This window comes from Medicago sativa, chromosome 3, assembly GCF_051527215.1.
Source record: "Medicago sativa cultivar Bolivia chromosome 3, Bolivia_mono, whole genome shotgun sequence".
Classification (NCBI taxonomy): domain Eukaryota; kingdom Viridiplantae; phylum Streptophyta; class Magnoliopsida; order Fabales; family Fabaceae; genus Medicago; species Medicago sativa.
Genome location: NC_140751.1, coordinates 32,816,617 through 32,888,705, shown reverse-complemented (window position 1 = coordinate 32,888,705; position 72,089 = coordinate 32,816,617). Strand labels below are relative to the sequence as shown.

The 72,089-nt window shown below is 37.7% G+C and overlaps 3 protein-coding genes, 3 long non-coding RNA genes and 2 pseudogenes across 6 annotated transcripts; 2 read left to right on the top strand and 6 right to left on the bottom strand.

Annotated features, from left to right (window-relative positions):
* Positions 1 to 19,520: 19,520 nt before the first annotated feature.
* Positions 19,521 to 21,897, bottom strand: LOC146937231 (uncharacterized). Its single transcript, XR_015030870.1, has 2 exons — positions 21,815 to 21,897; positions 19,521 to 19,712 (listed from the first exon to the last, which is right to left on the bottom strand). It is a non-coding gene; the product is annotated as an uncharacterized LOC146937231 (long non-coding RNA).
* Positions 21,898 to 25,982: 4,085 nt separating this feature from the next.
* On the bottom strand, positions 25,983 to 29,024 carry LOC146937230 (uncharacterized). The gene is made up of 2 exons (XR_015030869.1): positions 28,942 to 29,024; positions 25,983 to 26,174 (listed from the first exon to the last, which is right to left on the bottom strand). It is a non-coding gene; the product is annotated as an uncharacterized LOC146937230 (long non-coding RNA).
* An 8,902-nt stretch (positions 29,025 to 37,926) lies between these two features.
* Positions 37,927 to 38,364, bottom strand: LOC146937229 (uncharacterized). Its single transcript, XM_085749370.1, has one exon. The coding sequence runs from the start codon at positions 38,362 to 38,364 to the stop codon at positions 37,927 to 37,929; it is 438 nt and encodes a 145-aa protein (XP_085605496.1).
* Positions 38,365 to 39,031: 667 nt separating this feature from the next.
* On the bottom strand, positions 39,032 to 45,000 carry LOC146937228 (uncharacterized; annotated as a pseudogene).
* A 202-nt stretch (positions 45,001 to 45,202) lies between these two features.
* LOC146937227 (uncharacterized) lies at positions 45,203 to 46,947 on the bottom strand. The gene has a single exon (XM_085757774.1). The coding sequence runs from the start codon at positions 46,933 to 46,935 to the stop codon at positions 45,505 to 45,507; it is 1,431 nt and encodes a 476-aa protein (XP_085613900.1). The 5' UTR covers positions 46,936 to 46,947; the 3' UTR covers positions 45,203 to 45,504.
* A 4,493-nt stretch (positions 46,948 to 51,440) lies between these two features.
* On the top strand, positions 51,441 to 51,863 carry LOC146937226 (uncharacterized). The gene has a single exon (XM_085749368.1). It carries the CDS (start codon positions 51,441 to 51,443, stop codon positions 51,861 to 51,863), a length of 423 nt encoding a protein of 140 aa, XP_085605494.1.
* A 109-nt stretch (positions 51,864 to 51,972) lies between these two features.
* LOC146937225 (uncharacterized) lies at positions 51,973 to 52,776 on the top strand (annotated as a pseudogene).
* An 11,409-nt stretch (positions 52,777 to 64,185) lies between these two features.
* Positions 64,186 to 66,166, bottom strand: LOC146937224 (uncharacterized). The gene is made up of 2 exons (XR_015033254.1): positions 65,856 to 66,166; positions 64,186 to 64,459 (listed from the first exon to the last, which is right to left on the bottom strand). It is a non-coding gene; the product is annotated as an uncharacterized LOC146937224 (long non-coding RNA).
* Positions 66,167 to 72,089: the final 5,923 nt, after the last annotated feature.

Sequence of the window (72,089 nt, the reverse complement as noted above, 5' to 3'; positions counted from 1 at the left end):
AAGATGCTCAGCAAGGATACTTCCTTTAATTGCTTTCTGAGCTTTGTACACAATGTCATATTCAGACAACAACATTTGCCAACGCGCAATCCTTCCAATAACAGCAGGCTTTTCAAAGATGTACTTGATTGGATCCATTCGGGATATCAACCAAGTTGTATGATTCATCATATAATGACGCAGGCGTTTGGCTGCCCAAGCTAAAGAACAACAAGTCTTTTCAAGCATTGTATACCGAGTCTCACAATCGGTGAATTTCTTGCTCAGATAGTAGATAGCATGTTCTTTCTTTCCAGTCTCGTCTTGTTGGCCAAGAACACAACCCACGGAATCATCTAATACTGACAGATACATAATCAAAGGCCTTCCTTCCACTGGCGGGACAAGGATAGGTGGTTCCAACAGGTATTCTTTAATGCTATCAAAAGCTTCCTGGCATTTATCATTCCATACAACAGGCTGATTCTTTCTGAGCAATTTGAAAACTGGTCCGCAGGTAGTAGTCATGTGGGATATAAACCTTGAAATATAATTCAGACGTCCGAGGAAACCTCTGACTTGTTTTTCAGTTTGAGGGGCCAGTATCTCTCTGTTAGCTCGGACTTTGTCAGGATCAACTTCAATGCCTCTTTGGCTGACAAAGAAGCCTAGCAACTTTCCAGATCTTACACCAAATGTGCACTTGTTAGGATTCAACCGCAGCTTGTACTTTCTCAATCTTTCAAACATCTTTTTCAAATATACAACATGCTGCTCTTCATCACTTGATTTCACAATCATATCATCAACATACACTTCAATCTCTTTGTGGATCATATCATGAAACAGAGTTGTCATGCCCCTCTGATAGGTAGCACCAGCATTTATCAAGCCAAACGGCATCACTTTATAACAGAACGTTCCCCATGGAGTGATAAAGGACGTCTTTTCTCTATCTTCAGGAGACATCCGTATCTGGTTATAGCCAGAGAAACCATCCATAAAAGAGAATACTTTGGATTGAGCAGTACTGTCAACAAGCACATCAATATGAGGCAATGGGAAATTATCTTTCGGACTGGCTTTATTCAAATCTTTGTAATCAACACACATTCGCACTTTCCCATCTTTCTTCGGTACTGGTACAATATTGGCAATCCACTCAGGATATTCAGCGGTTATGAGGAAACCCGCATCAATTTACTTTTGCACCTCAGCCTTGATATTAAGAGCCATGTCTGGACGAGACCTTCTCAATTTCTGCTTGACAGGAGGACATTCAGGTCTTGTCGGTATCCGATGCTCCACAATCTTGGGATCTAGACCTGGCATATCTTTATAGGACCATGCAAAGACATCTGGATAATCGTGGAAAAGCTGAGTAATCCTCTTTGTCACTTCTGGCTCAAGTGCAGCACCAATCTTGATCTCTCGCTTGTTCTCTTCAGTACCCAGGTTGATAAGCTTAATCTCTTCCTGGTGAGGCTGAATGGCTCTTCTTTCTTGTTCAAGCAGTCGAGTGATCTCATACGGTATCTCTTCATTATCCTCCTCATCTTCAGCTTCATATACAGGGAATTCAAAATTTGGAAAAACCATAGGGTCATTGTGTTCAACGGGTTTATTGTGGTTCAATCTGCATAATATGATTGGGATGATTTTTTTTAGAAAAAGTTTTTCATGCAGATTTTTGAAATTCATAAGAAAATACAGATGTTTTGGTTTTTTCTGGCATTACCATTATTTCCAAGAAAAAGGCGCTAAAAAGTAAAAAAAAAAAAAACAAAGAGTCGTGAGAAAGACGACAACTTTTATTGATAACGGCAATGCCGAAACAAACATGCCCTTACAATGATATCATTTTCGCCTTGGGCAGAGCGAAAGGATTTTTATTTTGAAAACAAAGAAAAAACATGAGCAACAGGACACATTACATGGAAGCATGCATGACTAAAGGAACATCAATGGCCTCCCAATTTCTAACAGTGCCTCCTGGTACAACAAATGTAGGCACATAACTGCTCTCAGCAGCATCTTCAGCAATAGCATTGATAAACCCAGCACTGTAGAAAGTTCCAGTTGAAATGCTTGAGGTCGGGGAGAATCCAAGGCCCTCTTTATGCTTGTTTTCCAAAATCTGTATCACTTTGCCCCAGCCAGCAGCTTGCCCTTCTCGAACAGCTTTCAGGGCATCTTTCAGTGAAGCCATACTAGCACTAGCTCTCCGGGGTTCTGACCCTTCAACAGTCAAGCCTTGAAATGACGTCCCTTCAGCGGACCCTGCTTCAACACAAGAGAAAGATGACACTTGGCTAACCAAATATGCTTCTTCACCATGTACAGTGACAAGCTTACCATTCCTTACAAACTTGAGTTTCTGATGTAGAGTAGAAGTTACGGCCCCAGCATCGTGAATCCGCGGTCTTCCAAGGAGACAACTGTAAGAAGCATTGATGTCCATGACCTGGAAAGTAATCTGAAATGTCTCGGGACCGATGGTAATTGGCAAGTCCACCTCCCCAAGAACATCCTTGCGAGATCCGTCGAAAGCCTTAACCAGATAGCTACTTCCTCTTAGAGAGAGTCCATGATGACTCAACTATCTCAGTGTAGACTCAGGCATTACGTTTAAGGATGATCCAGTGTCCACCAACACATTGGATATTATGTCAGACTTACAGTGTCCTGAGATATGTAAAGCCAAGTTGTGGTGTTTCCCTACTTCGGGGAGCTCATCGTCACCAAACCCCAAGTTGTTGCAAGCAGTAATGTTACCCACTATTCCATCAAACTGATCCACAGAGACTTCATGATCAACATAGGCCTGTTCCAGTACCTTCATCAACACTTTCCTGTGAGCTTCTGAACTCAAGAGCATAGACAAGATGGATATCTTTGATGGAGTTTGTAGCAGCTGGTCAACAATCTTATAATCGCTCTTTTTGATAAGCCTCAGAATTTCGTCCAAATTAGACTCTTCAATAGATTGGCCTAATGGGCCGGAGTTCTTGTTAACAGGAGGAGCAACTGGTGGGGTTTTTGTAGCAACAGGTGTAACCACCTTCTTTTGGAACAAAGGTGGACGGACTTTTCCGCTTCTCAGAGTTGTGATTTCACCAGCAACGTTATCAACCGTAGCTGGAGATACCAGAGGCACTTCCACTCCATTCTCAACCATGGTTGCATCGTACTTGTAAGGGATTGCTTTTGTAGAGGCATAAGATACCGGACCAGGTAACCTGATCATCAAAGGTTCAACATTCTTTGTCTGAGATGCAGTTTCAACTGGAGAATCATGAAACACTGGCACAATCACACATACATCACTGGCAATCAAGTGCTTGCTATCCATTAGGCTTTGTATATCATCTTGCACTACGCAACAACCCATAGGATTTTGGAGACATTCTGAGCAAGAAGCATGATTGTTATTGAACAAAGAAGCCTGGCAAAGTTTGACATGTAACGGTACCAAGGGAGTAGCAACATTGCGGACATCCAACATGGGAGCCTCTCTAGGAACAGGAACTCTTTCAAAAGCCTCGATCATGTTAACTGCAGCATGATTTGGAAGTGGATTGTCAAGAACATGAGGAACACTATTTTCAAAAGTCAACCGTCCTCTGTCCATCAAGTCTTTTACAATGTACTTCAGAGCATAGCAGCCCTCAACATCGTGGCCTTGAGCGCCCTGATGGAATTCACATGTGAGATCCTGTCGGAACCTGGGAGGCAATGGTGTAGGCGGAAGCTTGCCTGGTCTGGTGACACAGTGGCCCTTAGCAAGTAGAGTTGGGAGCAGATCAGCATACCACATTGGTATTGGTGGAAAATAATTTTGGGTCGAGGACCCTGTTGTTGCTGCTGTTGCTGTTGAACAGGAGGCTGCTGTTGTACTTGTTGAGCAATGGCATTAACGGGCACTGGTGGTTGACCCGGTGGCAGAGGATATTGCTGGTAGAATGGTGGGAAGAAAGGATGTTGAGAGTACTGCATATACTGTTAGGGCAAGGGTAACTGAGTAGCAGCTGTAGACTGGTTACCAGATACCATCCCCACTTCGGATTCTTTCTTCCTATGGTGGCCATTACCATACTTCTTGGGTGTACTAGCTGAAGATTCACCCTTTTCAAGAACAATGATACCCTCTCTGACAGCCTCCTCTAAACGAGTTCCCATAGTAACCATGTCGGAGAAATTGTTTGGAGCAGAGACTATCATTCTTTCCTTATATTCCTTCTTCAGAGTTTTCAAGAATGTCTGTGTTAATTCTTCCTCATCAAGTCGAGGAGAAACACGGGCAGCTGCCCCTCTCCACCTCTGAGCATATTCACGGAAGGTTTCATCTGACTTCTGAGACAAAGACTTAAGAGAGTCCCTATTTGGCTTCAAGCGGGTATTGAACTCATAATGACTTTCAAAAGCAGTAGCGAGTTCCTCAAAAGTATGGATATTGTCTTTGCTCAAACTAGTGTACCAGTCTGCCGCATCTTCCATCAAGCTATCCTGGAAGCAGTGGATCATCAGTGCATCATTATCTGCGTAGTTGGCCATCTTTCGGACGTACCGAATGACATGGCTATGTGGACAAGAAGTTCCATTGTATTTGTCAAAATCTGGCACTTTGAATTTCTTAGGAACCTCAAATCGGGATACCAGACATAGATCACGAGCCTTAGCAGAAACTCCATTCCCACGGCTAGCTTTGACCTCACGGAGTTCTCCAGCTAACTCTCTTAACTGTTGTCTCATAGCCTCCATTATAGAGTCTTGTCCACGCGGAGTATCAACATCAATTACCTGTTGCACAGTGTGTACAACAGGATCGGTAACAACAGTAGTCACTTGAGGCATAGAGGCAGATGTAGTAGTAAAAGTTGACACCGGAATCTGTCCTTGACCAGCAAAACCAGAGATACCAGCCGTAGTATTAGGAGCATAGAAAGCTGAGAGTCCATAAGGGCGTCCATTGGGCATGACAAACCGAGCATCAGACATCACAGTAGATAGTGGGATAGATGGAATCACCTCAGTAGAAGCTGGGACAGATGTGGCTAGTTGTTCTTGTGCAACCATCATAGTGGACATAGCGTCATGAGCCTTAGCCAAGTCTTCTTTCATAGCAGCCAATTCGGCACGGAGCTGAGCATTTTCTTCTTCAAAGTTAGCCATGATTCTTCTCTTGTAAAATCTTGTTTGATGAATTCTATCTGGTTGGTAGACCTTACGAGTACGAGCCACTTTTCAGACTGCGGCGGAAAAAACAGGAGGCAATGAGCACGAGAGAAGTTTTTTGTGACCAATGAATGCATATGATGCATGAGATGTGTTAATGCATATGCAAAAAGACTCTTTTTGTGTTATCGAAGGGTTTTAGACAAATTAGAAACTTGTAAACATTACTAAACAACTGAAACATTAAAACCAGACAAAGAAGCAAACATCATAGAGTCTTACAAGATAATTCCCTTTGAAATACTAAGCCAGGGGATAGACTTTGAAATGTAAAACAACATAAACAACTGGAAATAACAACGGGGAACAGAAATCCTCAAGCATAGGAGGTGGAAGCATCATCCTCAGACTCAGACTCGTAGCTGCAGTATCGGGCATAGAAGTTATGGGCACCCCTAGCCCTCTTGGAGTCCCTCATAAGCAACCTATCCTTTTCTTCAATTTCTTTCCTAGCTTTAGCCAACTCTTTCTTCAGTGTCATCACCTCATGGGTCTTCTGTTCATCTTTTCCATCCAAAGTCATGATCAAGTTCTCAGCCTCATAGTATCTAGTCCTCCACTGATGCTTCTCCCGACTCTCCATAGCTAGATGCTCCTGATACTTCTCCTGAGTAGGTGGTAATAGAGGCAAAGGCATGGTAGGAATAGATGCAGACACATATCTCATAGAGGGGTAAGGCATACCAATCTTCTCTGCTTGGTTTATCACCCACTGTGTATAGGCCTCATGAGCAACACCGGACCTTACACCCATGTGCTTCACCTCTTTCTTCCGAAGCTTAGACCAAGCTTCCATGAAATCTTCTCTTATTCCTGTGGGTGCATTGGAGTAATGGAAGAAGTAAGGAGATGTAGCAAGATTGATGGGCTTTTCTTTCATCGGGAAACCAAATTGTCGCAATGCGAGCTCCGGGTTATAGTTGATTCCACCCCGGGTACCAAGAAGAGGTACATTAAGAAACTTTCCACCACCGAAGATGACTTCCTTGACTCTAGAAGCTGGAGTGAGCCAAACCACTTCATTAGGAGTGAGAGCCATGATCCTCTGTGAAATAGACCAATTCTCTGGATTGTCGTGGAAAGACTTCGGAAGGTGCGAAATGAACCATATATAGAGGAGAGGCACACAACAAAGAATGTATCCACGACCCTTGCCGGATCGATCGTGAATAGCATGGTATGTGTCAGCTAGCAAAGTAGGAACCTAATTCTTGGAGTGGAAGATCATAATAGCATTCATATCCACGAAGTCGTCAAGGTTTGGAAAGAGAATAAGCCCATAGATGAGGTGTGCAAGAATAGCTTCAAGAGTGTCTTGACAAGTGGTTTTGAGGTTGGCTTTCTCAAGTAGATACTTCGAAGTGAACCCTCGGATGTGAGCCTTAGTGACAAGATTTTTGGAGACATCGGTGGTCTTGAGATAGAGATCCTTAGCAATAACCAATGGAGTAGGAGGATTCTCAAGTCCCGCGAAGGGTACCTCCTTAGCAATAGATAGACCCATCAAGCAAGAATAAGCCTCTAAAGTAGGCACCAACTGAAAGTCGGGAAAAGTGAAGCACCGATAGTTCCGATCATAAAATTGCACTAGAGGGTGCACAAGCTTCTCATCCACATTAGTCTGGAGGATAGTAAGTAAAGCCCCGTAACGATGTCGGAAACCAGTCGAATCCTCGATCTTGAGTGCCAAATCTCTCAAACTAGCCAAATCCACTTCCTTGAACTTGTAGGACTTAGTTTTCCCCATTCATACAATGTTTACAAATTCAATTTTGTCTAAGCCCTTCGATAAAATGCATGGAAAAAAAGTTTATGCATGTATGCATGAATGCATGATTATGTTCAAGTACGGAGAAAACATGGTGGGTTGAGGTTCAAAGTCAAGGAGTCATGGGTGGACACGGTGTCTGGTGAATCTAGGGCTTTAGGAGATAGTAACCAGGTTCTAAAAAGGTTCCCAAGTCGCAACCTCTCCGACGTATATCACGGTGTCACGAGACAACACTCGCTCCATGATTATCCGTAAGAAGGTATAACTTGAGTGTAGTATCGCGTGACGACTAAAACTCGAGACAACACTCGGTTTAGCCTCCGCACTACATCCTAGAAAATGGCCATGGATGGGTTTGGTAATCTACGGTTCATAGCGTCATAGAACAATTAGAAGTAAAGTGCCTAAACGCGACAACACGCGCCGACAACATCACCCCCAAAATGCCTCAGCTCTATGGGATTGATCACATAATCCAAAACACGAGGCAACCCCCGGAATGAATTGTCGATTATATCCCTCCTAAATCCTAAGTTCACTCAGCCCGGGTGTAGGACTTTTGATATTCTCACCCCACGCGTTTGCAAGAATTTAAACATTTATTCACATAGGAAAGCAAAAAAGAAGCAAGTAAAAACGAAAGCGCAAGCGTGGAAATAAAGACTAGGCGTAACACTCGAATTTCCCCAGTGAAGTCGCCAGTTGTTTTAACCTTTGATATCTCATTTTTTCTTGGGAAGGGAAAAAATAAGCAAAACCCTTGAGAATCGAGGTCCGGGAGTTGTTTTCGCTACGGGAAGGTGTTAGGCACCCATAACGACTATAGTAACCTATAGGAACCGTCTTTACTTTCTACGCGCGCGCTTTATTTTTAAAAGCTATTTGAAAATGTTATTTACACCTAAGAATTTACTAAGTCAAGAATTGGAGGGAGAAGAAAATGTTTGAATTTTTATTTTATTTGAATTGAAGGAATTTTGATTCCTTGCCTACGTACCCTTTTAAGGGATCAAATCCACCGTAGTTCTCTTCCAAAAAATGTTTTTGTTTTTGTTGGTTGATTTTAAGTTTGAAAATGGAATTTTGAAGAATGGAGATTGAGAGGCCTTAAGGGCATAAGATTTGGAAAAATGTGAGGTGGAATTAGTCATTTTGGAGAGAAGTCAAGTATGATTAATTTCCATTGAAATTTGATTAAGAAAATAAAAGGGAAAATACAATGGGATTTTGATCCCAAGGTTTATTTAGAAAATGATTTGAGTGATATTATTCATGTTTGTTTGGAAAATGATTTCCTAAGTGTAAATCCTAAGCATTCATCTAAACATTCAATCCTAAACATACATCTAAACATGCATATCCTAACTATACATCTAAAAAAAATATCTATGTAATGTGTGTGCATGTGTCGGTGCTTGTGTCGGTGTACATCATTAGAGTCCATTGTCCTTTACATCATGCCCTAGTTTACATTCTATGGTCTTGCAAGAAATAAAAAACATAAAGAAAATTACATGATTCCTAGGTCTTTACATCCTAATTCTTTGCATGAAAATTAAAGTGTATGATAATAAGGACTAAGAATATGAGATGGAGGATGAAATGCTTGTGAAATGCATGAAACATGAAGCAAAGGGATTAGTAGTACATGATATAATATGGAGAGTGAAGCAAGTAGAAATTGCATAACAAAATGAACAAGACTTAGCCAAAAAGTAACAAACACTTTAGCCAAAAAAAGGTGGAAAATGGACTTGAAGAAATTGCCATAACACCAAAGCAATTTTAAGGTTTAAAATTCTTATATCAATGGTAATTTTAAAATGGTTTATTTCAGCCAAAATCATGATAATCATAAGGACAAATATGAGCCAAGACCTATAGTGCATTTTCAAATCCATTTTACACATTATTTCTCATGGTAACAATACACATTACTTATGAAACAAGAAATTCACAATTTGCACTTTCAAAACAGCCCAACAAACACAATTTTCAGAAGTAAACACATTACACATTTGCATATTAAGTATCAACACAATGTGGCAAAATATTAGAATCAAAAGCATACAAAAACTTCACAAAAATTGACAAGAAGTACCAAACATCACAAACAAGATCACTTATATTTCCTATCCATTTTTCATGTCAAAATATCATAAGAGACTAGTATTAAAATGTCAAGCATGATTGCAAGAATTTTAAACATGATTTTTAGAAATGTTAACATGGTTTTTTTTTTTTTTTTACAAGAAATGGAAAGGAATTGAATCAAGGAAGGACAAATTATTTCCTCATTCTTTGATCAATGCTTGACATATAAATACATCAAGATTCATCAAAAAATATCAAGAAAATGATTTGCACATCTTTTAGGAATTTTTTAAAGGTTTTTTTTTTATGAAACAAAGGCGCAAATAGTAAGAGGCAGTGTGGGAATAGCAAGAAAATAAGTGAAAACGAAGCCCAGCACAGAGAATTGAGCCAAGCCCACATACACATGGATCTTGGATCGTATGGGAGCATGTGGAACTCAGGATGGATCCAGGAAAGCCAACCCTAGATCTAATGGTGGAAATTCAAAGCCCAGGGTGAACCAGACTGGTTCAAACGAACCGGTCTGGTTCATACACCCATATAAACATATAGACCGGTTCAAACCACTCATTTTCACTCCTCTTTCTCTTTTCTTCTCTCAAGTTCTCTCGTTCTCTCTTCTCTTCAACTTAGAAACCCTAACGGCGTTGGAAAACATGAGGAAATAACGAAGAACACGCCATGGCCTTCAAGAATGACGGAATCATCGTCTTCTCAGACGGATTCCATTCGTTCTTGCTCCTATCTTTTCGAAACTGATGTTCAATGTGTGTTCTTCGTCATTTCTTGTTGCTTGTTCTAGATCTACTCACATCGCACCAAAACGAACGCAAACGTAGATGAAAACGCAGATGAAGGTAAGATTGGAAAAAAGAGTTTACCTGAAATTCAATCGGAGGCAAAAATGAATGAAAATCTACAGAAACCTTCGCGTAAGCCTTGGATCTTCCTGGTAAGGGTTCGGTGTTGCTGAAAACCGAAAATAAATCGGTTACAACCTTCTTCTTCTTCTTCTTCTCTCACGTGAAACAAGCTTCGTGATCGTGTTTGAGCTTGTTACAGTTTGTAACGAGCTCACACTTGAATTGCGAGGATCTTGCTGGCTTTTGGTGTTTTTTGCAGTTCAATGATGTGAATTTCGAAGCGAAATTCTGAGAACTGATTCTAATTCGTATTGAATCGGTGAAATTGATGAAGAATTTGTTGATTTTCGTTTGTTTTGGTAAATTCTAGAAATGGTTAGGGTTTTTTGTGATGATGATTCGGTTAGAATTCTGATATAGATGATGGAATTGTGGTGGTTATGGTGATCGGAAAAGTTTGTTGGGGATTCTGTTACGGTTGTTTTAGGTGGTGGAAGTGGCGGTTAGGGTTGTTTCGGAAGAAACTTGTTGAAGTTCTTGATGAACTTCAAGTAAGTTCTTCAGAATTCCTAGTTTTCGATCTGTTTTGGTGGAGAGAGAGAGAGAGTGAAAGTTGTTTGTGCTGAGTTGTAAAAAAGTGAATGGTCCCCTTGACTTTGACCAGTGACTGGGCTTTTATAGCTGAGGTGTATGATGACTGGACCTACGGCCTGATGACACGTGGCATAACTAACTTTTTGGACAAATGAGAAACTGACATGTGGACTGGACTTGTAACAAACTTTTGGACTAATCTGCAATTAACTAAAAATAAAGGACTAAAGTGCAAAAATAGCAAAAGGACTAAAATGTAATTAAAATAAAATTGGTAAAAAAATGTAATTTGAAAATAACGTAAAGTGAGACAATTAAAAATAACAAAACAGACTAAAATGAACCAATTACCTAAATGAGGTACTTTAAAGTAATCTCTCTCTGCCAAAATTTCGTGTGAAATGACCAAAATGCCCCTGGGGACAAAACGACTCAAAAATGACTCAGATGCAATTTTAAAATGGGTTTTGTCATGAAATTAAAGCAAGAGTTTATTTAAACCAATTGAAAAGACTCAGAGACAATTTTTAGAATTTAAACAGAGTTTTAACACATGAAAAGACTAAAATGCCCCTAGGGGCTAAAATGACTTCAAATGCAATTTTTGAAATGGATTTTCACATAGAATTAAAATGAAGACTTATTCAAACCAATTGAAAAGACTCAAACAATTTTTAAAGGACTAAAATGGGTTTGGATACAGGAAATGACTAAAATACCCTTTTTCATGAATTTTGCAAATAATATTGAAATAAGACGCGGAGAAAGATGCAATTGATTAGAGACATATCAAATGACTTAAAATGCAAGAAAGATGTTTTGGATGACTTGAAATGCAAGAAAACATGGGCAGATACACAGTTGAGAAGATTTTTTAAAGCTAAGTTGAGAGATAAAGCAGAGTAAAATGTCAGTGTGAATAATAGCAAATTGGCAATTCTTCAAGAGTAATAGACACATATCAAAGATGAAAGAGAATTTGAACAAGTATTTTTAGGTCCAAAATTAGGGTATAACACCTATGTCTGGGAGATGTATGCTGTTACAGAATCAGTAAAAAAATGGCGTCAGTATCTCATAGGGCAGCACTTTCAGATATATACAGATCAAAGGAGCCTAAAAGAACTGCTACTTCAAAAAATCCAGACACCCGAGCAACAAAAGTGGGCAAGTAAATTGCAAGGATTTGATTTTGAGATATTTTACAAACCTGGCAAACACAACCAAGCAGCAGATGCCTTAAGCAGGAAGGCGTGCGCAATCGAACCGATTTTTTTGCTATCTCCTCGGTCTTACCAGATCTGCTGAGCCAGTTTCGCCGCTATTTTGCTGATAAAGGGGAACCTACAGTTAACAGATTATTAACAGCAGCAGAAGCCGAACCACAAACATACAAATTTACCAACGGTTTACTCTACTACAAAAACCGACGTTTTGTACCTGAGAATTGGCGCAACAACCTACTCACTGAGTTCCATTGCACGCCCATGGCAGGACATTCAGGCGTTCAGCCGACTGTAGCACGAATAGCAGCATCCTTCTACTGGCCAGGGCTCTATACAGAAGCCAAAGAATTCATTAAGCGCTGCAAAATCTGTCAACAAAACAAGTATCAGACACAAATAAAAATGGGAATGCTGCAGGCACTACCCATACCGGCTCAGGTGTGGGAGGAACTTACCATGGATTTTGTAACACCCTATTTCTATTAAGCGGTAAAACGCGCGAATACATCAGAAATATTCTAGAAATAGATGCTACGTCTCCGACTAACCACAATTCATACATGCATAAGAATCATGTTATACCACATAGCAGCGGAACAATATATAAATCATAAACACTCTGGATCTCCAAACTAAATACAAATGTATCATCCAAATCTCAAATAACAGAATATCTCAACAACTCCAAAATACAAAGTCAAATAAACAACATGCAAAGACTATCCTAGATCAGAGCCCTAATCTAGACACTTGCATGTAAAGAGAGGAACTCCACTCCTCGGCATCAACAAGCAACAACTAAGCATCCTGCACGCCGTCTACCCATCCATACAGAGAGGTAGGCGGTCCACCACAGACCACTGAGGGTTAGCATTACATCATCATAATCCATAAAAGATTTAAACAAGAACATTGGAAATGAAAGATATATTCAAGAATACAAAATAACAAATCATACATGTATTCACAGTATTCATGATTCTCATACCATTCAAACCATTCCATATCATCATTCCAAGTTCATATCAATCAGTGTATCATACACGTATCACATATACATAACCCTCCCTCCTAGAACACTAGCATCACATGATCATTATTATCCCCCATCACTTACATTTCAAGCTATCACATTATTATCATAGCATAACATACATATTCAACCTCTAATCAAGTCATCAACAAAAGCTCATCATTTATCAACATCAATCAATGAAAACATTACTCACTTCATTACTCATCTAGCATGCTTATCTCAACAAGTACAATTCGTCATATCGAAGTTATAAGCAAGTCATCATCATTATCAAAGAACATCACCACATCATATATGTATATATACATATACAAATCTCACCTCATCATTATTATAAAAATAACCATCATCAATTGATTCACCAAGTGTATAAGCACAAACAATTAAAACATGCAATTAGAGCATAATACCATTATTCACAACCATCCACAAAATTCACCAATGTACATATACACCAATCCACATAATCACAACATTCACCAACACACAAATTCACCAAGTCACATATTCAATTATGACACGACTCATCAATTAATCAAATGCATATGATGCTCTAGACTCTTCTCTAGATGCATGTGGTACCAAACTCCTCCAAGGTCGTCACCTTATGATGCAACAAAAACATCATTATCAACGGCTATAATCAACGGCAATATGGATACAAGTATCCGATCAACGGCAATATGGATATAACATCCGACACGACATATGATGCATGAACATATGACTCAATCCACAATGCATATGTTCACCACGATTCAACGGCTATAATCAACGGCTATATGTATATACACGCATTCATCGCTAATCACATCAAAACTAGCATGTATAAACTCACCACCAACAATCAACGTCATTTAACATGTTCAACAAATAACATAACATAAACATGTTCATCACCATTCAATTAGTATATATGCATCGACAACAATTCACCACCACTTGACAAATATACAATCACCAACAACATACACAATTCAATCAACATATAGTTGTCACACATACACATCATCAATCATCTCCACATAAATCAACATATAGTTGCCACATTTCCACATAATTCCTTACAATCCAAATAGAGGAACAAATACAACATATGATCACAAACATCATATTCATCACCTAACACCCATTCATACATCATCTCATAATCATATCAATCTAATCATAGAGGGTTCATAAGCAATTGGCCCTCAATGATCATTTTCAATCAAGTTCGTCTCATAAATCACAATATTGAAAATAATTGAGCACCTAAGCCAAAACCAAGTAAACGAGTTCAATAGCCTATGCCATGTATCCTTTCAAGTCACATATACGTGCAGTAGTGGTTACATAAACATTTCATCGGCCACATATGGAGAATTAACAAAAATTCCGAAGTTCGTCTCAATTGATCACTTTTTACAAAATTCCCATTTTCAAAGCAAAACAAGTTCAAACTGGATGGAACCATTCACAACCATTTTTAGAAGTCATATAAACATCATACATACTTAACCCTACTTCATTCTTTTGAGAAAACAAGTTTTCAGAAAATCAGCGTTCTTGAACATTCCTTGAACAATCAACAAAAAGCTTGATTAAATCCAAGGAGTCAAGTTCAACTCAATTCTTTTGATGTTTCCATAGGTTTAGAAAGTCTAGAAAATAGTGAAAACATCGAAAGAATCAGTTTTGGAAGTCCGGAATTGGCCCCAAAGCACCCCAGCACAACACAACAAGGCAGGCACCCATGAGGGGCTGCCAAGCCACGCCCAGGGATGGCTTCCTGCGCCCAGGCGCAAATGGGCAGCAGCCAGTGTGCTGAGCTGCGGTTCTGTGCAGTCCCAGTTTTCCGGTTTCGCCATTTCGTTCTTAAAATCTCGACCGTTAACCCAAATTCAATTCCGTTTTCGCCTATGCGTTCTACTCAATTAATCCTATCATATTTTTCTGAAAAATTATATTTTCACAATCTCCAAAACAGCTTATCCCATAATCACTTATTTCCCAAAACACTTAAAATCTGTTTTTCTCAAAATCCCAATTCTCTCCCAAACCATTCCTCATTACCAAACAACAACCAAAAACAGGAAATCATTATACCATAACTCATCATAATCAACTGGTTTCATTCATTAAAATCATCGGCACTACAATTCAACTTAATCTCATCAAAATTCACCAATTCATCAATTTTCCACAACTTTCAACAACAGCAACATATTCATCCCCAATTCACCATTTCAATGATACCCATTGCATCAATTCAACAACAACATATGTCAAGATAACAACAACAACATTTGAACATAAATTCATTGCACAATTCAACACTACAACTTCAATTCTCATCAAACTTGCTCAAGAACACAAAGCACCAACAACTATGCACTTAAACATGTTAATTCACATACTAACATGCAATCATCATATGAATCATGTTCTCAAACATAACAACAGCAATCATGCACAAATTTTATAACAATTAGATTCAATTCATCAATTTCACAAAAATGGGTAAGAAAGAAAAAGTTATGAATTATGGTTGAATTCTAACCCTCTTACCTCTAGCACCAAGATTCTCTAACCCAAGCCTCAATTTAGCTCCTAGATGATGAATCCCTCTTCTAGCTCTAGCCTTCCTCTTCAATCTCTTCAACCCTTTCTTCTCTCTATCTCTATCTCTTCTCTCAAATGAAATGAAATGATAAAATGTTTGTAAAACCTAGTTTCACCAACAACTAGAGTTTATATACTAGCTCTACTCAATTGAGCTTATCTCTTAAACCTTAATGGGCCTAACCCATTTCTATTCTAACACCCAAATGTCACTACTCACTTAATGGTAAATTATAACACTAACGGTCACTTAATGGTAATTAAAATAATTACTACACCCTCTCTAGTAACTTGGTAAAATAATACTCCTACTAAACATTAAAAATAATCCTCGTTCAAAATTACAAAATTACCCCTACTCTCAAAATGACCAAACTACCCCTAAGTCCAAAATGACTAAAATACCCTTCTAACACCGAATTCTACGAATCCCAACCAAAAATACACACAGATGCAAATAATCACATAAGAGCACATATAACAAACACAAATAAATAATTAAAATAAAAACTAGCGAAAATCTGGCTGTTACAACTCTCCCCCACTAAAAAGAATTTTCGCCCTCGAAAATTACCTGAAGGAAACAACTCCGGATACGAAACCTTCATCCTACTCTCCGATTCCCAAGTGGCACTCTCACCCGTCGGTCCAACCCAAATCACTTTAACCAAAACGATCTCCTTGCCACGCAAACGCTTCACTTCACGATCCTCAATCCTAACTGGCCAAGTCTCAACAGTCAAATTATCCCTTACTTCCAAATCATCCACTTGGATCACATGAGACGCATCATACACATACTTCCTCAACTGAGACACATGAAACACATCATGAAGATTCGACAAAGATGGTGGTAACGCAATCCGATACGCTACAACCCCAACCTTCTCAACAATCTCAAAAGTTCGAACAAAACGAGGAGTTAACTTCCGATACTTCAAAGCACGTCCAACACCGGTTACATGATTCACTCTCAAAAACACATGATCACCAACCTGAAACTCAAGGTCATTCCTCCTCTTATCATGATAACTCTTCTGCCTACTCTGAGACGCTTTCATCTTCTCTTGGATCATCTTAACCTTTTCCGTAGTCTCTTGCACAACATCCGGTCCTAACAAAGCACCCTCTCCTGACTCATACCAACACAAAGGAGTTCTACACCTCCGACCATACAAAGCCTCAAACGGTGCCATTCCAATACTAGAATGAAAACTGTTGTTGTAAGTAAACTCAATCAACGGTAAACATTCAACCCAACTGACACCTTGCTCCAAAACACAAGCCCTCAACAAATCTTCCAAACTCTGAATAGTCCTCTCCGTCTGACCATCAGTCTGGGGATGATAAGCGGAACTCAACCTCAACTTAGTCCCCAAAGCAACTTGCAAACTCTCCCAAAACTTAGAAGTAAACCTCGGATCCCGATCCGACACAATACTAGAAGGAATACCATGCAATCTAACAATCTGCTCAATGTAGATCTCAGCCAACTTCGCCACAGACATACCGGTCTTAATAGGAACAAAATGTGCCGACTTTGTCAACCGATCAACAATCACCCAAATTGAATCAAAACCCTTAACAGTCTTCGGCAACGCTCCCACAAAGTCCATTGATATACTATCCCACTTCCACTCTGGCACAAACAACGGTTGCATCAAACCTGACGGTCTCTGATGTTCAATCTTGGACTTATGACAAACCAAACAAGCATACACAAACTCTGCGATCTCCTTCTTCATTCCAGGCCACCAAAACAACCTCTTCAAATCTTGGTACATCTTAGTCGCTCCTGGATGAATACTCAAACTACTCCTGTGACCTTCTTCCAAAATCTGCCTCTTAAGCTCAAGAACACTTGGTACACAGACACGATCACGAAACATCAAAACACCGTTCTCATCCAACCTGAAGTCTCCACCTTTGCCTTGATTAACCAACACCACTCGATCTACAAGTTCCAAATCTTTCTTCTGACCATTCTTGATCTCCTCAAGAATATTACTTGTCAGCTTCAACATTCCCAACCTCACACCATCCGGTGTCAACTCACTAACCAAACTCAAATCTCGAAACTGTTCAATCAACTCTAACTCTTTTACCATCAAAGCAGACATATGCAACGACTTCCTACTCAACGCATCAGCAACAACATTGGCCTTTCCAGGGTGATAACTCAGCTGAAAATCAAAATCCTTAAGATACTCCAACCACCTTCTCTGCCTCATATTCAACTCTTTCTGGTCAAACAAGTACTTCAAACTCTTATGGTCACTGAACACTTCAAACTTAGAACCATACAGATAATGCCTCCAAATCTTCAACACATACACCACGGCTGCTAATTCCAAATCGTGAGTCGGATAATTCTTCTCATGCACTTTCAACTGCCTCGAAGCATAAGCCACGACCTGACGATTCTGCATAAGCACACCACCAAGACCCTTCTTAGAAGCATCACAATACACAACAAACGATTCCTTCGGATTCGGCAAAATCAACACTGGAGCTGAAGTCAACCTCTTCTTCAACTCTTGGAAACTCTTTTCACACTTAGCATCCCAAACATACGCTTGCCCCTTCCGAGTCAACTGCGTCAATGGCAACGCCAACTTAGAGAATCCCTCAATGAACCTCCGATAATAACCTGCCAACCCAAGAAAGCTTCTAACTTCAAAAACAAACTTAGGTGATTCCCACTGCAACACTGCATCAACCTTCGACGGATCCACGACAATACCACCTTTAGAAATCACATGACCAAGGAAACTCACTTCCCGCAACCAAAACTCACACTTCGACAACTTAGCAAACAACTTATTCTCCTTCAAGACTCCCAACACAATCCTCAAATGCTCGGCATGCTCTTCTTCAGACTTCGAATACACCAAAATATCATTTATGAACACCACCACAAAACGGTCCAGAAAAGGATGAAATATTCTATTCATATATTCCATGAAAACACCTGGCGCATTAGACACTCCAAATGGCATCACAGAATACTCATAGTGTCCATACCTCATTCTGAACGCAATTTTGGATATATCTTCCGCCTTTACTCTAATCTGATGATATCCTGACCTCAAATCAATCTTACTGAACACTTCTGCACCAACCAACTGATCCATCAAATCATCAATCCTCGGAAGCGGATACCGATTCTTGATTGTCACCTTGTTCAACTTCCGATAATCCACACACAATCTCATGCTACCATCCTTCTTCTTAACCAACAATACAGGAGCACCCCACGGAGAAACACTCGGTCTGATAAACTGTTTCTCAAGCAACTCTTCCAATTGCTTCTTCAATTCACCCAACTCTGATGCAGACATCCGATAAGGCGCAATCGAGATAGGACTCGTTCCCGGAACCAAATCAATTGCAAACTCAACTTCCCTCTCCGGCGGTAATTCGGTAATGTTGTCCGGAAAAACTTCTGGAAACTCTTGCACTACCGGCAAATCACCAACTCCTTTCTCACTACTTTCCTTCAAGGAAGCAAACATCATGAACACACTAGCTTCACCATCCAAGGACTTCTTCACTTGCTCCGCGGTCAAGAACTTCCCACCTTCCTCAGCTACCGACTTAGAAAACGTTACACTCTTGGTCAAACAATTAATGTTAACAAAAAAAAGTCAACATCCAATCCATACCGAAAATCACGTCCATATGCTTCAACGGAAGACACACAAGATCCAACTCAAAATCAACAGGAACCTTAACACAAACCACAACCAACTGAGCCTCCGCAGCCAAAGATACCTTCCCTTGCCAGACTAACACCCCTGAAGCAACTTGCTACTCCCCCACTACGCTCAAACCCGCCTAAAAGAACAGAACAACACAACAAGTACCAACAGTACTCTCGTACATGTCGCATACAACAGGAAATTCAAAGAATACTAGTCTGGACAAGACCGACCACGGCTCTGATACCAACTTGTAACACCCTATTTCTATTAAGCGGTAAAACGCGCGAATACATCAGAAATATTCTAGAAATAGATGCTACGTCTCCGAATAACCACAATTCATACATGCATAAGAATCATGTTATACCACATAGCAGCGGAACAATATATAAATCATAAACACTCTGGATCTCCAAACTAAATACAAATGTATCATCCAAATCTCAAATAACAGAATATCTCAACAACTCCAAAATACAAAGTCAAATAAACAACATGCAAAGACTATCCTAGATCAGAGCCCTAATCTAGACACTTGCATGTAAAGAGAGGAACTCCACTCCTCGGCATCAACAAGCAACAACTAAGCATCCTGCACGCCGTCTACCCATCCATACAGAGAGGTAGGCGGTCCACCACAGACCACTGAGGGTTAGCATTACATCATCATAATCCATAAAAGATTTAAACAAGAACATTGGAAATGAAAGATATATTCAAGAATACAAAATAACAAATCATACATGTATTTACAGTATTCATGATTCTCATACCATTCAAACCATTCCATATCATCATTTCAAGTTCATATCAATCAGTGTATCATACACGTATCACATATACATAACCCTCCCTCCTAGAACACTAGCATCACATGATCATTATTATCCCCCATCACTTACATTTCAAGCTATCACATTATTATCATAGCATAGCATACATATTCAACCTCTAATCAAGTCATCAACAAAAGCTCATCATTTATCAACATCAATCAATGAAAACATTACTCACTTCATTACTCATCTAGCATGCTTATCTCAACAAGTACAATTCGTCATATCGAAGTTATAAGCAAGTCATCATCATTATCAAAGAACATCACCACATCATATATGTATATATACATATACAAATCTCACCTCATCATTATTATTAAAATAATCATCATCAATTGATTCACCAAGTGTATAAGCACAAACAATTAAAACATGCAATTAGAGCATAATACCATTATTCACAACCATCCACAAAATTCACCAATGTACATATACACCAATCCACATAATCACAACATTCACCAACACACAAATTCACCAAGTCACATATTCAATTATGACACGACTCATCAATTAATCAAATGCATATGATGCTCTAGACTCTTCTCTAGATGCATGTGGTACCAAACTCCTCCAAGGTCGTCACCTTATGATGCAACAAAAACATCATTATCTACGGCTATAATCAACGGCAATATGGATACAAGTATCCGATCAACGGCAATATGGATATAACATCCGACACGACATATGATGCATGAACATATGACTCAATCCACAATGCATATGTTCACCACGATTCAACGGCTATAATCAACGGCTATAATCAACGGCTATATGTATATACACGCATTCATCGCTAATCACATCAAAACTAGCATGTATAAACTCACCACCAACAATCAACGTCATTTAACATGTTCAACAAATAACATAACATAAACATGTTCATCACCATTCAATTAGTATATATGCATCGACAACAATTCACCACCACTTGACAAATATACAATCACCAACAACATACACAATTCAATCAACATATAGGTTTCACACATACACATCATCAATCATCTCCACATAAATCAACATATAGTTGCCACATTTCCACATAATTCCTTACAATCCAAATAGAGGAACAAATACAACATATGATCACAAACATCATATTCATCACCTAACACCCATTCATACATCATCTCATAATCATATCAATCTAATCATAGAGGGTTCATAAGCAATTGGCCCTCAATGATCATTTTCAATCAAGTTCGCCTATGCGTTCTACTCAATTAATCCTATCATATTTTTCTGAAAAATTATATTTTCACAATCTCCAAAACAGCTTATCCCATAATCACTTATTTCCCAAAACACTTAAAATCTGTTTTTCTCAAAATCCCAATTCTCTCCCAAACCATTCCGCATTACCAAACAACAACCAAAAACAGGAAATCATTATACCATAACTCATCATAATCAACTGGTTTCATTCATTAAAATCATCGGCACTACAATTCAACTTAATCTCATCAAAATTCACCAATTCATCAATTTTCCACAACTTTCAACAACAGCAACATATTCATCCCCAATTCACCATTTCAATGATACCCATTGCATCAATTCAACAACAACATATGTCAAGATAACAACAACAACATTTGAACATAAATTCATTGCACAATTCAACACTACAACTTCAATTCTCATCAAACTTGCTCAAGAACACAAAGCACCAACAACTATGCACTTAAACATGTTAATTCACATACTAACATGCAATCATCATATGAATCATGTTCTCAAACATAACAACAGCAATCATGCACAAATTTTATAACAATTAGATTCAATTCATCAATTTCAGAAAAATGGGTAAGAAAGAAAAAGTTATGAATTATGGTTGAATTCTAACCCTCTTACCTCTAGCACCAAGATTCTCTAACCCAAGCCTCAATTTAGCTCCTAGATGATGAACCCTCTTCTAGCTCTAGCCTTCCTCTTCAATCTCTTCAACCCTTTCTTCTCTCTATCTTTATCTCTTCTCTCAAATGAAATGAAATGATAAAATGTTTGTAAAACCTAGTTTCACCAACAACTAGAGTTTATATACTAGCTCTACTCAATTGAGCTTATCTCTTAAACCTTAATGGGCCTAACCCATTTCTATTCTAACACCCAAATGTCACTACTCACTTAATGGTAAATTATAACACTAACGGTCACTTAATGGTAATTAAAATAATTACTACACCCTCTCTAGTAACTTGGTAAAATAATACCCCTACTAAACATTAAAAATAATCCTCGTTCAAAATTACAAAATTACCCCTACTCTCAAAATGACCAAACTACCCCTAAGTCCAAAATGACTAAAATACCCTTCTAACACCGAATTCTACGAATCCCAACAAAAAATACACACAGATGCAAATAATCACATAAGAGCACATATAACAAACACAAATAAATAATTAAAATAAAAACTAGCGAAAATCTGGCTGTTACAACTCTCCCCCACTAAAAAGAATTTTCGCCCTCGAAAATTACCTGAAGGAAACAACTCCGGATACGAAACCTTCATCCTACTCTCCGATTCCCAAGTGGCACTCTCACCCGTCGGTCCAACCCAAATCACTTTAACCAAAACGATCTCCTTGCCACGCAAACGCTTCACTTCACGATCCTCAATCCTAACTGGCCAAGTCTCAACAGTCAAATTATCCCTTACTTCCAAATCATCCACTTGGATCACATGAGACGCATCATACACATACTTCCTCAACTGAGACACATGAAACACATGATGAAGATTCGACAAAGATGGTGGTAACGCAATCCGATACGCTACAACCCCAACCTTCTCAACAATCTCAAAAGGTCCAACAAAACGAGGAGTTAACTTCCGATACTTCAAAGCACGTCCAACAACGGTTACAGGATTCACTCTCAAAAACACATGATCACCAACCTGAAACTCAAGGTCTTTCCTCCTCTTATCATGATAACTCTTCTGCCTACTCTAAGACGCTTTCATCTTCTCTTAGATCATCTTAACCTTTTCTGTAGTCTCTTGCACAACATCTGGTCCTAACAAAGCACCCTCTCCTGACTCATACCAACACAAAGGAGTTCTACACCTCCGACCATACAAAGCCTCAAACGGTGCCATTCCAATACTAGAATGAAAACTGTTGTTGTAAGTAAACTCAATCAACGGTAAACATTCAACCCAACTGACACCTTGCTCCAAAACACAAGCCCTCAACAAATCTTCCAAACTCTGAATAGTCCTCTCCGTCTGACCATCAGTCTGGGGATGATAAGCGGAACTCAACCTCAACTTAGTCCCCAAAGCAACTTGCAAACTCTCCCAAAACTTAGAAGTAAACCTCGGATCCCGATCCGACACAATACTAGAAGGAATACCATGCAATCTAACAATCTGCTCAATGTAGATCTCAGCCAACTTCGCCACAGACATACCGGTCTTAATAGGAACAAAATGTGCCGACTTTGTCAACCGATCAACAATCACCCAAATTGAATCAAAACCCTTAACAGTCTTCGGCAACGCTCCCACAAAGTCCATTGATATACTATCCCACTTCCACTCTGGCACAAACAACGGTTGCATCAAATCTGACGGTCTCTGATGTTCAATCTTGGACTTCTGACAAACCAAACAAGCATACACAAACTCTGCGATCTCCTTCTTCATTCTAGGCCACCAAAACAACCTCTTCAAATCTTGGTACATCTTAGTCGCTCCTGGATGAATACTCAAACTACTCCTGTGACCTTCTTCCAAAATCTGCCTCTTAAGCTCAAGAACACTTGGTACACAGACACGATCAAGAAACATCAAAACACCGTTCTCATCCAACCTGAAGTCTCCACCTTTGCCTTGATTAACCAACACCACTCGATCTACAAGTTCCAAATCTTCCTTCTGACCATTCTTGATCTCCTCCAGAATATTACTTGTCAGCTTCAACATTCCCAACCTCACACCATCCGGTGTCAACTCACTAACCAAACTCAAATCTCGAAACTGTTCAATCAACTCTAACTCTTTTACCATCAAAGCAGACATATGCAACGACTTCCTACTCAACGCATCAGCAACAACATTGGCCTTTCCAGGGTGATAACTCAGTTGAAAATCAAAATCCTTAAGATACTCCAACCACCTTCTCTGCCTCATATTCAACTCTTTCTGGTCAAACAAGCACTTCAAACTCTTATGGTCACTGAACACTTCAAACTTAGAACCATACAGATAATGCCTCCAAATCTTCAACACATACACCACGGCTGCTAATTCCAAATCGTGAGTCGGATAATTCTTCTCATGCACTTTCAACTGCCTCGAAGCATAAGCCACGACCTGACGATTCTGCATAAGCACACCACCAAGACCCTTCTTAGAAGCATCACAATACACAACAAATGATTCCTTCGGATTCGGCAAAATCAACACTGGAGCTGAAGTCAACCTCTTCTTCAACTCTTGGAAACTCTTCTCACACTTAGCATCCCAAACATACGCTTGCCCCTTCCGAGTCAACTGCGTCAATGGCAACGCCAACTTAGAGAATCCCTCAATGAACCTCCGATAATAACCTGCCAACCCAAGAAAGCTTCTAACTTCAAAAACAAACTTAGGTGATTCCCACTGCAACACTGCATCAACCTTCGACGGATCCACGGCAATACCACCTTTAGAAATCACATGACCAAGGAAACTCACTTCCCGCAACCAAAACTCACACTTCGACAACTTAGCAAACAACTTATTCTCCTTCAAGACTCCCAACACAATCCTCAAATGCTCGGCATGCTCTTCTTCAGACTTCGAATACACCAAAATATCATCTATGAACACCACCACAAAACGGTCCAGAAAAGGATGAAATATTCTATTCATATATTCCATGAAAACACCTGGCGCATTAGACACACCAAATGGCATCACAGAATACTCATAGTGTCCATACCTCATTCTGAACGCAGTTTTGGATATATCTTCCGCCTTTACTCTAATCTGATGATATCCTGACCTCAAATCAATCTTACTGAACACTTCTGCACCAACCAACTGATCCATCAAATCATCAATCCTCGGAAGCGGATACCGATTCTTGATTGTCACCTTGTTCAACTGCCGATAATCCACACACAATCTCATGCTACCATCCTTCTTCTTAACCAACAATACAGGAGCACCCCACGGAGAAACACTCGGTCTGATAAACTGTTTCTCAAGCAACTCTTCCAATTGCTTCTTCAATTCACCCAACTCTGATGCAGACATCCGATAAGGCGCAATCGAGATAGGACTCGTTCCCGGAACCAAATCAATTGCAAACTCAACTTCCCTCTCCGGCGGTAATTCGGTAATGTCGTCCGGAAAAACTTCTGGAAACTCTTGCACTACCGGCAAATCACCAACTCCTTTCTCACTACTTTCCTTCAAGGAAGCAAACATCATGAACACACTAGCTTCACCATCCAAGGACTTCTTCACTTGCTCCGCGGTCAAGAACTTCCCACCTTCCTCAGCTACCGACTTAGAAAACGTTACACTCTTGGTCAAACAATTAATGTTAACAAAAAAAAGTCAACATCCAATCCATACCGAAAATCACGTCCATATGCTTCAACGGAAGACACACAAGATCCAACTCAAAATCAACAGTAACCTTAACACAAACCACAACCAACTGAGCCTCCGCAGCCAAAGATACCTTCCCTTGCCAGACTAACACCCCTGAAGCAACTTGCTACTCCCCCACTACGCTCAAACCCGCCTAAAAGAACAGAACAACACAACAAGTACCGACAGTACTCTCGTACATGTCGCATACAACAGGAAATTCAAAGAATACTAGTCTGGACAAGACCGACCACGGCTCTGATACCAACTTGTAACACCCTATTTCTATTAAGCGGTAAAACGCGCGAATACATCAGAAATATTCTAGAAATAGATGCTACGTCTCTGAATAACCACAATTCATACATGCATAAGAATCATGTTATACCACATAGCAGCGGAACAATATATAAATCATAAACACTCTGGATCTCCAAACTAAATACAAATGTATCATCCAAATCTCAAATAACAGAATATCTCAACAACTCCAAAATACAAAGTCAAATAAACAACATGCAAAGACTATCCTAGATCAGAGCCCTAATCTAGACACTTGCATGTAAAGAGAGGAACTCCACTCCTCGGCATCAACAAGCAACAACTAAGCATCCTGCACGCCGTCTACCCATCCATACAGAGAGGTAGGCGGTCCACCACAGACCACTGAGGGTTAGCATTACATCATCATAATCCATAAAAGATTTAAACAAGAACATTGGAAATGAAAGATATATTCAAGAATACAAAATAACAAATCATACATGTATTCACAGTATTCATGATTCTCATACCATTTAAACCATTCCATATCATCATTCCAAGTTCATATCAATCAGTGTATCATACACGTATCACATATACATAACCCTCCCTCCTAGAACACTAGCATCACATGATCATTATTATCCCCCATCACTTACATTTCAAGCTATCACATTATTATCATAGCATAGCATACATATTCAACCTCTAATCAAGTCATCAACAAAAGCTCATCATTTATCAACATCAATCAATGAAAACATTACTCACTTCATTACTCATCTAGCATGCTTATCTCAACAAGTACAATTCGTCATATCGAAGTTATAAGCAAGTCATCATCATTATCAAAGAACATCACCACATCATATATGTATATATACATATACAAATCTCACCTCATCATTATTATTAAAATAACCATCATCAATTGATTCACCAAGTGTATAAGCACAAACAATTAAAACATGCAATTAGAGCATAATACCATTATTCACAACCATCCACAAAATTCACCAATGTACATATACACCAATCCACATAATCACAACATTCACCAACACACAAATTCACCAAGTCACATATTCAATTATGACACGACTCATCAATTAATCAAATGCATATGATGCTCTAGACTCTTCTCTAGATGCATGTGGTACCAAACTCCTCCAAGGTCGTCACCTTATGATGCAACAAAAACATCATTATCAACGGCTATAATCAACGGCAATATGGATACAAGTATCCGATCAACGGCAATATGGATATAACATCCGACACGACATATGATGCATGAACATATGACTCAATCCACAATGCATATGTTCACCACGATTCAACGGCTATAATCAACGGCTATATGTATATACACGCATTCATCGCTAATCACATCAAAACTAGCATGTATAAACTCACCACCAACAATCAACGTCATTTAACATGTTCAACAAATAACATAACATAAACATGTTCATCACCATTCAATTAGTATATATGCATCGACAACAATTCACCACCACTTGACAAATATACAATCACCAACAACATACACAATTCAATCAACATATAGTTGTCACACATACACATCATCAATCATCTCCACATAAATCAACATATAGTTGCCACATTTCCACATAATTCCTTACAATCCAAATAGAGGAACAAATACAACATATGATCACAAACATCATATTCATCACCTAACACCCATTCATACATCATCTCATAATCATATCAATCTAATCATAGAGGGTTCATAAGCAATTGGCCCTCAATGATCATTTTCAATCAAGTTCGTCTCATAAATCACAATATTGAAAATAATTGAGCACCTAAGCCAAAACCAAGTAAACGAGTTCAATAGCCTATGCCATGTATCCTTTCAAGTCACATATACGTGCAGTAGAGGTTACATAAACATTTCATCGGCCACATATGGAGAATTAACAAAAATTCCGAAGTTCGTCTCAATTGATCACTTTTTACAAAATTCCCATTTTCAAAGCAAAACAAGTTCAAACTTGATGGAACCATTCACAACCATTTTTAGAAGTCATATAAACATCATACATACTTAACCCTACTTCATTCTTTTGAGAAAACAAGTTTTCAGAAAATCAGCGTTCTTGAACATTCCTTGAACAATCAACAAAAAGCTTGATTAAATCCAAGGAGTCAAGTTCAACTCAATTCTTTTGATGTTTCCATAGGTTTAGAAAGTCTAGAAAATAGTGAAAACATCGAAAGAATCAGTTTTGGAAGTCCAGAATTGGCCCCAAAGCAGCCCAGCACAACACAACAAGGCAGGCACCCATGAGGGGCTGCCAAGCCACGCCCAGGCATGGCTTCCTGCGCCCAGGCGCAAATGGGCAGCAGCCAGTGTGCTGAGCTGCGGTTCTGTGCAGTCCCGGTTTTCCGGTTTTGCCATTTCGTTCTTAAAATCTCGACCGTTAACCCAAATTCAATTCCGTTTTCGCCTATGCGTTCTACTCAATTAATCCTATCATATTTTTCTGAAAAGTTATATTTTCACAATCTCCAAAACAGCTTATCCCATAATCACTTATTTCCCAAAACACTTAAAATCTGTTTTTCTCAAAATCCCAATTCTCTCCCAAACCATTCCTCATTACCAAACAACAACCAAAAACAGGAAATCATTATACCATAACTCATCATAATCAACTGGTTTCATTCATTAAAATCATCGGCACTACAATTCAACTTAATCTCATCAAAATTCACCAATTCATCAATTTTCCACAACTTTCAACAACAGCAACATATTCATCCCCAATTCACCATTTCAATGATACCCATTGCATCAATTCAACAACAACATATGTCAAGATAACAACAACAACATTTGAACATAAATTCATTGCACAATTCAACACTACAACTTCAATTCTCATCAAACTTGCTCAAGAACACAAAGCACCAACAACTATGCACTTAAACATGTTAATTCACATACTAACATGCAATCATCATATGAATCATGTTCTCAAACATAACAACAGCAATCATGCACAAATTTTATAACAATTAGATTCAATTCATCAATTTCAGAAAAATGGGTAAGAAAGAAAAAGTTATGAATTATGGTTGAATTCTAACCTCTTACCTCTAGCACCAAGATTCTCTAACCCAAGCCTCAATTTAGCTCCTAGATGATGAACCCTCTTCTAGCTCTAGCCTTCCTCTTCAATCTCTTCAACCCTTTCTTCTCTCTATCTTTATCTCTTCTCTCAAATGAAATGAAATGATAAAATGTTTGTAAAACCTAGTTTCACCAACAACTAGAGTTTATATACTAGCTCTACTCAATTGAGCTTATCTCTTAAACCTTAATGGGCCTAACCCATTTCTATTCTAACACCCAAATGTCACTACTCACTTAATGGTAAATTATAACACTAACGGTCACTTAATGGTAATTAAAATAATTACTACACCCTCTCTAGTAACTTGGTAAAATAATACCCCTACTAAACATTAAAAATAATCCTCGTTCAAAATTACAAAATTACCCCTACTCTCAAAATGACCAAACTTCCCCTAAGTCCAAAATGACTAAAATACCCTTCTAACACCGAATTCTACGAATCCCAACCAAAAATACACACAGATGCAAATAATCACATAAGAGCACATATAACAAACACAAATAAATAATTAAAATAAAAACTAGCGAAAATCGGGCTGTTACAGATTTTGTCACCCACCTTCCGAACTCATATGGGCACACCGTCATATGGGTCATTTGTGACAGACTTACCAAATTCGTTCACTTTATTGCCCTTTCCACAAGGTTCACAGCAGAAGACTTAGCACATCGGTTGTCTATAGAAATATGTAGATTATATGGCATTCCAAATTCAATTATTTCAGATAGAGATCCATTGTTTTTAAGTAAAATTTGGAAGGAATTATTTAAAGCTCAGGGAACGCAACTGAAATACAGTACGGCCTACCATCCGGAGACCGATGGCCAGACAGAGGTTGTCAATCAAACTCTGGAATCCTATCTTCGTTGCTTCGTGAGTGATCATCCACGCCGCTGGCATAAATTCCTTCACCTTGCTGAGTTCTGGCATAATACCACCTATCATTCCGCCATAAAAATGGCCCCTTTTCAAGCTCTTTATGGCCGCAAACCACCTTCTATTCTAGATTTTATCCCAGGGAGCACTGACATCCTCACTTTGCAGGAATCTCTACAGTTAAGGCAGGAAGTACTCACTCTACTGAAGAGAAATCTGAAGAAATCAAGAAAACAAATGGAAATCCAAGCCAACAAAAAAAGAAGGGATTTTACCTTCAACAAGGGCGATTGGGTCCTTCTCCGCCTCCAACCGTATCGACAAACAACCGTTCATCGTCGCACCTCCCAGAAATTATCTCAACGATTTTTTGGTCCCTTCAAGGTGCAGGAACGAATTGGTTCAGTGGCCTACCGCCTAGATCTGCCCTCAGACTCGAAAATACATCCAGTGGTACACATATCACTTCTCAGGCCATACTATGGAGATGAACCAGGCGAGCAACTTCAACCTTCACCACACATTTCAGAACTGGAACAGGAAAGGATCACACAGGAAGAAGCAGAGGACGAAATGGAAGAAAAAAAACCAAAAGACTCTCCCGTATCTAGTTCAGAGGTTGAGCAGAATGAGAAAATGAGTACCAAGTCGGAAGACAATGAACTAATACAATCTAAGACCACATCGGTTCTTTTTCCCACTGGCATTCCAGATTTCACTCCAACCAAGGTCACCCCTCAGCCTTTAGATCCACCTACCCCGAAATCGGGACCGTCCATTCAAACAAAGGACCCATTCCCCCAGCTGTCCCCCTCTCAGTTTTCACTAAAACCCCACGCGCCTGCACCACTCAGCAATCAACGAACAAAAACCTCCACACACGCGGGACCACAAAACAAATATTTTGAACCCTTAGATTCAAATCTAACCCGCCCTACAGTTGCTGCCTTACCAACCTCTCACAGCACGCCACGTCATGAGTCCAACCTTGAGGACAAGGTTGTCAATGAAGATGGGAGTATTGATAGTGTGCCAATTAGAAGGACCATCAAGTCAACAAGAGAGACTAATTTTCCTAGCTGGATGAAAGATTACTATCATTACTAGATAGGGGTGCTATTAGACTTTATTCAATTCTGTTTTCCTTTCTCTTTTGTCTGTAAGGCCCACGGCCCTTTTTAAACCTAGTAGCTAGCTATATAATCTGGGAATCATCTCTGTAATAGATATGAAGGATTTGAATGCAGAAATTTATGTTTATCTTCTTGTAGGCAACTTAGATCTAGTGCTAAATTGAGCATCATCTATCAAGGTAGGTTTCAAAGTCATACTTAGAGACTCACTGCTACTAAATTTCTTCTTCCTGCAAATCTACACCACAAGGGTGTAGGCGCCCAATCCGCCACTAGAGGGTGAGAATATATTCAATATAAGAAATGCACAAACACATGTATAGATCCAAATAAAAAAAAACCCTTCAATCACATTTAGGCATGTATATATCATAGTCAGATAATATTCACATTTAAACATGTACCTTCATCTAATAAAATCAACATGCATCAATCATCATCTTATAATAACGTGTGAGCATCAACATTTAGAATTATCAAAAAGATATCTAACAAAATACAGATCATTCACACATACACCTTAAAATAGTTACACTTCTTTAAATAACACGTTTATTAATTTCACATCTTCAAATAACACATCAATTACACATCGTTCAATGACACATCATCAAATAATTCACAAATTACATTCCATTAAATATATAATCAAATTCACTACATCTTTAATATTTTGGATATCAGAGGTATGTTATTGATTTATATCCACTACATCATTAAATGTATTACATCTTCAAATATGTTTGACAATGAATGCAATGTCCCTAACTGGACTCTATATGCATGTGGTACCGGTTTTAAATATCAGAGATATGTTACTGATTTATCCCCCATCTTTAAATCATATCTTTAAATCAGACTGACCATGAATGCATGAACACCAAGTAATGACTCGACAATGCACATCTTTATATGACTCGACAAATACACATCTTTAGATAACACATCTTCATATGACACATCTTTATATAACACATCTCTAAATCACACATCTTTAAATAACACATCTTTATATAACACATCTTTAAATCACACATTTTTAAATAAGACATCTTTATATAACACATCGTCAAATAATACATTTAATTGCACATTGACAAAATAACACATCAATTACACATCGTTAAATAATACAATAAAACATTCAAAAATAAATGTACAGTTTCATGATGCAAGTAAATCAACTAGCAATTTCAATGAAAACATAATTGAATGGATAAAAAAAAGGAGTTCTGCAATCCAAAAATCCACAAACAGACGAATCAATAATCACATGTTGATTCAAAACAAAACTAAAATAAACAAGGAAATCCTTAATTATGGCCACAAATAGAAAAACAAGTTTTATGATCATGAACAAAAGTCTCGTTGCTTCTGTGTTTTTAAAAGAAAACCTTATCTTTGGTTTTAAAATAAAATTAAAGGTAAAATAAAATCAAATGTGTGTGCCGATCCAACACTTAAGCAATTAAATTCAATTTATTTCAAAGGACAAAAGAAATTTAAATAAAAGAAGGCACCTCAAACAATTCAGCAATATATGATAAAACCATGAAATCATTGCCCCCAAACCCACAAGGACCGTTTTCACGCATACTTTTTTCATTAAAAAAAAAGTTATTGTACAGGCACATATCAAATGAAACAAGATTGGGCATAAAAGTTCAAACATATAGACAATAGTCTATCCTTTATTATAAAAGTTAGAGTTGATTAGCTAGCATGTTTGCCCTAATCACTAGCTTTTTTCCCCTCTTAAGCATGTATCTAATCTCAGCCGTTGATTCAAATTCATTGCTAATCTAATCTCAGCCGTTGATTCAAACTCTATTTTCAAACTACTCATTTCCTCTCTCATACAGATACGTCATAATGGCCATTGAAGACATATTTAATGCTAATCAAATCACCATAACTTTTAACGATCACCATCTCCTATAATTATCATCTCCTACCATCATTTTTATGTACAGAAACTCTTAATGATTGCATTCTCATTATCCTCTCCTACCATCATTTTTACGTCAAGACAATTTAGACTTATGGATGGAAAGTGATCAATTAACTCTCTTAGTATTGCACTGCATGAAGGGTACAAATAACACACAAAAATCTAACCATGTTTCATCTTCTTTCTTGATATCTTATTTTTTGTATCGTATATATTTTTCAACTTGTACTAATTTCTTTGAATCTTTGATCATTTTCAGCTCCATTAGATCCAAATCCTATAACTGATTTGGACAAGTTTGTTAACAGATTGCGAGTTCCAATTACTCAGTATCAATTATTGGTAGTAATTGTTCAGTACCAATTACTACCTATTGAAAGCAATTATGACTGCAATGATGATATTAACATAAGACTCTCCAACATTTATGCAGTAATTGCATTTAATTGCTTTTATTCACTATGCAGAAATCCACGGTACAAGTGACTATGTCCATGAATTATTTCTTATGACTTATGTAGACCATGATTTTCGGGTGTCAATCCATTGATTGGTTTTGAACCCTCAATCGTTTGGACTTTTCGATCTTTATTAGTGGGAAGGGGAAAGATGAATTTAAAACCCTTTTTGGATCCGGGGGTTGATTACGATTAGGGAAGGTGTTAGGCACCCGCATGAGATGAAATTTTAAAGCAAAGAACTAAAAATGAAATAAAGCATAGAAAATAAAGCTTAAAAATGGATGGGATAATATTATTTGAAAGAAATTAAAAGAAAAATGCATGAAATTATTTTAAAATTTTGTAAAACAATAAGTAAGTAATGCAGGGGGTGTGTATAACAAAACAGTAGAGAAACAGATAAAATGCCTTCACAGAATCCATTGGGCCTTAGGAGTTAACCCTAGCCTTTGGATTTTATGATCACAAGGCTAGTAAATAGGGGGTATACCGTAGGCCACAATCAATAAAGAACATGGAAATAAACCAGAAGCCCTAAGGACTGTCAGATCTATCTGAGAAAGTAGATCTGATGGTCCACAATCAGGGGAGCATGCAATAACCAAATACAGCGCATAATAATAAATCAAAGGAAATAAACAGAAATCGTTGGATTAGAGAAAGAGGATAGATCTGAGGGTGCAGAGAGAAGGAGGAAGAACCAAATCAAACCGGTCCGGTTCAAATGAACCAGACCGGTTCACTGTGGTTATAAAAGGGGGCTGGATCCGGTTTTTTCATTATATCCAATCTTCCTTCTCTCTAAAACAAACACAACTCAAATTCTCTCCCCTCTCTCTAGAATGGCACGCCGGAGAAGATGAGGAGCTAGAACTCCGACGCGGCTGCTGGCCGGTTTCCGGCGGCGGCGCCACCGCGTCGGAGGGCGGAACTTATATTTTTTTTAAAAATTCTTTATGGATCTAGTTCCTCATTTCCTCCTCTTTTCAAATCTCAAACTATTTTTCAAAAATAAGCAACAACAAGGTCTAGATCTACACTTGAAGATTCGGAGAAAAAAAAAATTTATGCAAGTACATGAACAAAGTCGAACTAAGAAGAGTAGTGGAGTGGTTACCTCTTAGTTGTCTCGGATCTGTAAGAATGAAAGAAAACAAGCTGCTGTTCCTTCCTATCCTCTCTATTCCGATCTGTGCTTCTACCCTTTCCTTGGTTCTGTTTTGATTTATGCTTGTACTACTGTGTGTAATTGTTGAGCTCTTTTGATTCGGCTTTGGCAGAGAAATGGAAGATGATTTCGAATTCTTTCTATCTTGTATGGATGGATTCGAAATTGTTCATGTTGTGAGGCTTATGGTGTCAAATTCGAAATTCATGTTGTGATAATCATGAATTTCGGACTTGATATGAGATGATTGTGTATGGAAGATGATTTCTGAGTTTTGGAAAAGTTATGTGTTCTTCATGTTCTTCCTGAAGTTCATGTAGTTTTCTGGGTTTTGGTGTGTTTGATTCGATGAGAAAGAGAGAGAAATGGAATAATGTTTGTAATTATTGCTGCTGCTGATTTCTGACTGATTGGACAGATGCCATAAATGCAGGCTTTAAATACTGCTAAAAATTAGGGTTTCTGACTCTGAGAACAATGACCAAAATGCCCTTAATTGACTCTGATGAAAAATGCCAGCACACCAAAATGAAGATTGGGGACCAAGTTTCCCTCAGGACCAATAAGGACAAGACACATGGACAACTAGATGGTCCCAAAGACTTAACAGAAATTAAAAGAAATAAAAAAAAAAGAAAAAATTAAAAGAGTGAGTTTGTAAGACTCACGTGACTTTTCTAACAATAATAATAATAAAATTAATAATAAAAATAAATAATAAAAAGGTTAAGACTAAAAGATTTATCTCAAATGAGGTATTTTAAAATACCTCTCTGCCGAAATTTTGACTGAAATGTCTAAAATAACGCGGCATTTTTAAGTGCGAACAAAATTCTTTCAAAGCGGTTTAAAGACGGACAAAGAGGAAACTTTGAATTAAAAGCTTTTTAAAGGAAATTAAAATAAAAATAGGACTCTAAATACTTAAAAAGAGCGCGTAAAATATTTTAAAAGCTGACGCACAAAAGAAAAGATTTAAATTACACGAAGTTTGGAAAAAAGAATTTCACTTTGAACTGTAAAATAAAGCCTCAAAAATTTTCAAAAGATGACTAAATGACTTTAAATAATTAAAGCGAAAAAAGAGTTTGAGACGTTTTAAAAACGACTGGAAAAAGAAATAACTGGTCCAAAATTGGGGTATGACAGATGCCCCTATTTAAGTTTCTTCGTCTCGAAGATTTGAAAGAGGACTTTTAATTCGATGGGTCGAAGAGACTTAAATACTTAAGTACACCACTTTTGGACCAGTCGAGATGCTAAGGGCGTAATGCTCCTGAGTATTATGGTATGCATGCGTGCAATGCAGTTATGAATGCAATGACAACAAACATATACCGACTGGGGAACGAAAGCTAATAAGTAACACTGGGGAGATAAAGCCTGTCTATTACCGACTGCCATGGTAAAGACGAAGATGCGGACGATAAAGCTTGTCTTTTATCAACTGTCGTGATAAAGACGAAAGTACCGAAGATAAAGCTTGTCTTTTATCAACTGCCGTGATAAAGACGAAAGTACAGAAGATAAAGCTTGTCTTTTATCAACTGCCGTGATAAAGACGAAAGTACAGAAGATAAAGCTTGAACAAAAGATAAAGCTTGGACGGAAGATAAAGCTCAGACGGAGAATAAAGCTTAAGACAGGAAGTAAAGCTTGAGATGGTAAGTAAAGCTTGAGACAGAACGTAAAGCTTGAGATGGAAAGTAAAGCTTGAGACCGAAAATAAAGCTTGTCTATTACCAACAGCACGTGGTAAATGACGAAAGTGCGGACGATAAAGCTTGAACTGAAGATATAGCTCAGATGGAATGTAATGCTTGAGACAGAAAATAAAGCTTATGACAGAGAATAAAGCTTGAGATGGGAATTAAAGCTTATCAATTACCAACAGCCCGTGATAAATGATGAAAATGCGGAAGATAAAGCTTGTTTACTACCAACCGCCGTGGTAAAGATGATCAAACTGATTAATATCGGTAAAGTGATTACCTGATGGGACCTGCCACTTGAGCACAAACTGATTGGTTGACACCTTGGGATTGACATTTTTAAGTATTGGAGTAAAACATGGGAAAATACTGCCACTATGTATGAATGATATTTGTATGCGTGCTATGTATGCATGGATGAATGAATGCGTATGAGACTTATATGACAGTTTAACGAAAAGATTGTCGAGACGACATTGGGCAGGTCCAAAGAAAGTGGTCCGACATCACATAACAACACTTGGTAATCTTCATTGGGGATAACATCGCTGGGGATGAACCAAAACAAAAGTCGGAGTACAACCCTTCAAACAAATCATTGGCAGAAGTCGACATTTGTCAACCGAGGCACCTTCTCAAATTCATGCTCCACATAGTCATTGCTTTCTTTTGTATGTATTTTTTTTTTAATTCTTTTGAAATCCCTAACTTTTGCCTGGATTGCCCTTTCGGGTTTCCAATCCACCGGGAATATATTCTTCTTTTTGCATTCTTCATGTCCTTAATTTTTGCTTGGACCGCCCTTTCGGGTTTTCGATCCACCAGGACGCTCATTCTTGCCTAAGTCGCCCTTTCGGGTTTTCAACTTAGCGAGCTTTTCTTTTTTTCTCTTTCTCTTTTTTTTTTTAGCAATGACTATGTCCACTTGTGGTTTCTACCTGCTTTTAGACCGAATGTTGACGCATGCTTCCATGATACGTAATTGTAAAGATAATATGCTTGTCATTTTTGTTTTCTTCAAAGAGAACGCAAAAGTTTTAAAAAGATTTTTCAAAGTTTTTGTTTCAAGTACTAATATTAAAAATGGAAGAAATTTTGCACATAGAATAAACAAGAATTCCAAATAAAAGCACAGGCTCAAATTAATGTATTAGAAATGGTAACCGGCCAAAGGCATGGCACCACGGATTACAAAATTTGAAAAATGGTAATTAATATATGGAAGGTACATTGAACACGATAACCGCTATATTCCCTAACAACTTTGAAATCCACTGCTATGATGCTCTGATATCGGAAAACTTCTGACAGCTAAGGTGCCCCAAGTGAGTGATGCTTAATCAGATGCAGTTACGTGTCATAAACCCTTAACTTTTGTATAGATCGCCCTTTTGGGTTTTCAATCTATCAGGGTAAACATTCTTTTCTTTTCTTTTTTTTGTTTTCTTTTGTGTCTCTAAATTTTGCATGGACTGCCCTTTCGGGTTTTCAATCCATCGAGACGCTCATTTTTGGTTTAGGCCGCCCTTTCGGGTTTTCAACCTACCGAGTTATTCTTTTATATATTCTAGACAAAGTATTTCTTGACTGCATCAGAATTCACAGGACGAGGTAACTCCTCTCCGTCCATGTTTGTAAGAATCAAAGCACCACCTGAGAAAGCTTCTTAACAACATAGGGACCTTCATAGTTAGGTGTCCACTTGCCCCTTGGGTCTGGTTGAAAAGACTTGATACTCTTGACCACGAGGTCTCCTTCTTTAAACTTACGGGGATGCACCCTCTTATCAAATGCCTGTTTCATTCTTGACTGATATAGCTGTCCTCGGTACAAAGCTGTCATACGCTTTTCTTCAATCAAATTCAACTGATCATATCTATCTTGACACCATTTAGCTTCAGACAATTTAGCTTCCTTCAAGACTCTTAACGACGGGATTTCAACCTCTACAGGGAGCACAGCCTCCATACCATATACCAGAGAGAAAGGGGTTGCCCCTGTTGAAGTACGCACTGAGGTACGATAACCATACAAAGCATAGGGTAACATTTCATGCCAGTCCTTGTAAGTGACCACCATCTTTTGCACAATCTTCTTGATGTTCTTATTTGCAGCTTCAACTGCACCATTCATCTGTGGTCTGTAAGGAGAAGAGTTATGATGTTCAATCTTGAAGTCATCGCACAATTCCTTCATCATCTTGTTGTTCAAATTGGTACCATTATCCGTGATGATCTTGTTAGGAACACCATATCGGCAGATGATATTATTCTTGATGAATCGGACCACCATTTGCTTGGTCACATTAGCATAAGATGCCGCTTCAACCCACTTGGTGAAGTAATCAATAGCCACTAGAATGAAACGATGTCCATTGGAAGCTTTTGGTTCGATCCGACCAATCATATCAATGCCCAACATAGAGAAAGGCCACGGGGAGGAGATAACATTGAGCAAAGCTGGCGGTACATGGATCTTATCCGCATAAATCTGACACTTGTGACACTTTTTGGCATGGTGATAACAGTCAGCATGCATTGTTATCCAGTAGTAGCCTGCCCTCAACGCATTTTTAGCCATTGCATATCCATTGGCGTGAGTCCCGAACGTGCCTTCATGTATCTCATGCATTAATAAATCTGCTTCACGCCGATCTATACATCTGAGCAAAACTTCATCAAAGTTCCTCTTGTACAACACATCTCCATTCAAGAAAAAGTTACTAGACAATCTTCTTAGAGTCCTCTTATCTTTGTGAGATGCCCCTGGCGGATACTCGTGTCTGAAGGAAAACCTTGATATCATGAAACCATGGCTTGTCGTCAAAAACTGCTTCAGCAACAAACACATAAGCGGGTCTGTCAAGGAATTTGACGCTGATTAAAGGCACATTATTGTGATGATTCACTTTGATCATTGAAGATAGAGTAGCTAAAGCATCTGCCATTTGATTCTCTTCACGAGGTACGTGGTTCAACTCTACTTTGTTGAAGAAGGTTAACAAACGTCTGGCATAATCTCTGTACGGTACCAACCCAGCATGATGAGTTTCCCACTTTCCTTTGATCTGATTAATCACTAGAGCTGAATCACAATATATCTTAATTCTCTTGATCCTCAAGTCAATAGCTTCCTCAATGCCCATAATACAAGCTTCAAACTCTGCAATGTTATTTGTGCAATCAAACCGTAGTCTTGCGGTAAAAGGGATATGATGGCCCTTGGGAGCAATGAGGACTGCCCCGATTCCGTTACCGTAGACATTAACGGCTCCATCAAATATCAGACCCCATTCGGACTCAGGATCAGGGCCTTCACCCAACAACGGTTCATCACAATCTTTCATTCTTAAATGCATGATCTCTTCATCCGGGAAGTCGAACTTGATAGGCTGGTAATTTTCAATTGGTTGATGAGCTAAATGATCAGCGAGGATACTACCTTTGATAGCTTTCTGAGTGCGGTACACAATATCATACTCGGACAATAACATCTGCCAACGAGAAATTCTTCCATTCAAGACAGGCTTCTCAAAGAGGTACTTGATTGGATCCATTCTAGATATCAACCAAGTAGTGTGATTAATCATGTAGTGGCGGAGACGCCTGGCAGCCCAGACTAGAGCACAACAAGTTTTCTCCAGTGCGGAGTATCGAGTCTCACAATCAGTAAACTTCTTGCTCAAGTAGTAAATTGCATGTTCTTTCTTACCGGTTTCATCTTGCTGACCGAGTACACAGCCCATAGAGTCTTCCAACACAGTCAAATACATGATCAAAGGCCTTCCATCCACTGGAGGGACAAGAATTGGAGGTTCTAACAAATACTCCTTGATACTATCAAAGGCTTTTTGGCACTCGTAAGTCCACACGATCCCTTGATCTTTACGAAGCAGCTTGAATATCGGCCCACATGTAGCAGTCATATGAGAGATGAAACGGGATGTGTAGTTCAAAATACCAAGGAATCCTCTGACTTGTTTCTCTGTTTTTGGAGCAGGCATTTCTTTGATAGCTTTGACTTTGTCAGTATCTACCTCAATACCTTTCTGACTAACAATAAAGCCCAGGAGTTTCCTGGATCTGACACCGAAAGTACACTTATTGGGGTTCAAACGGAGCTTGTACTTTCTCAACCGCTGAAACATCTTCAGCAAATACTCAACATGCTCTTCTTCAGTGCCTAATTTGACAATCATATGATCCACATAAACCTCAACCTCTTTGTGCATCATATCATGGAATATCTTGGTCATACCCCTCTGATAAGTGGCACCGGCGTTTATCAATCCAAAAGGAATCACCACATAGCAGAACGCGCCCCATGGCGTGATGAAAGATGTCTTCTCTCTATCTTCAGGAGCCATCTTAATCTGGTTATACCCGGAGAAACCATCCATAAAGGAGAACACTTTGCATTTAGCAGTATTATCAACCAATACATCGATGTGAGGTAAAGGGAAATCATCCTTTGGACTAGCCTTGTTCAAATCTCGGTAGTCAACACACATTCGGACCTTACCGTCTTTCTTTGGAACAGGTACTATGTTGGCTAACCATTGAGGATATTCGGACGTGATTAAGAAACCGGCATCAATCTGCTTTTGCACTTCTTCCTTGATCTTGAGGGCCATATCGGGATGAGATCTCCTCAACTTCTGCTTAACAGGCAGGCACTCGGGTTTTAAAGGCATACGATGTTCCACGACTTCGGCATCTAACCCTGGCATATCCTTGTATGACCATGCGAAAATGTCAGCATACTCTCTGAGAAGCTTGATAATTCTTTCCTTAACAGTGGCATCCAACAGTGCCCCAATCTTGATCTCTTTCTTGTCTTCCTCTGTACCCAGGTTGACAATTTCTATCTCTTCCTGATGAGGTTGAATAGCTTTACTTTCTCGTTCTAACATCGATCTGATCTCATCAGGAATCTCCTCATCTCCTTCTACCATCGCCTCATAAACAGGAACCTCAAAGTTGGGAGGAAGCATAGGGTTATCGTGTTCAACGGGCTCATTTGTGTTCAGTCTGCATATGATTCATGATGGATTTTAAATGAGTAAATACAGACTTTTGAGTTTGATTTTTAAAAGAAAAAGAGCACAATTATTTTTGGTTTTATGTATTACCATTTTTCCAGAAAAAGCAATAAAATAAAATAAAGGCCGTGACAGAAACGACGATTTTCATTAATAACAAAAGTACTTGAAACAAAAACACAAAGCCCTACAAAGTTTCACTTTCGTCTGGGGCAGAACGAAAGGAGTTTTCTTAAAGGAAAAAACAAAAACAAAGACAAACACATTACTTAGAACGAGGTATCACAGAAGGAACATCCACAGCGATCCAGTTACAGCAGGCTCCTCCAGGTGTCACAAAGACGGGTGCCACCTCCTCAGATTGATCCTCAATGATTGCATTAGTCTCTGGCGGATCATAAATGAAACCAGCACTGCGAAAAGTACCTCCAGCAGGATTGAATGCTCCAGGCTTGCTGTCCGGAAAACCAATTCCCTCTTTGCGCTTATTCTCCTGTAGCTTCACCAGCTGACCCCAGCCTTCAGTTCTTCCTTCCTGAATCACCTTCTGAGCGTCTTTCATAGAAGCCATACTAGTCTCAACTTTCCCCGTGCTTCCTTTAGCAGAGAGACCTTGGAATGATGACCCATCCGAACTATTACCACCAATGTAAGAAAAAGCAGACAGGTTACTGACCAATAGAGCTGACTCACCACTGACAGTTATCAGCTTCCCATGACTAACAAACCTCAATTTCTGGTGGAGAGTGGACGTTACTGCCACAGCATCATGGATCCAAGGCCGGCCAAGGAGGCAGCTGAAAGAGGCCTGAATCTCCATAACCTGGAATGTAACTTCAAATTCATGTGGGCCCACTGAGATAGGCAACTTTATTTCTCCATATACTGACCTTCTGGTTTCATCGAATGCTCTCACCGTCACTGTGTTGGGCTGCAAGAGAGCTTTTGAATATGAAAGCTGGTCCAGAGTAGACTTCGGCATCACATTTAGAGCGGATCCAGTATCTATCAAGACATTAGAGAGAGAAAGAGTCTGATTTGCAAAGGACTGAGATAAGTAATGCTAGGTTATGATTCCTTCCTTCCGCTGGGAGGTCTTCGTCACTGAAGCTCAAATTGTTGCAGGCAGTCACATTCCCTACAATACTTTCGAACTGTCCCAAGGTTACATCGTGTTCCATATAAGCCTGATCTAGCACCTTCATCAAAGCATCTCTATGGGCATCAGAGCTGGATAAGAGAGACATTATAGAGATTTTGGCAGGAGTTTGTAGCAACTGATCCACTACTTTGTACTCGCTCCTCTTGATTAATTTCAGGATCTCATCACTATCCTCATAGACAATCTCGTTGGGCTGTCTGATAACTTTACCCTTATCTGGATTTCGCTCTTTCACCGGTTCTTTGGCTGGAGCACTAGCTTCTTTCTAAACAACAACCGGGAGCACCCGTCCACTTCTCAAGATCTTGCTACTTTCCGCAATATTATCCACAGGGACTGACGAATCAAGAGGTACCTTTTTCCCATCTTCCAGAATGGTGTATTCATAGTTATATGGCACAGCTTTTTGAGAAGAATAAGGTAATTGTTCTGGCGGGAAGATCACCAGAGGAGTGCCAGCTGGCTTAGCACGATTGACCATTATCACAAGTGGCTCCCGAGTTTTGAACACCGGAGTAACAACACAAACATTCTTATCTTTCTCTTTTCTGGTGACAACAAGTTCTTTCCTGTCCAGTAACCCCTGCACATCGTTCTGGACTTGCTTGCAACCGCGAGGATCCACTGAACATATACCACAAGCCTCATGATTGTGGCTGAAGAGGGTGGCTTCACACATCTTTACATGTACCGGAACCAGATGAGTTTTGATATCACATGCATAGAGAACAAAGCTGTCTTCTTGAATCATGTTAACGGCCGGCCCATGAGGTGGCAGAGGGTTATTTGGAGCAACAGGGTCAGGATTTGTGAAGATTAGTTCTTTACTTTGGATTAGCTTTAGGAACTCTTCTTTGAGGGCGAGGCAATGTTACACGTCATGCCCCGGTGCTCCTTGATGGAACTCACAGGTGCGGTCAGCACGGTACCAAGCAGGTAAAGAGTTTTGCATACGGGGCTGAGGTCTGGTCTGTACCAAATTTCTTGCAAGGAGAGAAGGCAACAAATCCTTATACGGCATGGGTATAGGAGGGAACTGATTTCTAGGAGGGCGTGGCTGTTGTTGAGTTTGAGGACGTTGCTGTTGTTAAGGTGGTGGAGGGTAATATGGTGGTTGATAGAATGGTTGAGGATTGTATGGTTGATAAGGCTGTTGGTACAAGGGTGGATAGTATGGTGGAGCCGCCTGAGGCCTTTGGGGTTGATAGTTTGAGTTTTGCGGATTTGGCATTTGGGGTGCGACATTGGCAACATAAGGGTAATTTGGGTATATTGGTTGAAATCCGCCATGGTCCACCATGCCGACCTCTTGAGTATTCTTTCTTGGATATCCATTTCCAGACCTTCTATTTCCATTAGACGAACCACCTGATGAGCCACCTGAAGAACTGCTCGACGAACCACTATCCTTAGACACATGTCCCTTCCAGGCCCATTCTTCAATTCGTACCCCCATATCCACCATGTCAGTGAAATTTTGTGAAGCACAGGCAAGCATCTTCTCTGAGTAAAAAAGGCTCAAAGTTTCAAAGAATATTTCAGATATTTCACTTTCCTCCAGCGAGGGGCGGATCTGAGCTGACTTTTGGATAAAACGCTGAGCATATTCCTTGAAAGATTCCTTATCCCCTTGTGTCATAAACTGCAGCTCTTTTCGATTAGGTGCAAGATAGGAGTTGTACTTATACTGCTGGATAAAAGCGTTGGCCAATTCCTCAAAAGTATTAATACCCTTCAAATTCATGTACCATGTGTGTTCGGGTCCAGCCAAACTGTCTTGGAAGCAGTAAATAAGCACAGGTTCATCTCTTCTGTGAGCTGTCATTTTCCTAACATACATAGTTAAGTGCATTTGAGGGAAATTTTCTCCTGTGTACTTCTCAAACACTGGCATCTTGAACTTAGGCGGTATGACCACATCTGGAACCAAGCAGAGATCGTGCACACTCTGACTGAACACCTCTTTACCCCGGATATTCCTTAATTCTTTCTGCACCACATTAACCTTTTCTTCCAAGTTACCCACTCGATCATCTCCCATCACACTACCGGAGTGATAAATCTGTTCTTCCTCTTGCTGGGTCGCATGGACAGTAGGCCCCGCCTGAGCCGTAGTAGCCTGTGGAATTGGTTGACCAGTTTGAAAAAATGGTGTTGACTGTCCATACGGAAACGTCACCTCATTAGCTACAGGACGGAAACCCTCATTAGTCATGAGTGGCATACCCCATGGGTAACCTTTCGGCATCTCATTCTGATTGTACACATCACCAGAAGAGAAACCCACCACGAGAGGCTGCGTAGGCCCAGCAGAAGTAAGAGCGGTAGGTATGGGTTGCTGAGTACCATCAGATGCAGCAGAGACAACCATTGTAGGAATAGGCTCAGAGATCAATGCTTGTTCTCTCTCAGCCATCAGAGTCTCCATCCTGAGTGCCATCTTTTCTAACTCTGCCTTTAGATTACTAACATCCGCTCTGAGTTGAATGATTTCATGTTCCGCAGTTGCCATCTTTTTCTTGATATAAGCTCTGGTGTGGTGAATACGAGTAGGCTTGTACTGAACACGTTGGGCCACTTTCAATTACTGCGGCTGAGAGGACTGAAGTGTAAGACTTGATTTTGACACTTTATGAATGAAAATGATGCATGATATGCTAAATGCAAAAATGTACAGTTTTTTTTTATTTTTATCGAAGGATTTACAAAGTAAATTTTTGTAAACATAACAATTTAAACATTTCATTGATGACAAAAGAGTACTGCAAGGTAATTCCCTTTCTAAGAACCAAGCCAAGGGATAAACTTACAAACGTAAAGAAGACTACAAGATAAATCCATTTCTAACAGACTGAGTCAAGGGGTAGACTCCAAATATAAAATACTACAAGGTAATTCCCTTTCTAACAACCAAGCCAAGGGATAGACTTACAAATACAAAACACTTGCAAATATAAAACAATACAAATATAAAGCATAAAGCAGTAAACAACTCTTAGAAGAAACTTCAGACACTCTAGGGAGACGGATGAGAACATGTGTTGGCAAAGAAAGCACTCCGTTTCTTCTTTTGTCCCGGGACCCTGTCAAGCGCGACATTTTTTTCTTTGATGATGTCTTCCAATCGGAGAATCTCAAGGCGCCTCTCTTCACTTTCCCAATTCTTTTGCTCTAACATACCCATTACTATCTCATAATCTTGTTCTTTCTTGCGGAGCATTCTCTCCAAAGCGGCTTTCTCGTAGTTGGACGCATGCAAACGCTCTTGGTACTCTTTCTTTGTCTCTGGGGACAAAGGCCATGGTACTTCTGGGTCAGTTGCCGACACATGCCTTGGTATGGTGTAAGGCATGCCGAAAGCCACAACCCTCTCAATCACCCACTGAGTGTAGGATTTGTGTGCGATGTTTTGCTTTTTCCCTAACTGGATCCCATCAAACTTACGAACGGTGTACCAAGCTTGCACAAACCGCATCCTCAAATCTGTACGATCCACCTCACTATTAAGGTAGAACTCACTGGATAAAGCAATACTATCAGGCTTCCCTCTCATAGGATATCCATACTGGCGCATAGCAAGAGTCGGATTATAAGTGATTCCTCCACCTGTACCAATGAGGGGCACATTCTCAAATCCTCCACAAGCACCGATGATCCCTTCAGTGTCAGCTGCCGGATGAGCCCAAACAATGTCGGCCGGGGTGAGAGGCATAAGTCTGTTAGACCAAGAAGCATTCCCGATGTCGGTCTTGGAGAAGACGGCTGCGGGCAAGTGTGAAGCAAACCATTTGAATAATAGTGGTGCACAACAAACAATAGTCCCGCCCTCTTGGCGCTGTCTATAGTGGATGGAGTGATAAGTATCTGCAAAGAGGGTAGGGACTGGGTTATTGGTGAGGAAGATCTTGATGGCATTGATGTCAACAAAGTTCTCCATGTTGGGAAACAAGAAGAGGCCGTATATAAGCAAGGCAAGAACGGATTCAAATGCATCGGTTTTTTTGGCTTGGAGAAAGTCAGAGGCTTTTCGGTAGAGGAATTTAGCGGTTAGGCCAAGGAACTTGTTTTTAATGGTAAAGTGGGGTTGAACTAGGTCGGAAGGCTTTAGATGGAGTGCTTTTGCAATAGTTGTTTCTTTAGGTGCGGGTTCAAGGCCATTGAAGGGTACTTCTTTTGACACCGGTAAGCCGACCCAATAGGAATACTCCTCAAGCGTGGGGAGTAACTGATAATCTGGGAAAATAAAGCAGTGATAAATCGGGTTATAGAATTGCACCAAAGTTTCCAAGATGCCATCGTCCACCCTCACCCTGATGAGATTGAGTAACCTCCCATACCGTTCCCGGAACTTCTTAGGATTAGCAACTTGATTCCCTAGCTCCCTTAGCTTTGTCAAATCTGGTCTCTTGAAACTATACTTCTTAATGCTCCTTGTTTCGGGATTCATCTACAATGTTTACAAAAACACTTGTCTAAATCCTTCGATAGCTTTATGAATGAAAATAAATATTTATGGATGAATGCATGATGCTAAGAATATTTAAATACATGGGGGGTTAGATTCCAAATGTTGGAGGTGAAGGTAACGCTATTTGGTAAGGACTATGGTTTAACTTGCACTTGTAACAAAGGTTCTACCAAGTTCCCAAATTACAACTACCCTCGTGGACTTATCAGTGCGTAGGACTGCTCCTAGACCAACAGTATTCACAAGGAAGTCTAGTTTGAGTGTAGTATCGCGTGGCAGCTAAAGTCAAGACCGCTCTTGGTTTAGCCACCGCACTACGTCCTAAAAAGGCCAAGATGGGTTAAAGGTGATCTAAAGGTCCTCAACGCTTGATGGGTTTCAAAAATAATATCGCCAATCACGACTGCTCATGGTGACGTATATTTACTCTTGAACCCACGTTGAGTGGAGTTATATCACATGCACACATAGGCAGGACCGCTCCTGGTATGGTACTATGATCGTACTCCGTCCTATCGTAGGTTTCACTCAAGTCCGGGAGTAGGACTTCTTTTCTCACCCCTCACGTACAAAGTAGAAATATATACAAAATAGTAAAGCATAAATAAAGGAAGAAAGATGGGCTTAACCCGCGTAGGATCCCCAGTGAAGTCGCCAATTTTGTAGACCATGATTTTCGGGTGTCAATCCATTGATTGGTTTTGAACCCTCAATCGTTTGGACTTTTCGATCTTTATTCGTGGGAAGGGAAAAGATGAATTTAAAACCCTTTTTGGATCCGGGGGTTGATTACGATTAGGGAAGGTGTTAGGCACCCGCATCGTCCACGGTACTCTATGGGAACCTCTTTCTAACTTTATCTTATCCTAGATTATTTTTATTTTAAAATATATTGCTTAAAGTCTAAGTGAAAGAATGGAGGGAGAAGAAGTAGGAGTTTTTGTTATTTTTATTTGATCGATTTGAAAGGAATAAAGCCTCTGCCTACGTACCCTTAAAAGGGATCAAAACCGCCGTAGTTCTCTCTTATAAAAATATTTTTTGTGGGTTAGGTTGATTTTAATTTGATTTTGAAAATGGTTTTGAGAAGGGTTGCGAGACCTCAAGGTATAGAAGAATAAAATAGAAGTTAGGTTGTTTCATTTTATTTGAGAAATTTAGTCTAAGTTTAATTAAAGTTCATTTAGGAATTTGATTAAGAAAATAAAGGTAAAATCTCTTGGATTTGGATCCAAGGTTTATTAAGAAAAATAATTTGACTTTTGCTTATTTGATTTTTGAGATAAAAAGGTTTTACTAGACTAACGGTAAACTAACGTAACGATGCGAATAATAAAGCAAGCATAAAGCAACGAATAAAATGGTGAAGTGTCGGTGCTTGTGTCGGTGTGTGCAATTACTACGCCATTACATACCCTTCCTAAATGCAAAGCCCACAATAAATTACATCATTCCCCTAATTATACACACTAAATCTTATGGGGCTTTGCAATAGGAAAAAATGAAATAGGAACCAAAATTAAAGCAATCATGGTATAATGCGATAAAGAGAAAATTAAAAGCATTATATACTAAAATGCAATGAAATGATGATAAGAAAAAATTTAATAAAGCATGATTCATATGGAAAATTATTGAACAAGACATTAAAAATGCATGAGATGAATTTTTAAAGCAAAGAACTAAAAATGAAATAAAGCATAGAAAATAAAGCTTTAAAATGGATGGGATAATATTATTTGAAAGAAATTAAAAGAAAAATGCATGAAATTATTTTAAAAGTTTGTAAAAAATAAGTAAGTAATGCAGGGGGTGTGTATAACAAAACAATAGAGAAACACATAAAATGCCTACACAAAATCCATTGGGCCTTAGGAGTTAACCCTAGCCTTTGGATTTTATGATCACAAGGCTAGTAAACAGGGGGTATACCATAGGCCACAGTCAATAAAGAACATGGAAATAAGCTAGAAGCCCTAAGGACCGTCAGATCTATCTGAGAAAGTAGATCTGATGGTCCACAATCAGGGGAGCATGCAATAACCAAATACAGCGCATAATAATAAATCAAAGGAAATAAACAGAAATCGTTGGATTAGAGAAAGAGGATAGATTTGAGGGTGCAGAGAGAAGGAGGAAGAACCAAATCAAACCGGTCCGGTTCAAATGAACCAGACCGGTTCACTGTGGTTATAAAAGGGGGCTGAATCCGGTTTTTTTCATTATATCCAATCTTCCTTCTCTCTAAAACAAACACAACTCAAATTCTCTCCCCTCTCTCTAGAATGGCACGCCGGAGAAGATGAGGAGCTAGAACTCCGACGCGGCGGCTGGCCGGTTTCCGGCGGCGGCTGGCCGGTTTCCGGCGGCGGCGCCACCGCATCAGAGGGCGGACTTTTTTTTTTAATTTTTTTATGGATCTAGTTCCTCATCTCCTCCTCTTTTCAAATCTCAAACTATTTTTCAAAAATAAGCAACAACAAGGTCTAGATCTACACTTGAAGATTCGAAAAAAAAACATTATATGCAAGTACATGAACAAAGTCGAACTAAGAAGAGTAGTGGAGTGGTTACCTCTTAGTTGTCTCGGATATGTAAGAATGAAAGAAAACAAGCTGTTGTTCCTTCCTATCCTCTCTATTCCGATCTGTGCTTCTACCCTTTCCTTGGTTCTGTTTTGATTTATGCTTGTACTACTGTGTGTAATTATTGAGCTCTTTTGATTCGGCTTTGGCAGAGAAATGGAAGATGATTTCGAATTCTTTCTATCTTGTATGGATGGATTCGAAATTGTTCATGTTGTGAGGCTTATGGTGTCAAATTCGAAATTTATGTTGTGATAATCATGAATTTCGGACTTGATATGAGATGATTGTGTATGGAAGATGATTTCTGAGTTTTGGAAAAGTTATGTGTTCTTCATGTTCTTCCTGAAGTTCATGTAATTTTCTAGGTTTTGGTGTGTTTGATTCGATGAGAAAGAGAGAGAAATGGAATAATGTTTGTAATTATTGCTTCTGCTGATTTCTGACTGATTGGACAGATGCCATAAATGCAGGCTTTAAATACTGCTAAAAATTAGGGTTTCTGACTCTGAGAACAATGACCAAAATGCCCTTAATTGACTCTGATGAAAAATTCCAGCACACCAAAATGAAGATTGGGGACCAAGTTTCCCTCAGGAACAATAAGGACAGGAGACATGGACTACTAGATGGTCCCAAAGGCTTAACAAAAATTAAAAGAAATAAAAAAAAAAGAAAAAATTAAAAGAGTGAGTTTGTAAGACTCACGTGACTTTTCTAACAATAATAATAATAAAATTAATAATAAAAATAAATAATAAAAAGGTTAAGACTAAAAGATTTATCTTAAATGAGGTATTTTACAATACCTCTCTGCCGAAATTTTGACTGAGATGTCTAAAATAACGCGGCGTTTTTAAGCGCGAACAAAATTCTTTCAAAGCGATTTAAAGACGGACAAAGAGGAAACTTTGAATTAAAAGCTTTTTAAAGGAAATTAAAATAAAAATAGGACGCTAAATACTTAAAAAGAGCGCGTAAAATATTTTAAAAGCTGACGCACAAAAGAAAAGATTTAAATTACACGAAGTTTGGAAAAAAGAATTTCACTTTGAACTGTAAAATAAAGCCTCAAAATTTTTCAAAAGATGACTAAATGACTTTAAATAATTAAAGCGAAAAAAGAGTTTGAGACGTTTTAAAAACGACTGGAAAAAGAAATAACTGGTCCAAAATTGGGGTATGACAACTTACAAATCAATACACAGTTTAGGCTTTTAATTGCTGCAATTAATAGGAATTACTACCAATAAAAGCACAATTGTCATTTACATTGAAAACTTTCTATAAAGAGTTGTCTTCTCCTTATAATTTTGTGCAAATTTTCGCTTCAAACGCTTAAACAGACAGCTGATCTGGTAATTCTATCATGTTAGATCTTACGACAACAAAAAATGTCACGAATTTCGCTCTCTACTCATGTAGAGGTATATTTTTTTTTAATAGGTACTTTATGTTAATATCATCTAATTTTGAGTATTTTTTTAAATTGTAAAGTATGTCGTAGCTATGTCAAAGCAATAATATATGACCACTGTTCTTTCACAGATGTTGCACTATAGACGACATTTTTGCATACAAGTACGTAGTATATTTAGGTAGTTACTTTATTCTATTTATCTATCCTTATATCCAAATATGTCCATTGCAGGTTTAGTCCTGACAGATGACCAATTAAAAGTGTATGCATTAGCAGATATTGAGTTCATGCTACAAAGTTCGGGAAAGGGTTTGCAAGATTATCCTCCAATGCCATGCGCAGATCGTGCATTAGTTCCTGATGTACAAGATGTGCTCATAAATGAAGATTTGAATTATGATTGAAAGGCTTTAGCTGCAGAACATGAAAGATTGATGTCTTCTATGACATCAGAGCAACATAATGTGTATGATACAATAATGACAAGGGTAAGCCAAAACAAGCCTGGGGTATTTTTCCTTTATGGTTACGGTGGCACAGCGAAAACCTTTTTATGGAGGGCTATGGCAGCTGCATTGAGATCACAAGGTGAAATCGTTATAATAGTTGCTTCAAGTGGCATAGCTGCATTACTCATACCTGGAGGCAGAACCACGCACTCAAGATTTGGCATTCCTATTCTTATCCACGAAGCTTCAACATGTCCTATAGAACCTGATTCACCTTTAGCTAAGTTAATAATCAAGTCAAAACTCATTATATGGGATGAAGCTCCTATGATGCACCGACATTGCTTCAAAGCTGTGGATCGATCATTTCGCGATGTGATGAGAGATGTTGACAAGAGATTCAAGCACATTCCGTTTGGCGGAAAAGTTATTGTTTTAGGAGGAGACTTCTGACAGATTCTCCCTGTTGTGCCGAAAGGGACTAGACAAGAAATAGTAAACGCCACCATCAACTCTTCATGTATATGGAATTATTGTGAAGTTCTCACCCTTACAAAAAAATATGAGACTACTAAGTGGTGCATCAGACGCTGATATTGAAGAAAGAAGATTGTTCTCTGATTGGGTTTTGGCAATTGATGATGGGAAAGTTGGGCTCATAAATGACGTGGATATATTACTTCAGATCCCTCCCGATTTACTTATACATAGTTCAGGCAATCATGTTCAATCCATTGTTGATAGCACTTATCCGAACCTGTTAGATGGTTTGACTGATATATCATATTTTCAGGTGAAGAGAAGACATATTTGAGCTATGATACTCCATTGACACGAAATGGGAATTTTGATGTTGTTGATGATGTCCACACTTCAGAATTTCTCAACACAATAAATGCTTCAGGACTTCCACATCACAAGATAAGATTGAAGATTGGAGTTTCAATTATGCTTTTGAGAAATATTGATCTAAAGTTGGGATTATGCAATGGAACAAGGTTAATCACAACCCGAATGGGAAAATTTGTGCTTGAAGCTAAGGTTATATATGGAAGTAACATCGGCGAAAAAGTTTTCATACCCAGGTTATCTCTTCAACCGTCTGATGTTAAAATTCCTTTCAAATTCCAAAGAAGACAATTTCCAATATCTGTTTCATTTGCCATGACAATCAATAAGAGTCAAGGGCAATCACTCAAAAATGTTGGAATTTATTTGCCGAGTTCTGCATGGCCAGCTGTACATTGCAATTTCCAAGGTCACTTCAAGACAAGATTTGAAAATACTAATCGTTGATGGAGATGGGGAGAACACTAATACGACCTCAAATGTTGTTTATCACGAAGTCTTTCGTGATGTATCTTGATGGTTATTGTTCAAACCTTTTTGTTATGTATGTTACCATTTCATTTTGTTGCTATTGTTGTCTTAGGAGGGAACATATTTTTTAATTGTTATAAAACTTCTATTGATTAAATATGTTTTACATTATTGTGATTTATTCGATTAACTTTTATGTGATATGACCCGTGCGGTAGCACGGGTCAAGAGTCTAGTTGTTTACTAAACAAAGGTCTGTCAACACGCAGTTTTATGCAACAAAGAAAATATTCCTAATTTATAAATTAGGGTTCATATGAGAATAGTGTTAAAAACAAAAATAGGCGATGACCGTCGAAAATAATGTTTTACCAATCTCAATGAATCAAGCATGTAATTAGCGACATAAAAGAGCACAAATTTATATTAAAGATCATGAAAAACAATGGAAAACAAAAGTCCTTCACTATCCATATGTTCATACAACCCTCATGGTGAATAAAGACTCCCCCCATACCTTAGTTTGTAGAATTTGATGAATTATTACGGTGAAATCTCTCTAGGTTCTTCTCGCTATGTCTTCTTGCCCCTTCTCTCCACAACCCTAGTTTTCGTTGTTCTCTAATCTTTTCTCTGTTTGTTGTCACCCTATTTCTCTAACGTTCTCATCTATTTATAATTATCAGTTAAGTTTGTTACTAATCTTTCATATTAAAATATGCACCTCCCGAATTTGTTACTATTCTTTTTGTAACTACATCGTCTTGCTTTTCACACTTCCCTCTACTTAAATCATTAAAGCATTACTCAGCTCACCAACTACACCTCTTTTCTACCCAATTTTTCTAGTCCACCTTCGTTCGCACTCTACTTTCTTATTCTCTCTAAAAAAACTCTATTTTCTCTCTAAATATTATTTTCTCTCACTCTCTTTTTAATTAATCTACAATTATTAATTAAAGCTCTAGTTTATATACACTACCCTTATTCATTTAACGTCTTTATCTCAATTAACTAAATAACCTCACCCAAACATTTTAAATTTGATTTAATTCAAATAAAAACAATAAAAAAAACAATAATGTCAACAATCAACACTACTACTACTAATAATAATACTAATATTATCTAATAATTATATTAATAAACTAATATAAAAAAGTTGGGGTGTTACAACTCTCCCATACTTAAAGAATTTTCGCCCTTGAAAATTATTTGACTCAAACAAGTACCAACAGTGTTTGCACACATGTCACATACAAGGGAATAAAAAAAATTATAAACTTGGTCTGACTGGACCGACCTGCTCTGGTACCACTATGTAACACCCTCCCCGCATATTATTTTCTAATAAAAATACAATAAATAATTAAACAAGCAAGGGTGTCACACATCTAATAATACTTCATTTAAATTAAAAACGTCGCAGCGAAATAAATTTTTCAAAACATCAAAGTAACTTTCTTTAGAATGAATAAATGGGTATGTATTCATGGAGTTGTGATATTGAATGATGTGTGTCTAATGTTGTGAAGAAACTGTGTAAATTAAAATCGTGAATATTTTGAGTTACACATGATGATGAATAGTTGATATACGTGCTTTGGGGGTGACATGTAGGGTTTCTAGGAAATCCTTAGGAGGTGTTCTTTTGTTGTTTTCATTAATATACTTGCTGGAACATAGTATGTTTATACTTAATTTGATTTTCATTAATGAGAGGAAACTTGGATTTTTGAGACAAACTTCTTTTGAGATAATCGAGCAATGACTTTTCTTAAGAACAATGTGGATGTTTTAACTTGTTTAGTGTAATGATGGACTTAAAGGAAGTATGTAGGCTTTTTATAGAACTATAATAACATGGAACTTGATTTTTGGAAAAATCGGTGTTTTGTGATAAAATGAGACGAACTTAGGTAAAATTCGGGATTTGTCAGAATTAGCCTATCAAACGTACATGTATATGTTACTGCACTCATATGTGATTTGTGTGTATACTCGGTTGAGGCGTTTGAATTTGTTTACTTTGGTTTTGGATAATTTGTCGGAAAATACCAGTTTTCATAAACTTAGACGAACTTTGTCAAAAAATAATTTATGGTTGGATAACTCGTAGGAGACTTTGAATTCATGTTAGTATGATTTAATGTGAATAAATTGTTGAGGATTTGGTGTTTTAATTTGATAGAGTTCAAGATGTAGCTAAATGTCGGTCTTTATGTGAAATCTGAATTTGGAACTTTATAGTTTCTTTGATGTGTTAAATGGTGTTGATGATTATGATGTTGATTCTTTTGGTGATTTCGTGATGACTCTTGTTGAATATAACTTTTGAATTACGAGGTGAAGGTGTTTTGTTTGGTGATGACTATTTAATGAATGTTTGATGATAAACATGATTTTGTTTTTGTGATGATTGTGATCATGACTTGTTGATTGTATGGATGTAAGTATTTGATAATGCAATTATTGGTGAATAACATAATTGGTGGTGATTATTATGTTAATGTCTATGTTGGTGAGTTATGCATTGTCGAGTCCTTACTTGAAGTCCATGCATTCATAGTCATATTGAGGTGATTTGAAGAATGTAATTGGTGGTGTTTATTACATAGCTTATGTAGAACATAATTGGTGGTGTTTATTATGTTGGTGGATTCATTAACGGTAAAATTATCTCCGGAATCCAATGGTACCACATGCATCTAGAAGAATTTAGAACATTGCATGCATTTATTATTTGGTGAGTCGTTTCATAATTGAATATGTAACTTGGTGAATTCGAGGATTGGTGAAATTTGGTGAATGTTGTGATTATGTGAATTGGTATATGTGCATTGGTGGACATTTGTTTATGGTTGTGAATATTTGAATCAAGCTCTAATTGTATTTCTTACTTGCTTGTGCTTATACATTTGGTGAATCTATTTTGATGATAATTACCTTGGTAATAGTAATAAGTGAGAAATATATATGCATGATTTGGTGATTCCTTTGATGATGATAATTCCTTTGCCTACATCTTGAAATGATGAATTGTATTTGTTGAATTGATTAGGCAAGTGTTTTTGTGATTTATATTATTGATGTTGTTAAGTGATAAGATTATGTTGATGACTTGATTAGAGATTGAATATACGTGCTATGCTTTGTTTGATTATGTTTGATTATGAATTGTGGACTAACATCCAGTGGTCATTTGGTTGAGCGTCTTCCTTATCCATATGTGATGAGTAGAATATTCCAAAAATGGTCATTTTTCCTCCAAATTCACGAAATTTCTTTGATAATTTGAACTTTAAAATTCTTGTGATTCAATATGCAATAAACAGAATGGAAAATGGATATTTGGGTTAAAAATGGACAAATGGCAGAATTTTGACTCAAACAGATTTTATGGATAAAATAGAGAAATGGAATGGAAAGACAGGGACACCACACTTTCTAATCCAATAAAGTGATAAGTCTATAGGATTGAGGATCACCACAAAAAAGGATTCTTGATATGATCAAAATTGGTTCAATCCAGAACCAAAGAGCAATTGCTCAAAATCACACATAGTTTAGTTTTTCACTCAAAATATTCCTATCGTATTCATAATTTTCGCCCCTTATATATATGAAAGAGGTCACATGTTGTAATCAAAGAATATAATTCATGAAAACTCTTAGAATTCAACCATTAGTCTAACATCAATGCCTAGTGCTGAATAATTGCAAAAATGGTTACAAATTATTTTGGAAAGAAATTGTGCAGCCACAATTGATGGTGGGGCGCCATAAATTTCTTTGAAAATTGCAAACCTGGGGCGAGTTTCTCGGCAAAATTTCGCTATTAGCGAAATAATTTCACTAATTGCGAGTTTCTTCGGGTCTGTGGTGCTGATTTTGCAATTTTGACCCAAAACTCGTCAAATTCTATCCTGCAATGCACTGCACTATGAACATCCAGAAACATATATTGACTTTAAATAACATATTTCATGGCAATCTAACATGTAATTGTCAAGAATTGATCAAAGGGACACTAGGTTTCTAAACCCCTCAATAACATAAATCTTTTCATTCTAACATGAATTTGCACAGCCCAAAGGTGGTAAACTATCTATAGAACTCACCTAAACAAGTTTCTTGCAATTCTTGAAGCATCAAGCCCAAACCCTAGCTTTAGCTTCATTCTTGATTCTTAACTTTTCCCAGCAAACCATGCTTTAATCCTTTCCTTCATGTGTTTCTTGCTTGCTAAGCTACCATAATCCATGCTTGATTACCACTTGTTGATCTTGGAAGAGTTTGAGTGGATTGGGAGAGGAAAAGGGGGCGGCCTCCTAGAGAGAGAGAGGAGAGAATTCTTTCTCTCAAACCTAGAGAGAGAAAGAGAAGTGGAAAATGAATAATTTGGCCCCAAAAACACTTATATACTCCCTTGCGCGAACGTACGATTTTACCCTTCATTTTAAACACGTTTATCCAACACTGATAGTTAACTCGTACCTGACTTATGCCATTAATAAACATTTCCATCATACATACTTTCCATAACATTAATCCTCTAGTACGATCGACTGGTAATATTCCGATACTGACAGGCGGGATATTACAAACTCTCATTTTTTTTCAAGCAAACTCTCTTTCTTTTCTTTTGATTTTTATTTTTCTCTTTTTTCTTGCTCATATTTTTCTTTCATTTTCTTTTGATCCTCTCTAACCTCATTAGGACTCAATGGTGCAAGACTAATCATTTGACCAAAATGCATAAAAGAGTACTTGTTGGTTCGGCTATCGTGAATGACACTTCTATCAAATTTCCAAGGTTTCCCTAACAACAAATGACTTGTCTCCATTGGTACTACATCACACAAAACATCATCTTCATACTTACCAATTTTAAAACAAACTTCTACTTGTTTATCAACATGCATTTCTACATTTTCATTAAGCCATTGAAGTTTGTAATTCCTTGGGTGAGGTTTTGTTTCTAATTCCAATTTAGATACCAAGCGTGTACTAGCAACATTAGTACAACTACCTCCATCAATAATTAAAGAGCATACCTTCCCTTGAACAAGGCATCTTGTGTGGAAAAGAGTTTCCATTTGATTTGATTCCTCCTCCTTAGCTTGATTTTCCAAAAACCTCCGAATCAGAAAGGTCTCCACTTGGTATTTCTTCATCCTCCTCTTCAACATACCCATCATGATTCTCTACCTTAACGTGTTCATTCTCTTCAATAATCATAGTTCTCTTTGTTGGACATTGAGAAGCTATGTGTCCTTGACCTTGACATTTGAAACACTTAACACTTTTGTTAGTAGAAGTACTTAGAGAAAGGTTTGTTTGTATACCTTTAGGATGAGTCGTGGACTCCTTTGGAATTGATGATGAGGCTCCTTCCTTCTCTATTTTATCCTTCCAACTTGAAGAGTTAAAAGAAGAAGTGTTTCTTCTAACTTGGCCTTTTCTTTTGAGTTATTGTTTCAATTTGATAGCTTGATGTACCAAGTCATCCATTTCAACATAGTGATGAAGTTCAACTATGTCACTAATGTCATGATTTAGACCATGAATAAATCTACCATGGTTGCTTCATTGTTTTGCTCCACATTAGCTCTAATTTTTGCAATCTCCATCTCCTTGAAAAATTCTTCAACACTTTTCGAACCTTGAGTATGTCTTTGAAATTTGTTGTTCAAGTCTCTATGGTAATAGGAAGGCATAAACCTTTTCCTCATGATTATTTTCATCTCATCCCAAGTATCAATCAGTTGTTCTCCATACCTCCTTTCTTTGATCAATTGATACCACCATACTAAAGCATACTCCTTGAACTCAATGGAAGCAACTTACACTTTTTCAACATTAGAGTAATTTTGGCAATTAATTTTTTTTTCAATTTTAGTCTCCCATTCTAGGTATGCTTCTGGGTCACTCTTTCCAACAAAAGATGGGACTTTAATTTGTATGCCTCTTAAATGATTTTCTTTTGGTCTCTTTCTACGCCTCCTGTCATCCTCGTCACCACTACCATCATTAGAATTTTGAGACATTCTTTCTAACTCATCAACTCTTTGATGGAATTGTTCAGCTTGTTCTCTTAACAGCCTCTCAAAATGCTCACGCATTGCTCTCATTGGAATCGACATAGCTGTTATTCTAGGTGAAGGTGGATCAGACATGATTGTGAAATTTTGTGAAATTAGTAACAAGTGTTTAAAATGGTCCTTACCACTCAAATTGCTCTTTTAGTTCTTTACAGAAACCAAAATGAATCAACATTCCCAAAGACTTATTACAAAGAAAGACACAAAAACAAGAAACAAAGGATAAAGATTGACTAGAAAATAAAAACAAAATTAGAGTGTGGCAAAAACACACAGAGGAGCACTTTTTTTTCGTTTTTATTATGAACATCAATATTGGTAAAAAAAAAAAAAGAAATAATAAGGAACAAGAAGTAAGACACTTTACCAATGTTTGGCCCTTTTTAGAACTTTGCTCTGATTACCACTTGATGATTCCAATATTCCAAAAATGGTCATTTTTCCTCCAAATTCACGAAATTGCTTTGATAATTTGAACTTTAAAATTCTTGCGATTCAAAATGCAATAAACAGAATTGAAAATGGATATTTGGGTTAAAAATGGACAAATGGCAGAATTTTGACCCAAACAAATTTTGTGGATAAAATGGATAAATGGAACGGAAAGATAGGGACGCCACACTTTCTAATCCAAGAAAGTGATAAGTATATGGGATTGAGGATCACCACAAAAAAAGATTCTTGATATGATCAAAATTGGTCCAATCAAGAACCAAAGAGCAATTGCTCAAAAACACACATAGCGTAGTTTTTCACTCAACATAGTCTTATCTTATTCATAATTTTAGCCCCTTATATATATATATATATGAAAGAGGTCACATGTTGTAACAAAGAAAATAACTCATGAAAAACTCTTAGAATTCAGCCATTAGTTTAAAGATCAATGCCTAATGCTGAATAATTGCAAAAATGGTTACAAATTGATTTAGAAAGAAATTGTGCAGCCACAATTGATGGTGGGTCGCCTCCCATGATGCTGAAAACTTTTCCAATGGCTTTCATCAATGAGTGGGCTAAGAGAAAACAATTCATTCTGCTTTACTGTGTGTGGCAACACCACTTCCTCAATTTCCTTTCATGTTCTTGATTTCTTTTCACTTCAGCATATTATTTTCCTTATAAAATAAAGCAAGCACGCCATTTAAAGCTTTTGAAAGCTTTAAAATGGATAAAACACACTAGAAATTGAAAATTAGTGCTTTTGGCCAGAATTGGTCCCTTACACTTTTAGTACAACATAAAAATAAAAAACATGAAAATGTGCAGAAAGCAAGCCCTCAATCCATGCCATTGTGGTCCTTAGCAGTATGGATGGGTAGACGGTGTGCAGGAATAGTTGTTTTGCTTTGCTTGGGTGAGAAGCTTGAGGATAGCTTGGATGCTACCTCGTTTATTGCTTTTAGTGTCTTAGACTTAGGGCTCTGATTAGGGGTCGGTCTTTGTTGTTACCTTTATTATGCTTGTTGGCGATTTTTGAGACTATGTATTGATGATGACATGAGTTGTATGATAACATGGATGTATGGAGACTTATTATATTTTGGATGACTGTTGAAAGATTTTATTTTGGTGTCGATGTAATGTTGTTTTATTCCGCAGCGATGTTTTGAGAAACTAATTATTTATGCATGGTTGGTGATTTATTGAAGAAGTAACATCTAAATTCTTGATATGCTCGTATCATTAGCGTAATTTATCTCTTTTAAAGTTTAAGGTGTTACACTCATCTTTTCGTTAGTAACAAGTAAAGCAAGTTACCTCGTCATCAAACGTCATGAGAACAAATAGGCAATTGTAGAAACTAGACTCAGTTATCAATCAATGAAAGAGAGAGAAATCCAGCATGACCTAATTGTTGTTTTATCTTTTTTTCCGTTGTTTAAGTAAATCAACCATTGACAAGGGAAACCCCTAAGTATCATACTACTTGATGATAATTACTTGCTAATCAAACTTTGTTTAAAAAAAACTTTAGTTTTTCAAATATATATTATTAATTAGTTTTGTTGAAAAAGATAACTGGACTGGCATGGATAGACCATTCCCTTTGACTGTTTAAGTCAAGCCAAGACGGCCAGCTCAGCACGTCTTCAGCCAGCTCAGTACGAATGATCGACGCATCTCGATTCCATGCGCCTGGTACGGATGAGTTGATCTTTAGTCCGCGCGCGGCCGTACAGAAAACAGACAACCAATAGAAGGCTCTGGATCACAACTTAATGGGCCTTGAATGATCAGAGAAAGGCCCATTAAACTAGCACTGTAAAAGGGGAACACTTGGATGTTTGATGGGACAGATTCCATATAGTGAAAACAGTGTATCATTCATTTACTTCTTAAGAGTGCTCTTGAGACTCCACCTAAGACGTCTCACTGAGCAGCTCACCTGTTGTAATAAAAATTGTGTTTACATACGTGAACAATATCGGTAAGTGATAAAGGGTATAATTGACAAATCATACCCTTAAAATATCAAAAAGACAGTTAATTAGAAATGAAAAATTCACTCTAAAAAGACACTTAAGAAGGAACGGAGGGAGTACAAGTTTTTCTATTTGGTCGAGTATAATTTGTGTCTCCAACGAGTAAGTATATTTTCATTTCCATATTTTCGAGTAAGTATATTTTCATTTCCATATTTTCTTCAAATGGGTGGTTGTTTTCTCTCTTGTTTTTTTTTTCCTCTCTGCTAACTAGTCGACACTTGTGTGTTACTATACATATTTATCTTTTATTCAAAAAAAAATATATATATATATATATATATACATATTTATCATTGCCTCCTATACTCAGGGCCGGCCTTGAGGGGGTGCAAACAGCTCAACCGAGCTGGGCCTCCCCCAAGGATGGGCCTCAAAAAAAAAATATACCCAGTAGTATACTATCCAGTAGTACACTATCCTGCAATAAAGGGGGTGCAAACAGCGCATGACTTTTGATTGTTTTGTGCAGGTTTAATTTTCCTCTTGCTTTTGGTGTTAGGTGGGGATTCCTCATGTATACGGTAGTTATTTTCACCTATGGGTGTACCGCATATATACGGCACGTTGTATTTATCTTTTAAAAAATATAAATAGAGCATTGCTCTTTTAAAAAAAATACGTTTTAATTTTATCACTGACCTCTTTTCATTCCCAGAGCCGAGCCTCCGAATTCTCAGGGACGGCCCTGCCTATACTTAATATAGTTATTAACTGCATTAACAAATTAGTATTAAATTTCTTAATTTGTATTTAAACAAATCTTTTTTTCAATCAATTATGATCGTTTGACTTAGTTCCATAGTGGTAAATTCCTAGCTTCGTCCCTCCGTCTAGTATGAAATCCAATCCATGTTCTAGGTGATATTACAGTAATGCTTTTTTCGAATGAAGATTGGCCACATGAGTATTTTAAATCTATTTGTGTAATGTTAACTACGTGCACGCTTCGGAATGACAACCACATGTGCCACTGTCCTTTTGTCGCTTTCTCATATGAGCACATGTTATTGCCCCATGGTGTGCTGGTCCCTTTCTAGTTCTACACTTTTGGAGTTGGGGCAAATTGTTGGAGGCTCCTAATGCCTTGTGCATATATTACTCATGAAATTATTCAAAGAATCCAGACCTTTCAACATCAAACTTGTCTCTGACATTATTATTCTTCTAATCCACCACCATTCTCAACCAATAATACCAAGTTTTCAGAAACTATTCAGATTATGGGTAAAACAGCCGCTGTTCTTACACAGTTATTATTATAATTCCACTTTCTCCTATATGTTTGAAAAGGCCAGCAGTGTGTACAAAACAACATGTCAGGTTCCAGTGGCGGAGCCAGAAATTTTAGATTGTGGGGGCAATATAAAAATACTAGTTTACCAACAATATATAAATGAAAGAGTCCATAAATCCTATCTCAATTGACAAAAAATATTAATGAACAAAAAAATTACTCTTATCAATGACCTCTTAATTTTTTTACTCTTATCAAATATTAATGTATTTACATTTCCATATATACAAAGTGGAAGTTATAGACTTAAGAATAATGTAAGTATTAGTGTACAATAAAAAAAAGTAATTAAGATTGCATTGAAAGTTGAAAAGATCATTTTTTTTACACATCATTTTTTTTACACAAAAGATCATTTTATTTGGAACAAAATTTTATTACAAATGAACCACTCATTACACAAAAGAAATATATATTATGATTAATTGATCAACTTATCAATAAATAAGATATTAAATATATAATTAGACTAATTTTACTTTGGTAAAATGAATATGTTTTTACTAAGTATTGGGGGTATGTTGTTGGCAATTGGCCTAACACTATATATTAATATACTAGAATGAAAATAGTAGTGAAGGCACATGCCCACACAACTATATAAGTAGCTCCGCCACTATCAGGTTCTCAGCACGGACTGACACTCACTTTTCAACTTCTATACAAATCAGAAGTTTAACGAACCATTTAACATCTATACAACAGATTGTATGAATTCTGCTCTTTACCCAAATAGTTTCGATCATTCCCAAGTGAAATGACCAAAATGCACCTGCGTGAGTTAACTCCCGCAGCATGAGTTAACTCACGCTAGTGCAAATCTCAGCGTGAGTTAACTCACGCTAGTGTAAATCCTGTGTAAATCTCTGCGTGAGTTAACTCACGCAAATTTAACACTAGTGTGAGTTAACATGCGTAAGGGCGTTTTGGTCATTTACTTTGGGAATCAGCAAAACTGTTTGGGTAAAGAGCAGAATTTCTGTTGTATAGGCTTGTCAATAATAAAAATGCATGTTGTCATGACTTTTATATGTGAAAGGGTTCAATGATGTGGAGCAAAACATCAAGAGTTCATCAAGTCACGCTAAGATAAACTGCACAAGTGATTTTGAACAAGACATCTTCAAACACCTTTACGACTTTTTTTTTAAGAAATAAACACCTTTACGACATTGACTACACATACACACACACTTTCATTAATAGTAGTTAAGGAGATCGAACTCTTAACACCCTCCTTTAATCTCCTCCAATGTTTCTTAACTCACCAATCAAGCTACTTACACTGGACAAGTTTCTTAACTCATTAAGCTCATATTTGGTTGATGTGGTTCTATCAACTTACATTTGAATTATAACAAGCTATCACTTAATTATGAGTCTCCTACATCACTAAACACGGTGGATTAGGGTATGGGGGCATCTTTTACCCGCTTCGAAATTACCATTAATTTGTCATTATTTATTTATAACTAAATTGAAGTTTATGGAGCCCCTTTCGACACAAAATTTTGATGTCTAAAGTCTTAGCATAGATAGCTTGTGTAACGCCTAATTGAAAGTGTATAGAATATTCAAAAGAGCGTTAAAACTGATATTGGATACATTAATATTTACAATACAGAAACGACATTAAGTCGAGAATTTAGATACAAAACATCCAAGTCTTATGATACATAGTGTACACTTAGTCATCCAAAAGAAACTTGTTTACAATAAGTTATCACAAGATGTCTCATAATTATACATATGCATCCTTAAGTCCAACTTCAAGTATGTTTCCGCGAACACACGGTCAATCCAAAGCTTTTTCCTTACCTTTACCTCGAGTAACCTGTGAACCTGAACAAATAATGAGAGGGATGAGACATAATGCCTCAGTGAGTTCTATCTAGCCCTAGGCTAGTGATAACCTCGGGGAAAAACCTATGGTTATCACATGTCTAAAATACAACCTGACGGTTGATTATACGTGTGTGGTTTTGCTTGACTAGACGGTTGTGCATACTAAATCCGTCAAAGTTTCTTTTTAACTTGTTATAGGTCTATCTTCCTATACGTGTCATGGCGGTTAAGGGGAAACTAAACTGATACGCCAAGATTCACTGTATGTATCAAGGCCTAAACAATACATGATCACGATAAGATTCTAAGCCGAACGATTAGGGAAAACCTAAGATCGTTGTCGGCATAACTTCTTGATTTTGCTTTGCTTCTAAACTTGTACATAACAAATATCGCATTACATACATAAGCATAATATAAGTGTTCAAACATTAAGTTAGAGGTTAGCGTTGAACAATCAATAATATCTGAATTCATTTTACGGGCTAGTCTCGGGTAGAGTAACCCCGGAAGTTAGTCCCTTACTACCGGTAAAATGCCTAGCAAGGGCGTATCGGACTCCCTTAGTGACGTGCGGGTCCCTTACGGCTTACCCCATTCCCCTTGGAGAACCTTTTATATCCAACCTTGATAGGAATACAAAAGACACGACACCTTTACTTCTTAATGGTCTTGACCACTTAACTCTTGTCTTAAACTTGCTTGTGAATAATAAACTATTCGCTTCGTATCTTAGCACGTAATAAAACTTATGCTTGACTATCTAGTTCTCGATATCTACATCGAGGTTCTAGTTCTTCCCTTTCCTTAAAAGATTATCTTACTACCCGATACGTACATCTTATTCTCTCGTTTACCATGCTTAAATATACTTGCTTCTTATATCATGAAATCATTTTGAAAACCTATGCCTTGGGGTCCTGATTGAAGGAGTTTATCAGTGTAGAAGAACGCATGCGAGCCAACTGGACTGAAGGGCGACGAACAGGATGAGACGAGCAAAACAGTGCAGTGAGCACTGCTTCACTCGCCTCGCGAGTGAACTTACTCGCAATGGCGAGTAACAACTCGCAGTGGCGAGCTAGGAGGCGATTAAACCTCCAGTTCTGCCATTCTGCTCGCATCGCAAGCTCCTTGCTCACTGTTGCGAGTACTGACAGTCCAGCACCTGCATAATTGTTGTTTTTGAGCCAAAATCTTCAAATCCAAGTATCTCAAGGCATATAGTGACTCTATTACTCATATAACACCTGAAAAATAGTCATGGAACAAGTATACACAAGTATAGCAAACATGGTAGGGGTAATAATCACTATGTGTAACTCTAGAAAATTCATATTTTTCTAACAAGCATAACACACATCCCATGGGTAGTAACTAACTAAGAACTCACCTCAACAAGCTGGAAATAAGCTCACATCCTCAAGACTTGGACAACACAACCTTAGGAACAAAACTCTAGATGAGAGAAAGATGTTTGGTGAAGCTTGCTTCCAACAACTTAGCCAAACCCTAACCTTACTTAGTTTCTATCTTGATGGAAGATTGAGAGAAGATTAGGTGAAGATCACAAGTAGTGATGAATGGAGAAGACAAGATCTCTAGAGAGAAGGGAGAGCATATGTTGGTAACCCTAGAAAGAGAAAGACATAAGGATAATGAAGATTTCTAACCCCAATCCACTTAAATATCTTCATTTCGTGAAATTCCAAGAATGCCCCTAAACTTAGTCGTGAACTTTTTATCGTTTTCAGGTATTACATCGCTACCTAGTAAGCGGTATATTACAGCTTGTCTCTTGGATGTTGGCGGTGAGTATTTGGATTTTGATACCTCCACTCTCACATCAAGCTGAATAGAATTTTGATATCATTTGTTGGAGAATTCGAGAAAGCATCAAGAACAACAATCATGCACAAGGGTAGTGTGTGTGTGTTTGTTTATAGGGTTTTGCTAGAAGACACATTTTATGAAGGTGCATTTTAGCAAGTTATTCGATGAGCATTTGTTAAAAGACACCAATTAATTTTTATGAAAGTGTCTTTTACCAAAGTTATAATTAGAAAGTGGAAATCACACCTTGAAGTGTGGATTGCTAAAAGACACCTTCATGGGTGGCTTCTAGCAAAACCTATATTTATATATGTATATATATAATTTCATAATAAGATAAATCTTCAAATCAAAAAAATAATAAGATAACTCTTATTTTTTTAACCAAATGATAAGAAATCTCAGTTGTATATGCACGTTGGAAAATAGGTATTTTGTGGAATCTTGTTAAAAATGTTTTGTCCTTATTTACATTTATTCTGTTTACTTTAGATTTCAGTTGCTTCGTTATTGTTACAGCAATACTACTCTACTGTATCAACTTTTGTTTTAGTTATCTTTGGTCGTGGCTGATATTGAAATTTTTAAAAGCTATGATTGTTGTAGATTTGGTCCAATGAAGAAAAACAAAGTGGTTGTGGGGCGAATCGCCTTATCTTAGGTAATTAGATCCAAAAGTTGTTGGCACAGTTGAAAGGCCCACATCGACCTTCTTTTCTAGCGTCAAATCGGACCCACGTTAAGCACCTACATTTGGCTGGGACTCTTCTTAAACAATTCAATCGATGTGTTTGACTAGAAATAAATTGACTTACTCTCAGCTTAGTAATCTATTTTATTTTATATTTAATTGAAAGTTAGTATTGTTATGAATATTAGTGGATGTCTATATCCTTAGTCTTCCACCTTCCTATAACCCCTACTAGTAAATGTATGGTTAGTGGTCCTTAATTGATTTGATTATTCACTTGCTCATTTGTGTCCTATAAATAGGACATATATTGTCATGTAGAGAATACACTTGAGAAGCAATACAATATACTCTCTTGTTCTCCATTCATTCTTTTCTCTCTACTTTTCTATGTTGTACAATATTTTGCAATACTTTAGATTAATTTCATAACACGTTATCAGCACGAAGCTCTATCAATCGGAGGAGCAAAGGCTTTGCATTCGTTACAGTGAATAGTGATGAAGAAGGAAAACCAGAACTTAATTATAGGTAATTTTATATGAATATATTTTTGAAGTTTAGGTTATCTTTCAAGTTTTAAGCCTCGCGGTTATATTCTGAAAAACATTTGAATGCTAGTAGGATAGTAAAATGAAATTATTCAAACCTTGAATGAATATAACATATTATCAAGATTTCAATTCATAGCATATTCTTCCTTAAAAAAAAAAAATTAATAGCATATTCTCTACCTACATAACATCTAACCAAGTTGTTGTTTGTCTCACTGTCCAAGATATACTTTGAAGTTTATTTTTTTTTTATCATAAGTAATTGCTCTATCGACAGACACAAACTTGGTTTTTATTTTGTGTATGTGATGATTTATTTTCAAATTATCTTAAAACTTTTTAGGAAGATGATCGATTTGAAAATTGAATGTGTTTTAGTTGATTGTGTCCATTTTTTATGTCTTAAGATCGAAGTCCTCAAGTAGCCAGCCTTTTATGAATAATTTTGTTTGGAACAACCGTGCTAGATCAGTTTGTGCATGAATCATAAATGTTCATCTGTTGTGATATTTGAAATTATTAGGAGCACATTATTTTAGTCATAATTGTCCAGTAGTTACATATTAGGTGTTGTTACTAATACCATCATGAATCACATATTAAAACATACATAGTTATTCAATAGTTATATTTGTATCTGTTTTTATGAGTATAATCGGATCATTTGATGTACCAATAATTTCATCATACATGTGAGTACATATATTCTCTATGTGTAAGGAAAAGAAAAACCAAATTTAATATCGAAGCATCCCAGAAAGATCACTCAAACAATGATTTTCTTTCTTTAGAAAGGTCTGAAATATAGTTCATAAAGAACTAAAATTTAACATTGAAACATCTTTGGAGGATTGCTCAAACAATGAAGATATTTTATGATATAGTTCTTGAATAATTGTTTTATAGAATAGTTCTTGATCATTAGGAAAATCATGTGTGTAATATAATTCCTGAAGAACTAATTATATATATGAAGATCAAAAGAATTGTCCCCGAAGGATTGAGAACAATCAATTTTTTTTTTTATCATTGTTTATGGAGGAGGAATAACACCAGGTAGAATGAATCTTATTGTTAATCTTCTAGGTTTTACTATAGGGTCTCTTCCTTTCACTTATCTTGGAGCACCAATTTTTAAAGGGAGGCCCAAAAAGATTTACTTCCAACCAATAGCTGATAAAGTTAGATTAAAGCTTGCAAACTGGAAAGCATCTCTACTGTTTATAGCAGGAAGAGTGCAGCTCATCAAATCAGTGGTCCAAAGCATGCTCATTCATACAATGTCTATATATTCTTGGCCAACAAAATTGATTAGAGAAATGGAAAAATGGATCAGGAACTTCATATGGAGTGGTGATGTATCTAAAAAGAAGATGGTAACAGTTGCCTGGAAGAAGGTTTGTGCAGACTATGATGAAGGAGGCTTAGGCACTAAATCTTTAATCTGCTTGAATGAAGCTACCAATCTCAAAATGTGCTGGACATTATTACATTCTGACCAACAGTGGGCATGTATTCTCAGAAATAGAGCTTTAAGAAATCAAAGAAGCATCAGATACCGCATATTCTCATCTATATGGAGTGGAGTTAAAGATGAATTACAAGTTATCAAGAACAATTCAACATGGATAGTTGGGGATGGTAAACAGATTAACTTCTGTGGCATGACTCTTGGTGTGATGAAAGCATAAGCCAGATGTTCAACATTCCTGACCAATTAATCTTGCAATATCCTGATAAATTGGAACACTTTGTGGACAATCAAAGATGGAACGTCCCTGAAAGTTTACATCTATTGTACCCCAATTTGAGATCAATTTTTTCAAAGGTAACTCTTGCCAATCATAGCAAACCTGATGCCCTTGTCTGGAAGCACAATTTAACAGGTGATTTAACTTTGAAAGAGGCTTATAAATTCAAAAAACATGCCTTTCCCAAGATTGTTTGGGCTAATCACATCTGGTCTAAAGATATACCTCCTTCCAAATCTTTAGTAGTCTGGAGATTGATGCTGAACAAACTACCTACTGATGAAAATCTTGCTTCAAGAGGTTGCCAAATTCCATCCATATGCTCCCTTTGTATGAATCAAGTGGAAACCTCTTTTCATTTGTTCTTTGATTGCCCTTATGCTATAACTCTCTGGAAATGGTTGTCCTTCACTCTGAATAAACCTCTTGTATTCAGTAGTATGGAGGATATATGGTCTCCCTGCAGTAAAAGAATGAGCTCACAAAGTAAGGTTGTCCTTTCTGCTGTTATGGTGTTTTATCTTGGTTTTCGGGTGTCAAACATTGATTACGTTTGAACCTTTTAAACCGGTGATATCTTATTTTTTCTTGGGAAGGGAAAAAGTAAGCAAAACCCTTGAGAATCGAGGTCCGGGAGTTGTTTTCGCTACGGGAAGGTGTTAGGCACCCATAACGACTATAGTATCCTATAGGAACCGTCTTTAATTTCTACGCGCGCGCTCTAATTTTAAATGCTATTTTGAAAGATGATATTAGGCCTAAAGGTATTCTAAGTGAAGAATTGGAGGGAGAAGAATGTGTTTGAATTTTTATTTTAGTTGAATTGAAGGAATTTTGTTCCTTGCCTACGTACCCGTTTAAGGGATCAAATCCACCGTAGTTCTCTCTCAAAAAATGTTTTTGTTTTTGTTGGTTGATTTTAAGTTTGAAAATTGGAATTTGAAGAATAGAAAGAGGCCTCAAGGGCATGGGATTAGGAAATTGTGAGGTTGAATTAGTGATTTGCAAAAGAAGTCAAATATGATTATTTTTCATTGAAATTTGATTAAGAAAATAAAAGGAAAATTCAATGGGGTTTTGACCCCAAGGTTTATTATGAAAAAGATTTGAGTGAGGTTTGTTCATATTTTTTTGGAAAATGATTTTTCTAAGTATAAAGCCTAAACATACATCTAAACATACAATCCTACACATACATCTAAACATGCATATTCTAACTATATAGTGATGTGTGTGCATGTGTCGGTGCTTGTGTTGGTGTACATCATTAGAGTCCATTGTCCTTATTACATCATACCCTAGATACATTCTATGGCCTCTTTGCCAAGAAATTAAAAGCATGAAAGTAAAATATTACAAGAATTCCTAAATATTTACATTCTAACTTTGGTACAAATTATATTGTAAGAAAAAATAGAGATAAATGTGGGATGAAATGGAGATGCTTATGAAATGATGAAACATGGAATGAAAGGAGTTAGTAGCACATGACAATATCAAAGGAAATAAAGCAAGAGAAATGTTAGAACATAAAGGATAGAAAATAAACCAAAATAAAGGCAAAAGAGTGCAAACATGACTAAAATTTGTTCATAGAATGCAAGAGCCATATGACCTATAATTCTCACATTCCAATACATTTTTAAGGGTTTGGAATCAAATCTTGGAATGGGAATTAAGGCAACATGATTTAATTGGCATCTTAGAACAAATTTTAAGCATATTTGCATTATTTAACTACACAATTAACTTGTAAGCTAAGTAACTAATCAAGATTCATACTCATGCATTAATATCAACACAAACAGTAGCTAAAACTCCCTCAAATCAAGTGGCATAGGTCACAAGTGTTCATCAAGCAATTGGGATTGAAATCAAGCAAAGTTCCATTCATTTTTAGCACAAAATACCTCAAAATAGTAGGAAAATTAGCCACATTATGTTCACCAATTTTTATTATGTAAAATTACCACTAAGAGGTCACAAAATTATCAAGAAACATTCATGAATTTTTTTGGAATTTTTAAAGAATCTTTGATCACAAGAACATGTAAAATTTCACAAGATTCAACAAATGTAATAAGCAATTAAAAAGCTACTTATTTTTTATCCAAATTCAACACATAACAGCATCACAAGGGAGTCAAGAAACTAGTCAAGAACACATGAAAAATTAATTGGAATTTTTAACAAAGTTTCGAAGTATGCAAGGGTGCAAAAAGTGGAAACAGCGCGTAGAATAGCAAAACAAATGGAAAATCACAGAATCTGCAAGGAAAGGCCCAAGTCCAAAGGTCTGGAATGGATTCGGATCATCCAAATACGCCAGAGGCGTTGGATTGATCCGTTCCCTTCAGAACCCTAGATCCAAAGGTCCAGAGCACGGGGAGCATGATACGAAGCCTGTACTAGCGCGCATAGGATTGCAAAGAAGTATATGAACATGAAAACGCGTGAAATACACACAAACTATACGCCTCTCTCTCTCTAAACTTGAAACTAGAGAGAGGAGGTCTGCACATCCCTCTCCTTCTCCGACGAAGAGGCAGGCGTTCCGATCATCTTCTCCGGTCAGCCAGCGCCTCCGTCGCGGCGGCCGGAGAAGTTTTACCTCTTTTCTCAAAATAAAACACAGATTCGGAACCCTTGCTTCTTCCTCTGTTCGAATTCGAGCTTGTTTTTGCGAAAAACTCAAAGCTGAGGCCTAGATCTACTTCCACACAGCAATAGGAACAAGTGTAAGTCGAAAGTTTACCTTCGTTCAAATCGGAGGTGGATTGACGAAGCAAATCCAGAAA

Excerpts from the sequence above, each read along its gene's own strand:
- LOC146937229 (XM_085749370.1), bottom strand. The coding sequence starts at position 38,364 with ATGGTGGTCACTTACAAGGACTGGCATGAAATGTTACCCTATGCTTTG.
- LOC146937227 (XM_085757774.1), bottom strand. The coding sequence starts at position 46,935 with ATGAATCCCGAAACAAGGAGCATTAAGAAGTATAGTTTCAAGAGACCA.
- LOC146937226 (XM_085749368.1), top strand. The coding sequence starts at position 51,441 with ATGACAAGGGTAAGCCAAAACAAGCCTGGGGTATTTTTCCTTTATGGT.